Source organism: Pangasianodon hypophthalmus, chromosome 7 (genome assembly GCF_027358585.1).
Source record: "Pangasianodon hypophthalmus isolate fPanHyp1 chromosome 7, fPanHyp1.pri, whole genome shotgun sequence".
NCBI lineage: Eukaryota > Metazoa > Chordata > Actinopteri > Siluriformes > Pangasiidae > Pangasianodon > Pangasianodon hypophthalmus.
In genome coordinates, this window is record NC_069716.1 from 11,805,702 (window position 1) to 11,877,790 (window position 72,089).

Below are 72,089 nucleotides of genomic sequence, written 5' to 3' on the forward strand. Positions count from 1 at the left end.
GTCCATTTTGGAGTGCTCACCGTCGAATTTATTTTGCACATTATTCAAGAACTGTTGCACTGATCAACTTAAATTTGATGATCTGATTTGACTTCATGAAGACAAACATTCTAGAAGGAGTTTGAAAAAGTAGGTTTTTCAGAAAATTCAAAAATGCAAGTTAGGACGACCATGACAAAGTTGGTATCATTGTTCTCGGCATGACCCAAGGAATCTATCAAGACAGTGTCATCACAATAGGCAAAAGTAGTCAAAACATATTGGCATTTTGTTAAATTTTGTTATAATTTTTGTCCACAAGGTGGTACTGTGCTGAAACTTTTTGTGTGCCTTCAGGGCATGGTGCCAATGGCACTGTGATGGCGGGCTGGCAGCCCACGTAAAACATCAAACGCTCCTCGGGCGACTGACGGCATAGTGCTGAAAAGGCATCACCCTTTCAACACTGCATTTGTTTTGGACAGCTGGAGTGGGCGTGGCTGTGGGGCGGAGCGACCTAACACAGCACGGCTAGCGGCCAATGAGTGGTGCGGCTCCTCTTCACCCTCCCAGAGAAGACGAGGAGCTATAAAAGGAGCTCGCGGCCACTCTAGCAGGGGAGAGGTAAGTGAAAGTCATTACATCACTAATCCCTGTCTCCGTGTGTTTCCTAGACGCCAACGTAAGCTCACAGGGGAGGCCCAGCGAGCTTATCACGCTCTATCACCAGAAGAGGCAGAACAGTACAACACGGTGAAGAGCAAGATCTTGCTTCGCTGCGGCCTCTCTCTTCGCTGCGGCAGAGCTCCATCGCTGGAGCTACGACCCCAAGGCCACCCCACGCAGCCAGATGGACACCCTGCTATGAATTGCTAAGCCCTGGCTGCAACCCGACCTCCTCACATTCATGGAAGTTGTGGAGAGGGTGGCCATGGATAGATTCCTCCGGGCTCTTCTGCAGGAAGAGAGGAAGGCAGTGAGTATCCAGGGAGCCCAAACCCCCAGGGAGATGCTGGACGCCCTGGAGCAGGTGGTGGCTACTCTTGAGATCAGCAGGGGTGAGCGTCGAGAGTGCCCTCAGGGTCTACCAGTCTGTCGCCCTGAAATGTTCCCATCGGGTTAGGGGAGACCCAGCCTGAGTCACTCTGCCATTGGGACGCCCCAGAATGCATCCATGCCAACCGAGCCAGGCCCTTCCACTCCACCAAGACAGGTGAGCAAACCCTGGCCGGCAGGCTGCACCCTCCATGCTGAACCACCACCCAGCCTTCCCACCATCCCCGTTGAGATAAACGGCCACCCTGTCCCAGCCCTCCTGGACTCCGGCAGCACAGTGACCCTGGCAAGGCCCTCCCACGTCCCACCCTCAAAGACTAAGGGCTCCCTCACCGTCACCTGTGTACACGGGGATGTTCGGGAGGTACCCATGGCTAAAGTTAACCTACGGCACTGAGGGAAGGAGTGGCCTCTGCTGGTGGGCCTCTTCCCTGAGCTCCCTGTACCCCTGCTCCTGGGTCGCGACTGGCCAGGGTTCACAAGGGCCGGAGAGAGAAAGGTTCCCAAGAAGAAGAAAACCCGACCCGACCCGATCTGCTCGTTGTGCCCCGCACTAGGACGAAAGCCCTACTGCACCTGGCCCACACACACCTGCTGGGTGGGCATCTGGGGGCCCATAATATGTCGGAAAAATTGAAGGACTGATTCTTATGACTGGGGATAGAGGCAGAAGTTTGGACCTTCTGCCAGCAGTGCCCCCATTGTCAGCGAACCTCACCCTACAAGGCCACTCCTGCGCCACTCATCCTTCTCCCCATTATCGGCGGATCGGCATGGATCTTGTAGAGCCGCTGCCCAAATCTGCCCAGGGCCACAAGTACATCCTGGTAATCGTGGACTATGCTACTCGTTACCCCAAGGCAGTACCCCTCCAAAAGACCACCTCCCGGAAAATCGCCCATGAGGTGCTTCTCCTCTTCAGCCAGGTTGGTATACCAAAGGATGTCATCACCGACCAAGGTACACCCTTTATGTCCAAACTAATGGTGGATCTGTTTCGGCTGTTGCAGGTTGCCCACCTGAGGATGTCCATCTACCACCTCCAGACCAATGGACTGGTAGAGAGATTCAACCAGACGCTGAAGAGGATGCTCCGGAAGGAGGTAGATGAAGAGGGGAGGAATTGGGACCTGCTACTCTCCTACGTCCTCTTCGCCTTCCGAGAGACGCTGCAGGCAACCACCGGCTTCACGCCCTTTCAGCTATTCTTCGGATGGTGGCCTCAAGGTCTAGATGTGGCCCGGGAGGCATGGGAAGAGCAACTCTCCCCCTATTGCTCCCTTGTCGACTATGTCCAGGAAATGCAGGAGAGAATCGACAAGGTGATGCCGATAGTGAAGGAACACCTAGAGGCTGCTCAGTGAGAGCAGAGGAGGTCCTACAATTGTCCAGCTCAGCCTAGTGAATTCCAACCTGGCGACAAGGTCCTCCTCCTCCTCCCAGACACCACCTGCAACAGCCAGGAAAGCGAGCAGACACACAGGTATATCATATCAACCTGCTTAAAAAGTGGACAGAGCCTGCCCCTGCTGTGTCTCCTTTTGTGTGTCTTTCCCCAGATCAATCAAAGCGTACCTTGGTACACAGAGGAGAAGAGCTCATGCCAGCCCAGAGCCAGGAGCTGTCTGGTGGACCAGTTTGCTGACGTCTTCTCCTCCACCCCTGGCTTTACGCATCTGGTCCACCACGACATCAAAACCTCACCGGGAGTCGTGGTCAGACAGCGGCCCTTCCACATCCCAGAGGCCCACCAGAAGGCAATTGAGGAGGAGGTCAGCCGGATGCTCCAAGACGGAAATATTGAGGAGTCCACCAGCCCCTGGTCCAGCCCCATCGTTGTAGTTCCCAAGCCAGATGGGAGCATCCGGCTGTGTAACGACTTCCGGAAATTGAACCAGGTCTCCGAGTTTGATGGCTACCCCCTCCCTAGGGTCAACGAGTTAGTGGAGTGACTGGGGAGAGCCCGGTTCATTTCCACCTTAGACCTGACGAAGGGCTATTGGCAGACCCGACGCCAAACCCAAGGCAGTGTTCTCCACCGCTGGAGGTCATTGGCAGCACCTTAAGGAGGTTCTTGGAGAACTCCGGAAGTCGGGGCTCACTGCCAACCCCAAAAAGTGTCACCTGAGGCCCATGGAGGCACAGTACCTGGGGTATCGGATTGGACGTGGACTCCTGATGCCACAAGAAAAGAAGATCGAGGCTGTGAAGGAATACCCCCACCCCACTACCAAGAAACAGGTACAGTTGAGGTCAAAAGTTTACATCCTTTCGGAATCTGCAAAAAGTTAATTATTTTACCAAAATAAGAGGAATCATACAAAATGCATGTTATTGTTTATTTAGTGCTGACCTGAAGAAGATATTTCACATAAAAGATGTTTACATATAGTCCACAAGAGAAAATAATAGTTGAATTTATAAAAATGACCCCGTTCAAAAGTTTACATTCACTTGATTCTTAGTTTAGTGATAGTTGTTCATGAGTCCCTTGTTTGTCCTGAACAGTTAAACTGCCTGCTGTTCTTCAGCAAAATCCTTCAGGTCCCACAAATTCTTTGGTTTTCCAGCATTTTTTGTGTATTTGAACCCTTTCCAACAATGACTGTATGATTTTGAGATCCATCTTTTCACACTGAGGACAACTGAGGGACTCATATGCAACTATTACAGAAGGTTCAAATGCTCACTGATGCTCCAGAAGGAAAAACCATGCATTAAGAGCCGGGGGGTGAAAACTTTTTTAATTTCAAGATCGGGGTAAATTTAACTTATTTTGTCTTCTGGGAAACATGTAACTATCTTCTGTAGCCTCTGAAGGGCAGTACTAAATGAAAAAATATTATATTTAGGCAAAATAAGAAAAATGTACACATCTCCATTCTGTTCAAAAGTTTTCAACCCCTGGCTCTTAATGCATGGTTTTTCCTTCTGGAGCATCAGTGAGCACAACCACTGAAGAAGAAGAAACAATGAAAATAGATGGCTACGCACCTGCAGTGATTGGACCCTCAAAGTAATAAGAAAATCAATACAAATACGATAGGGTTCCAGCACTTCATTCTTGGACCCCTAATAAGAATACAGCTGCAAGCAGCAATTGTCGGGGTTCAAGCACTTTACAGCCTTTAAGGACATGCATAAAAAGATATTACTTAATGTTGTACAAGTCTATAAGCACCTAAATCAGAGGAAAACAAGATCTCTTCAAACATTTTTGCCTGCCATCATGGCGATGAATTGAAAGTTTGAAACTTTTTTTGATAATTATTGATATAAGGGGTCCACACAATTGTCCTGCACTGGTTTTATTTTGGCTGAGCTTGGACTAATTCGCAAAAGTTTGTTTTTTAATAGTCGCAAATATTTAACGAAAGATTTGACTGCCTCCAATGGTTCTTGGGGCTAAGTTGTTCAGAATGAGGCGCTCCATCAAACGATATGAATTACTTGTGTTTGTGTGAAACACTGCGGCATATAAAACTATTTATGTGCATGAAAAACTTGATAGGACCCCCACTCCCCCCCAGTGAAATATTACAGTTTCAAATTTCTCACAGACCTCTGGGGCCAAGAGCCAAGCAAGTCCACAAAGTTTCATTCCAATCAGCCTTTGTTAACCTTGTCTAATAGCTGCTGAAATCTAATTGGCCAATGGCAGACATGTTTTTCGAGACACACAACTGTTTTGTAAATATTGATTGGACAAAGACAATGCATGCAAAGTTTCAAGTCAATTGGACCAATGGTTCCGTAGTTAGAGCCAATTTAATGTTTTTTCCTGTTATAGCACCACCAACTGGTCACGCTCAGTAGTTTTTTACGTGTTATCAGATTGGGCCCATACATACGTCAATTTTGGTGAAAATACCTCAATCCTTTCAAGAGTTATAGCCATTTAAGTAAAAGTAGCCATGCCGACTTCAAATGTTTTGACATGCTGTCGTGAGGTTAAATCAAAAGTTCAACACTTTTTTTGATAATTACTGATAAAGGGTCTCCAGAGGATCTTTCTGCACTGGTTTGGTTCCAAGTGGATGAATGGCCTAAGACTAGTTGGCAAAAGAAAGTTTTGCAAAAAATCCAATATGACAGAAAATTTTTCGTGGTGGAAATGAAATCAGAGATATACGTCTTAACCCAAGGATTATAGTAATATATGACACTTAATTCAGTGACAAACATTTCAAAAGTTATGGCCATTTTTGGAATTTTTTTTGTTTTGATCACTGTAGTGCCACCGCCATTGGGGCTAGACTTCGCGACGTTGTAGACTGGTGGAGTACTATCATCCCTCAAAGTTTCATGTCTCTTATTACATTATTCATGTTTCATGTCTCTTATTACATTAAATATTGATTAAATATAAGTTTTTTTCATAAAATTATTAAGTAATAATAACCAATAATAACTACTAATAACCCAACTAATGCACCCTTTTGCACTTTTAATGCTGATTATTTGTATTATTGCAGTGTTCGACCATATTTATAGGTAATTTCACATTTATTATAGAATTATAGTTTTTACACAAGTATATATCATTCATTAAACATAAAAAGCTAAGATATCATATAAATTTAAAGCTACAAACTGTAGGCTATTTTAATTATGGAAAATTACCATATTTTTACAAGTTAAGTATTTTGTGTTATTTCACAGATTTTTTTTTTTTGGCACCCCAGCTGCTGGAATATTGCTTTTTTTTCCCTTTTTCTTTTTTTTTTTGTGTGCTTGCCAAATGTCTTTTCCCTATTTTTTTCACATAACAAAGCCAAGTTTCCATCCACTTTTTACACTGTTCTGTTATTGACAAAAGCTAAGTTTCCATCCAAGGATTTTTTTTTTTGCGAAAAAAGGTTTAGCACATTGAAATGATTACCGATATAAATGAAGGAAATGCAAATTATCGACAAAATTTCACAAGCATTGACATAATCTCTTTTTTTTGCTTAACTTTAGCACATAAATTCTATGTCGATACTTCAATGTTGCGAAAAAATAGTTTGGAAACAGTTGGTCGAGAAGAATGGCATTCACGCAAAAAAAATAAAATTATTGTGTCAACTTATTGTGTGTGTAGCATTACTCGCACTGGTAAAGGATGTTGAATGGTCTTAACCAGGTTAGGCTTACCTGTACAGATCTGACGCTGTAAACACAGCTGCAACATGAGCACTGCCAGAAGTGCCAGAACAAATATTTCGTATCATGCATCTGTCATTGACAAGTGTCTGGGTAACAATAAATGGCCACCCTTTGCGATTAATGTAATCACGGTAGCGATCCATTGGGGGAAGAATAGTGATGGGCGTGCCATCCAGCACACCATAAAACTGTGGCACAAGATGTGCCAAGGAATTATGGTATGCGATTACACTAGCCTCCACTACATTCGGCAACCTGATATTAAGCCGCATTAATTTTTCTTTAATAGCTGTGCACACAGCATATACACATCGAAGGCATCGAAGACTTTGCGGTCTTTTTACTAACCGCAAAGGTTTCCCCCACTACTCTGTACTCGGCACAGGTTGCCAGCTTGAACGGTGATGGCAATCAGCTTTTGGGTCGGACCCGGTGCCAACCTGCGATGGGCGCAACATCAGGACTAACTAATTGGCACAGCATCTCAAAAGTGGGCCATGACATTCTAAAATGTTGCAGCCAGAGACTTTCTGTCAAGTGTCTCTCCACCACTGCCTCCCTGAACGCCCTGTTGTGTGGTCTTTCCCAGGACCATGGGCTTCGCCGCAAACACGTACACGGACATGTGAGCTCTACATCAGAGTACAGAACTGAACTTAATTCCCACACAGAACTGCACACTGTTTGCACACTTTTCCTCTCTCTTGCTCTCACACACCCACAAGTACACACACCTTTCCTCCCTTTCTCTCTCACACGCGCAACTATTCTTTGGCTGTCCCTATTTTAGAATTAGGTTCATAGTTAATTGGTTTTTTTCTTTTCTATGTATTTCAGTAAAATGCTATATTATTGAACATCTTTGTTGCCTTGTTGTGGTTATTACTTTGATATTGCAAGAAGCCAAACTGTTCAGAACTAAGCCTTCAGAAACCAAATAATTGATTTTTATTGTTCTTGACTAAAACTTACGCTGTAATAATTTTGACTTGTTTAAAGGTTGGTAATTTTATATTGCTGTATTGCTGTTGGGTATCTTGCATTTCCAGTGCTTTCTGTATAAAGAGAAGGCAAACAGTAAGGCAAAGATATTATGAATGGAAGTGTTATTGTGACAACCTTGTTACAACTTTGATATATGTTAATACTATGATATATGAAACCATTATAGAACATAAAGAAGTAGAAAGGGATATTACATATGTAACCATGGTTCTGTGACTAATTGGAGGACCACCAGGTCATCTGGGTTACTCAGGTTGACTTTACTACTTTGGTTAGGAAACGAGCAAACAAGATAAGTCCACTATATCAGAAGGAAACTGCCCTGGCAGTCCTCAACTTAGTGGTAGAACTGTAGTTACATTCTTACCTTCTGAGTTTATGCATTTACTCAAGCTGAATATTACAGCATCTAAGTTAACATGAGGCACACAGCAGATGACGAATTCTTAACAAACAGATTTATTAACTATAGATGTACAGGGTTAGCTGTTCTACTCTGTTCTTAATTTTACAAAAATGAAAAATAACATTATTATGTTTTACTCTAAAGTTCTAAACTTTCATAGGATAAAATTCCACTGTTATGAATTTGTACTTTGTCTGACAATATCCTTGCTAACGTTTCAGTTGCAAACTTGGACCCATAACATTACTCTTAACTTGTAAGTGCCAGCTGATTAAAAAAATGACATCACCTGTCTGGGACATAAGAGGACTGAGGAAGACCTATTGTCACTTGACCACCAATTTCATCTAATTAATCCCATGAATGAATTTATTGAAATTCCACAGTGTAAATGTTACCATAGTGCTATAAAAATTCTTGTGCTATAGTACTATAAAACATTTTTATTGTCTTTTTTATTTGTTTTGTTCTTTAAAGGGTGTATTTCTCCACCAACAAGGAAATGGGAAGGGCACTGTGAATGCTATCTTATTCAAATAAATGCTATCTTAGCCAGTGTTCAAGGTCCAGAATGATAAGACCAGCTCCAACTGACGTAGAGCAATCTTGGATTACCTGAGCAATATCTGATTACAATTAGCCACAGGTACAGAGCAACACTGTGCAACATTACAAAGAGCATCAGGATTATTTACCTGGCCCTGGAAAATGAGAAGGGACTACAGAGTAATACCTGGGTTGACTTGGACATGGCTGGCATTGTGGGTTATCCAGTCTCAGTTCCATTTGGGTTCCTCGATGATATTTTGGACCGCATATGTGGAGGTGCGCTACTTGATCCCAGGGACTAACCAAACGACGATCAATGTGTGTGAGTGTGGAAGGTATGGGTCAGAATCACCTTTGAAACAGGCCTCTGGATTTGTGGTGCTCCCAAATTCAGATTCATTGGCCTGCCAACCGAATACCACATTCACCATTAAGGAGGAGCCATGGATAGCTCTCATCAAAAGAGGCAACTGTACCTATGCTGAGAAAATTCAAGTCGCGCAGCGAGAGGGAGCATCGGCTGTAGTTATTTACAACCCTGATGGAACTGGAAATGAGACAAACACAATGTCTCATGCAGGTATAGCAGTTCTTTTTAGTAATCCAGTGCTTGGATGAACTGGGTTAGGAATATGTTTTGTCCACATCAGGTTTCAATAACTGTTTGTGTAAAAGTATGTACAAAGGTCTATTTAACACTGTGGTCTATTATGTAGACATCTGGTGTCCTATGATGTATTTTCTCTATTATTCTCTTTCTAGATCTAGAATCACATATTGATTATTGCATTGCACATTTGATGCAAATATTTCACAGTTACAGCTCAATACGCAGTCTTTTGCTTAGCCCTGTGCTTTATCTTCAGTGTTTTAGTGTAAATAAAGAGCCACATTCCTTCATGGGAAGGCTCCACTCTATTTGAGGCATGTGAGTAGTAGTGCAATAGTGTATACAATAATTATGACTAGTATTGTAATTTCTGTATAACAAAGGGAATCTCTTTGTAAGGATAGATCATTATTCAAAACTAGACATATCCTTATTGTGGGACAAGGTATAATTGAATTCCAGGTGGCAAATTTAGTGCCAACATGAAATGTCATACTAGCATGTTAAAATGTCATAGAACAGCTTCAGTATGCCATTACAAAGATTCTACAAGTCTCTGAACCTCTACTGGAATGATGGAGCACTGGTCACTAATCCCAAACTTTTGATGGTGGTGGAAAGCACTGTCTAACACCTCACTCCAAAAAGTGTACTGGGTTGAGATCTGCTGGCCTTAGCATATGATTTAGGTCAGTGTGCCCTGTGGATGTGTGCAGAGTCATCCTGGAATAGACCACTCCCATCAGGATAGAAATGTTTCTTCATACCATAAAGTTGTTCAGTTGTTCAGAATAACTCTGTATTCAGTCTGCAGAGCCTGAACCTGAATTTGGTAATGCTTGAAAGAAAAATACGTGTAATATGAAATAATGTGAAAAATTTCAGTGTGAATCTTAAGATATTTGAATATATTGGTTCTGAATTCAGCTGTTTCAAATTCAGGTCTTGAGAATTTAGGTTTAAAAAAATTCATGTATAAATAAACCTGGGTTTAAAATATTCAAGTATTAAAATGTAAGTTAAAAATTCAAACTGTTGAAAATTCAGGCCCTAGAAATTCAGGTTTAAAAAAAATCAGCCAGATTTTAAAAAATTGATGCAGTTGAAAATTCAGGTAATAGAAATTTAGGTTGTAAAATTTCAGGATGTGGGATTCAGGAAAATATCTGGGATAGTCAGAAACAGCAAATGAGCTAGGATCAAACTCAATCCTGGCCATTCATAACACAGCTCTGAGGTCATGGAGAGGGGCTTCTTTTCTATGTTACATTCTATGCGGATGCAAGGTGTCATGGTGGAGGAGCACCTCCGTGGTGCTTTCACTAATTTATGTTGCTTGTGCTACTTTTTCTTGATACAAAATCAAATTAAATAACATTGATAATTGTTTCATTAGCTTAGTGATTACAAAAGATAAGCTACTACTTAATTATTAGTGGAATTATAATTTGTCAACAAATTTAGCCATGCTTTAGCATGTGACTGCAGTCAGCCAAGCCACCTGCAGTAGAAACTTGTGTGTGAGTATATACCACCAGATGCTCTGAGAAAGAGCTGCTGTTTGTCTGGCTGGTTAAAGTGTTCGTGTCTCTTGACAAACCGATACACTTCTGTTTTTCCTTCAAAGTAATGCACAAGTATCACAGTCATTTAATTATTCTACTGAAGTTTAGAACTTTAGAGTACTACATGGTAATGTAGATTTTTTGTAAAGGAATCTTTGTCACTGAAGCTCATGCGATCTGTGCCCCAATAATGAGCCCCTTTTAAAGTCATTTTTTCTCTTAATATTTTTATATGAAATTCAGGTCAGTTGTTTTTATGCCACAGAGCATGGTTGAATTGCTTAACTGTATTATGCTGTACACTAGAAGCATCTGCACTTGTTATGTTTCTCTACTCATTAATTCAGACTTTAACATTTTTTTATACTGTATATAATGCAATACTGCCACAACTATTTTTAGTTGCATGAAATTTGTTTCCAAAGAAAACCACAAGGAAGCAATATTATATTTTATCTTTAAGCCCCTAACAAACAGTTATTCAAATCTAGCCAAATCTTTCTATTCTCAACACACATTAACAGTGAAAAGTCCATAAACACTGCTCATAGAGGTGTTTTCTATATTTTTCCTTCTTTCTTTTTTATTCTATAATAACAACAAACATAGTACCACTATGAAATCATATGGAATCATATTGACAGTATTCATGAAAACTTAATTAAAACTACTTGTTTGGGAAAACAATTTAATTTTAAGTAAAAACTATGTAGGCAAACACGTTTTAGTTCAGCAATAAATTTATGCATAAGCATTAGTCTTGTCAAATCAATTGATCAATTGTCTCATCAAATCAAAATGTTATCAATTATCTGGCCTCAGAAATGTCCAAAAATGGGTCTGGGTCAGCTTCTGCCTGCTCGCAGGCATTGAGAGGTTCTAAAGTAATTGTGGCAGTGACTCTAAAAATGGCAGGCTCCCGAGTGACTGAATAATGCTATACTCTGTTGAATGTGTGTTGATCAACCCTGTGAAAACTGCATGTCACAATCACTCTTTGGGGCTGCCACCAAAACCTGCATAGACAAATAGACCCTGTGATATTTTTAGGTCACCACAAACTGGTTCCATGTTTCCTGCCTTGTGAGGGTCTACTGCTACTTTTGCCAGTTGCCGCAACACCCTGGTGGCTCCGTCCCCAAGCAGATCTGCTGTCCGAAAGCATTTGGCATCAACTAGGTCACTGCCTGTGGCTTTGGCCCTGTAGAATATATCACCCACAGGACTTCAACCCAGCAGTCCATTAGTCTTGAAATGCCAAAACCACTAGTACACTGGACTTACGTATATGCCCTTAAAGGAAACTGATCTGCTGGATCTAGTGCATTGCCTATTCAAAATTCTAACATTTCTTTATCCACTGCTGGTGACAGAGAAAAGTCACCATCTGCATGAAAGGTGTATGTGGCAGCCATCACAGCACCATGAATTTCATCTTTCTGGGCTCTCATAAAGTTATTACCTTTATGATGGCAACGAGCCACCTCCATTTATTCATTTATTATGATACCCCAAGAGCCAAGAGTGAGATTTCTCTCCATTCTCTCCAGAATCCCTTAAGGCCCCTCTTTACAAGCCCATGCAAAATGCTGAAGTGAAATGTATACCTCTGAAGTCTGCCTTTTTGGCAGAAATTATGTCAGCAGAATGAGTGGGAGATCTGTATGCTCTGGCAATAAGCCTGACTTGGATGCATTGGTGGCTAGATAACTCTGACCTTGAACTGGGATTTCTGCCCTATATATATATTTTTATATATAAATATGTTTAAATTGTATTTATTTATTTATCAGAAAAACTACTTGTAAAAGTGCCAAATAATCCATCTTTTTTTTTTACTTCATGTCAGTGAACTTCATCTTCTTAGACCTTTTGTTATGTACCATGTAGTCTAAAACAAGCAGCAGAAAAGCCAAACGAGGGAGTGGGTGCTGAGCGTTCTCAGAAAAAAATAAAAAAGAAAGAAAGAGCCAAGCTGCATTATTCCAAGCCTGCCATGTCCTCCTTCCCCTCTGAACAGACAAAGATGTTACACTAAGCTTATAATTTTATAATATGCGTACTTGCATATTAAGTTAAAGATTACATGTCAAATTGTCCAATAGTATTGCAAGGATTCTTTGATCATTAAAAATAAACCAAAAATGCATTGTCTTTTTTTTTTTTAGCATGCATTATTAAAAAGTATATAGGAAAAATGAATGAATATAAAACACTGTAAACAATGATACCACACTTTTGTGTATTTCTTTTTATATCATTTTTAATTCTGTTCTGTTTTGAATACTTAATTTTTTTTCCACAGGAACTGGAAACATTGTGGCAATCATGATCGGAAATATCCCGGGCAGATACATCACAGACCTGATTGAGAGTGGGATTGAAGTCTATATGAACATAGCAGTGGCGAGCCGACATGGGCCCTGGAACCCTTTTTGGATTTACATCATGTCTTTCATCTTCTTTGGTATAACAGCCATCATTCTGGGCTACTTCATGTTTGTAGTCATTAGCCGGTTCTACCAAAACCGACAGCTTCGGATCCAGCAGGTTAGGCATTTACCAGCTTTCAGCTGACCAATTAGGATATATTAAATATCTTTTTTTACTGATACAGATCAGTTTCACACTGAGCTTGTCATTTGTGAAATAGTCATTCCACCTAATTTCTATCTGTCCACAGAATTAGTCCAGTCAAAAAAAACACTTTTACCCTGCAATATAGCAGTTTTGAATGTACTGTATATTAGCTCCCTGATTTAAGGCTGGAGGATTATACTTTCAATAACAATTTTGTTCCTTCAGGAAATCAGGATAGGGATAGTTTCTTTATTTATTAATTGTTTTGTCAAAGTGTTAGCACTGGATGAGTGATTACCTTACTTCTAGCTGTTTATGGGCAAAGTCTATTCAGCCTATTCCCTTACTGCTTTTTAAGAATAGAGTTTATTTAACCTTTCAAAACCAAAATCTCTTAAAACATAATATTAAAATTATTAAAATTTTGATTAAGTATCTCAGTGAATATAACCATGTATAAAATTGACAAATTCATCTTCTCTCAATAATTTTACAGAGAAACCTTAAAAAAGTGGCCGAGAAAGCTGTTGCTAAATTAGAGGTTCGGATTCTTCGGCGAACTGATCCGGTACTTTCTAACAGCAATCGTCAATTATTAAGTTACTAAGTATTACTTTATAACTATTCTGAAGTAGTAATAATAATTAAATGAATGTCTTTGCAGGAAGTAGAAGCAGAAGAGAGCAGCTGTGTTGTTTGCTTAGATTCCTATATGAGGTGTGATGTCGTGACAACTCTGCCTTGCAGGTAGTTAATGGTTAAACATTAAAGAATGCTTTGCTTTAACACAAGTTAAGCAGTATTGCACAAATAAGTAATAATTTTTCAAGCTGAAATTTAGCCTTCCTCAGTATAGCTTTGTATATTCATATAGCATATTTGCCTGACACCTCTAGGGTTGGGGGTTCGAATCCCACCTCAGCCCTGTGTGTGTGGAGCTTCCTTGTTCTCCCCATGCATTGTAGGCTGACTGGTATTTCTAAGTTGTCTGTAGTGTGTGAGTGTGTATGCGATTGTGCCCTGCGATGGGCTGGTCCCCCTGTCCAGGGTGTCCCCCACCTTGTGCCCCGAGTTCCCTGGGATGGGCTCCAGGCTCTGCCGCAACCCTGTGTAGGATAAGCGGTACAGAAAATGGACGGATGGATGGATGGACAGTAGCTGACAATGATTTTTCCCATGGTCCTGTGTATACTACATTTTATCCCATACTACTAACATTCTATTAAAACTAATATCACAGCCTGCAAACACTGAAGATATTATAAGTCATATAAGTCAAGGGTTTTTATATACACACATGAGCATATAGGAAACAAAGAACAAGAGTACTTGGAAAATTTAATTCAATAATATTACAAATATGCAGACTTGAGTATCATTCCTGGTGACATTCTGCCAGACCTAGAATGGTTTTCTAGATGTATTCCTCCGAATAGCCAGAGGCAGTGAGAATCATGCATAGCAACAGTCATCTAATGACATAAGACACAGTATCACGGGCACAAACTCACTGAACCTGGACAGTTGAAGACTGGAAAAAGACCAGGTGATTTTTTTTTCTAAACTGTGGTCTTCTGCTGTTGTAGCCCATCCACCTCAAAGTTCAATGTTTTGTGCATGCTGAGAAGCTTTTCTGCTCACCACGGTTGTAAAGAGTAATTATATGAGTTACTATATCCTTCCTGGTAGCTTGAACCAATCTGGCCATTATCCTCTGACCTCTCTCATCAACAAAGGCGCTTCCATGCACAGAACTGTTACTCACTCAATGTTTTTTGTTTTTAGCATCATTCTTTGTAAACTCCAGAGACTGTTATGTGTGACTATCCCAGGAAATCAACAGTTTCTGAAATACTCAAACCAGCCTACCTAGCACCAACAATCATGCCATGGTTAAAGTCACAGAGATCACACTTTTTCCCTATTCTGATGTTTGATGTGAACAGTAACTGAAGCTCTTGACCTGTATCTGCACGATTTTATGCACTGTGTTGCTGCCACATGATTGGCTGATTCGATAACTGCATAAATGAGCAGGTGTACAGGTGTTCCTATTAAAGTGGATGGTTAGCGTATATTTACACACTGCATATAGGTATAAACTTATACAAAATACTAAATATTTAATGTTTGATCTACTGCTGATATATTCAAATTCAAATTTTATTGGTCACACACACAACCATACACAGTACTACATGCAGTGAAATGCTGTTTACGACTGTCTGTGACATAAAAGTAGAATTTACATAAACCAGAATTTACTTGTATACAAGTAGAAAAGGAAAAATCTAAAAATATAATAGAAAGGATATAAAAGATAGATGGCAGCAACAGTATGGACTATATTTGGAATAAAGCAAATAAATAATAAAATGCAGTTGTATGTGCAATAGAATGCTGTGCAACATCAGGCTGAGGTAGTTGCAGTGAAATTGCTAACATATATAATAAATATTTATAAATAGGGGTATATTAACAGGAATGTAGGGGGTGTGGGTGTTGTGCAAACAAATCCAAGGTGTATTCCTAGGTGTTTTCCTGGTTGAGGGCCTGAATGACCTGTGGGAAGCAGCTCCTCCTCATTCTCTCTGTGTTGGCCTTCAGGGAGCGGAAGTGATTCCCTGAATGCAACAGAGCAAAGAATCCATTGTGTGGATGTCCTTCACTATCTTCCTGGCCTTAGTCCAGCACCATTTGCTGTAAATAGACTGCAGGTTAGGGGAACTCGGTGCAGATGGTGTGCTCAGCTGCTTGCACCACCGTCTGGAGAGCCCATCTATCTTGTTTGGTACTGTTTCCAAACCAGGTTGTGATGCTTCCCTTCAGGTGCAGGTGTAAAAGTTCCTTAGTACCTTAGAAGGCAGTTTAAAGTCTCTTAAGCATCTAAGGTAGTAAAGACGCTGATGGCCCTTCTTTACCAGGGTGTTAATGTGACAGGACCATGACAGGTCCTGCATGATATGAACACAAAGGTACTGGAACCTGTCCACTCTCTCCACTGGGACCCCATTGACCTTAAGGGGGTGGTAGCTCCTCTCCTGGACATTCAGGAGGAGGTTGTTCTCCTGGCACCAGTTCTCCAAGTAGACCTTCTCGTCTTTATCAGTGATGAGAGATCAGGCCCACAACAGTGTTGTCAGCAAACTTGACAATGGTGGAAGAGTTGGAAATGGACACACAGTCGTAAGTGTACAATGAGTACAGCAGAGGGCTCAGGACAACAACCCTGGGGGGCTCCAGTGCTGAAGGTGAGGGAGAGTGAGACAAGTCTGCCCACCCATACCGCATGTGGCCTGCCTATTAGGAAGCTGGAGATCCACTGACACAGGGATGGGCTCCCAGGTCCCAGTCCCAGGTCCTCCAACTTGATATACTGATTGCTACTGTTGAAGTGATGTGATTGAGTTAGGAGGTGGACTCTTCTGGTGCTGAAGGGCAGAGAGCTGTAGCCATGACCAGCATGGAGAGAATGCAATTGTATCATGATTTTAGGATTTTGAGCTTGAAAAGTGTAGTTTTGTACTAACTATATGGACTCAATATATATTTACAGCAACATTTACATATGCAGAGCATTCTCGCTCTGAGCATACAGTCAGGTCTGTAAATATTTGGATATTGACAAAGTTAGTGTTATTTTAGCTGTCTACCACAGTACACTTTAAATTAAATAATGAATATGAGCTCAAAGTGCAGATGTGCATCTTTAACTTGACTTGACTTGATTTAAATCCAAATCAGGTGAACAGGTGAAGTGAAGGAATTACAGCACTTTTTATATGTGGACTTCCCTAGGGGACCAAATGTAATTGGACAATTGGCTGCTCAGCTGTTCCATGGACAGGTGTGTGTTATTCCCTCATTATTTCACTTACAAGTAAGTGGATAAAAGGTCTACAATTGATTTTAAGTGTGGCATTTGTATTTCAATTCAATTCAATTCACTTTTATTTGTCACTAAACGGCTTTACAGAAATTCGGATATAAAATTTTAAATTTAAAAATTTATCCCTAATGAGCAAGCCAGGGGTGACAATGGCAAGGAAAAGCTTCCTGAAATCACATAAGAAAGAAACCTTGAGAGGAACTAGAACCAACCTCATCTGGGTGACACCAGTTATTAACTGTTCAATGATTTTATCAAAAAAAAATTCATTGAATTTACTTAATTCAAATGTGTACATCAGTTCCACATGATTGAATTGATATACATTTACACAATTTGTTTTTGTACATTCAGCATGATTTGTTCATGTACTTTCAAAGCCATAAATAAAATCAAACTCTGGGCTCTCACTCTAACTGAGAATTGAACTAATACTATTGCACTAGTTCCTGTCAGTGCATCCTCACGTGATTTCATAATGTAACTGGATTACGTTAATACTACTTGACTTGAGAGTAGGGTGTGGAGAGTTGGCCCTAATGTAGCCTTGATCATTTGAGGTACTAACAAAGAGCCTGCACCTTTACACACACATATATATATATATATATATATATACACAGTCAGGTCCGTAAGTATTTGGACAATTTTCGTAAATTTCATAATTTTTGTAATTTGGCCTCTGTACACCACCCTTGGGTTTAAAAGGGTTTAAAGGGTTTAAAGGGTTTAAAAATTTTCAAAGGGTTTAAAAATATTGCCTTAACCATTTAGGAATTACAGCCATATTTTACATAGTCCCTCCATTTTCATTACAGGATCAAAAGTAACTGGACAAACTAGTATAAATATTAGGATTATGTTTAATACTTGGATGCAAATCCTTTGCAGTCAATGGCTGCCCAAAGTCTGGAACCCACGGACATCACCAAATGCTGAGTTTCCTCCCTTGAGATGCTTTGCCTGGCCTTTACTGCGGCCGCCTTCAGTTGCTGCTTGTTTGTGGGTCTGCCTGCCTTCAGTTTTGTCTTCTGTCTTCAGTAAGTGAAAAGCATGCTCGACTGGGTTATGGTCAGGTGACTGACTCGGCCATTTAAGAACATTCCATTTCCAAGCTTTTGGGTTGCTTTCACAGTACGTTTTGGATAATCTGTACTTTGAAGCACTGTCCTATCGTTTTTGTAGCATTTGACTGAATCTGAGCAGAAAGTATACCTCTAGAAACTTCAGAATTCATCCTAGTATTTCTATCAGCAGTCACATCATCAATAAACACCAGTGACCCAGTTCCATTGGTAGCCATACATGCCCATGCCATAACACTGCCCCCACATGTTTGACAGATGATGTGGCATGCTTTGGATCATGAGCCCTTCCTTTGCTTCTCCATACTCTTCTCTTCCCATCATCCAGGTAAGTTAATCTTGCATCAAAATAGGTCAGGCTTTTTTTTATAGGTTTTTAGCAAAGTCTAATCTGGCCTTTCTGTTCTTGAGTGTTACCAGTAGTTTGCATCTTAACGTAAAGCATTTTTACATTCATGAAGGCATCTCTTGATTGTAGACTTTGACAAAGATACTCCTACCTCCCCCTTGACTCGACAGCTAGATGTTGTGAAGTGGTTTTTCTTCACCAAGGAAAGACGTCTGCAATCATCCACATTCCTGCTATCTCTCTGATAGGTCTGTTTTTTTTCAGCCTAATGATGGCCTCCTTCACTTGCATTGACAATACTTTGGACCAGATAGTGAGAGTTCACTTGAACAGCTACCAAATGCCAATTCAACACATGGAATCAACTCCAGACCTTTTATCTGATTAATTTGTCATGAAATAAGGAGAAAAGCCACAGCTGGCCATTAAACCAGTTTATCAGTGATAATCAGTCAATTGTCCAATTACTTTAACTTAGAATTAAAGCTGAAAGTCTACACTTCCATTACATCTTGATTGCTTCATTTCAAATCCACTGTGGTGGCGTACAGAGGCAAAATTACGAAAATTGTGTTTGTCACCATTGTCCAAATACTTATGAACCTGACTGGGTATATTTTATATATATATATATATATATATATATATATATATATATATATATATATATATATATATATATATATATTTATTTATACAATCACACACACACACACACTAAAACTGATGACTCTGATAGTGATCTGTAAGCTTTTAAAAGTCTAAGGACTTGACGAAGTGCATACACTTTTGGAAAGATATGGCCTTTTCTATAAAAAAAGAGAGGTGTAGTGGTTGAAGAATATTGTCCTGATTGAAAACTATTCATTGTCTCTGTCCAAGAATTTATGAGAAAGGAGGGAGAAGACCAGTTCACTGTGCAGGAAATTTACATGCTAAATAAAATTGTGCCAAAATTTAAATTAGGACTCCAAAATGATAATGGTTTTGAATCTTAAAATCTTTTTGTTTGTCACTCTGCTGTTTTTGCGCCATTTCTTACTTCCCTTAATGAGCAAGGTAAGGGTGGGCTCTTTAAATTTGATTGGGGCACGGAATGTCCAGAAAAAAGTGCTAATGCATGAGCTAAAGAAACATAAGGGCATTGACATTATGCTTGCTCCGGAGACACATACTGATGGTGCTAATGGAATTTCTTGGAGGAAGAATTGGGAAGGGGAGGTCACGCGTCCTTTTAGCACTCCATCACAATATGGTCTTCGTTTCTTCTACAAGAGGAGGCGTGGCAATTCTATTTGCAAAATATTTCTTGCCAATCTTATATGAGGGTGACCTGGTGGTGGATGGCAGTTTTATGCTCCTTTGACTGGCGTTGAGCGGAATTGTTTCCTTGTTAGCACAGCTCTGTAGAATTGCAGCTGGGATGAGTATCTGTTTATGGGGTGATTTTAACTGTACCACATGCATGAACCGCATGCTCCATCACAACATGCTGTTTGTGAGCTACTTAAAGCTCACCATTTGTGTGATATTTGGAGGGTTCTGAATCACAATGTCAGATTGTCAGAGTAGTGCTAAAAGGATGCTAAACTACACGTCACATGGGTCTAATCACTCACTCCTGTTTCTCATTTCACCATGATCTGTACCACTATTTAATTTCTGGTTTCCATGTATCTCACTGTCATGCTTTCTTTAATGTCATGTCTGTTTGTTGCTTTGCCTACCATAGTCTTGCCCATAACCTGTATGTTTTGCTGTTTTGTGTATACTCACCATTATAGTTGTTCTTTTTACACACTGCACAATAAAAGGCTGTACTTGCATCCTTTGGAAGTCACTCTGCTTTCTTGCCCCACTCAGGACATCGTTCTGCCTCTCTTCTCCACTGAGGGCATTCACCTGCCCCTGTCCCCTGCAGAAAACCATCACTACAGATCTCTGCCTTGCCACAGGCATTACTCTATCTCCCTGCTCTGTCTTGGATGTCATTACACCACTTGGCTCCACGTCAGACATCACTCTGCCTTCTAGCTCCACTGAGGATGTCGCTCCTCCCCCTTGCTTTGTGGTGTACATTGCTCCCCCCTCTTACTATGTAGAGGATGTCGTTCTCCCCCTCGCTACATGGAGAATGTTGCGTCCCCTCTGGCCCCATGGAGAATGTCGCTCCCCCCTCTGGTGTCATGGAGATCGTCGCCCTTCTTCGGGCTCCGCCTTGGACTTCGTTCCCCCCACTGGCTTTTTGGTGGTGTCACTCCATTTTCATGCTCTGCCTTGGATGTCACGCCACCCCTTAGCTATAGGGAAGAGATTGTGTCACCCCACCGCCCTGTGGAGGATGTCACACTTCCTTCCAACTACACTAAGGGTACAACTTCCAGGAAACTTTGTAGGCCTAAGGGCTCTTGCTTCTTCTCAAATGACTGTCTAGGTCCCCCTTGTGACTGTGTTTCACACTTCGGGAGCCATGAGTTAAGGGGGGGCTTTGACAAGGTAGCGCTAAAAGGATGCTAAACTACTCTTCCCATCCGCCTCAGCATGTCACATGGCACTAATCACTCACTGCTGTTTCCTGTTTCACCCTGATTTGCACCACTATTTAAGTTCTAGTTTCTGTGTACCTCATTGTCACACTTCTGTTGATGTTGTGTCTGTCTATTGCTTTATCTGCCATAGTCTTGCCCATAGTCTGTAGGTTTTGCTGTCTTGTGTATACTCACCGCTTTAGTTGTTATTTTTACATTCTGCACAATAAAAGTCTGCACTTGCATCTGTCACCTCTGAAAATCCCTGACACAGACAATACACATGGACCCATATGAGAGATGGTGGTATGTCACTGGCCAGACTGTTATGCTATATTGCTTTAAGCACCAGCATTATATTATACAACCCCTGGCAAAAATTATGGAATCACCACACTTAGAGGATGTTCACCCAGCTTTTTTACTTTATAGCAAACAAACAAATCACAGATATGACACAAAAAAGGTTTTGTTCAATAGCTTAACATTCTGGTTTGTGAAATATACATAAAAAAAATTCAAGGACATTTTTTTTAATTAATGGCATGTCTTTTTCCAAATCAAGTAGAGGAAAAAATTATCACTCAATGTTGAGGAAAAAATTATGGAATCAATTTTTAATTTCCATTTCTAAAACAAATACTGGGAAAAGTCTAAAAATGCTAATAAGTCAGCAGTTAAAAGGGAGTGCTTACACACTTTAATGGGCTGTTGGACTTGGCTAATTGAAAGGAAACATGGCTCCAATGAGAGAGTTGTCAGTTGAAACAATGGAAAGGATTATAAAACTCCTTCAACAAGGAATTTCAACATGGAGTGTGGCCAAAGAGGTTGGTTGCTCCCAGTCAGCTGTGTCTAAAATTTGTTGCAAGTATAAACTTAATGGGAAGGTTATGAAAGGTAGATACACAGGCAGACTAAGGAAGATGTCAAAGCATCAGGATAGAAAACTCAAAGCACTATGCCTTATGAAAATAGAAAATGCACAACAAAACAAATGAAAAACAAATGGGCGGAAACAGGAGTCAATGTTTGTGACAGAACTGTAAGAAACCGGCTGAATGAAATGAGATTTATATATAGAAAAGCCAAAAGAAAACCAGCACTAACACCAAAACAGAAGAAAACAAGGTTACAGTGGGCTAAGGAGAAGCAATCATGGAGTGTGGATGATTGGATGAAAGTGAAATTCAGTGATGAATCATGAATCTGCATTGGCCAAGGAGATGATGCTGGAACTTTTGTCTGGTGCCGTTCTAACAAAACATATAAAGATGACTGCCAGAATCAATCAAATTTCCCAACTCATTTATGATATTGGGTTGCATGTCAGGTAAAGGACCAGGGGAGATGGCAGTCATTACCTCAGTAGTCAATGCACAGTTGTACAGTGAAATTTTGGACATTTTCTCATTCCATCCATAGAAAATGGGTTTGGTGATGATGAAATAATTTTTCAGGATGACAATGCATCTTGCCACAGAGCAAACAGTTTTAAAGCTTTTTTTCAGGAAAGGCATATCAACTCAATGACATGGCCAGCAAACAGTCCGGATCTCAATCCAATTGAAAATTTATGGTGGAAAGTAAAAAAACTGGTCCATGTTAAGGCTCCACCCATGATTCCCCAGATTGATGGGGAATATTGTTTTTCATTAGTGAGGTCTATGCCTCAAAGAATAAAAGCCAGAGGAGGAGCAACAAAGTATTAATTGTGTTTTTTTTGTTGATGATTCCATAATTTTTTCCTCAACATTGAGTGATTCCATAATTTTTTCCTTTACTTGATTTGGAAAAAGACATGCCATTAATAAAAAAAAATGTCCTTGAATTTTTTTATGTATATTTCACAAACCAGAATGTTAAGCTATTGAACAAAACCTTTTTTGTGTCATATCTGTGATTTGTTTGTTTGTTATCAAGTAAAAAAGCTGGGTGAACATCCTCTAAGTGTGGTGATTCCATAATTTTTGCCAGGGGTTGTAAAAGGCTATGTGATCACACCTGTGGGTTTTTCAGATTACAGTGTAGTCTTGTGCTGTTTTAATTGCAAATATTAAGCCTAAAAGTGCATCTTGGTCTTTTGGAATAATTTCAATAAAAGAAAGAAGAAAAAGAGAAAAGAGAAAGTAATAAGTGAAAGCAACATTTTAGTAACCTGTGAGAATAGTGGGATTATGAAAAGGTTGAAATTAAACAGCTTTCTCAACAGTACACTTGTAATGTCTCATGGCACATTACTTGAAACAACTGGAAATTGAAGTAGTGGAATTACAAAGACTGATAGATTCAAAAGGAAACCCGAGTCAGGCTGAAGTCTTCAGGTCTGATCTACTTCTAGTGATCTTTTGGGCTTCAGGGCACATGGGGTTCTGGTCTGATCACGTTTTCAAATTTTGTTGCAAATGGATTCCCCATCTAAGTTTTTCTTTAGTCTTGAGAGGAAAAATGGTTATATCTGTTTTATTCATGCTCTGCGCTCTGAAGAACAAAGACTCCTTCCTTAAATGTTAAATAAATGTCCCTTAACAAAAAGTCACCACATAAACGATTATAAGAATTATTTTGAAATTAATTAATTTCTACCTGTGTATAAGCTGTGACAATAGAAACAGTAAGGTATTAGAACAAATGCATTAATATTAACCTATGGTGCTACCTGTGCTGCCATACAAAAATAATGCAACTTTTGACCAAACATATTCAAGCATTCAACCACGCTGTGATATAAGCCATTTTGTTACATCTTTGAATGTATGATTAGGATCATTGTCCTGCTGTAAGGACAGGTGTGTGCGCTCATTTTGGAGGCAACCTGTTTAAGGACAGGGGTGTGTGCTTATTTAAGACACAGCACATTTAAGGCCCTGTGCAAGGGTCTCAGAGTCTACTAAGTCTCATTTTGTTTTAAATTCCAGTCTGTAATGATTCACTCCTCCCTCTTCCCTTCTGTGTTTTAATATTTTATTTTATTTAGTTTTTAATGAACTATTTATTCATCATGTTACACTCTTCTTTTAATGAATGCTGTTTAATTTTTTACTGGTTTATATACACCGATACAGCTCTGACCCATCGAGGCATGGATTCCACAAGATCACTTGTTTGTCCAGCACATCGGATTGATATCTGGGGAATTTGGAGGCCAAGTCAACACCTTTAACTCTTTGTCATGTTTCTCAAACCATTCTTGAACAATTTTTACAGTGTGGCTGGGCACATTATCCTGCTGAAAGAGACCACTGCCATTAGAGAATATCGTTGCCATGAAAGGGTGTACTTGGTCTACGACAATGTTTAGATAGGTGGTAAATGTCAAAGTAACTTCCACATGAATGCCAGGACCCAAGGTTTCCAAGCAGAACATTGTCCAGAGCATCACGCTAGCTCTTCTTTTGGATCGGAGCAGACGGGCGAGTCTTTGCCCCCCATTTGCATAAGTGAGTCTTGGGTGCCCATAACCCTGTCGCCGGTTGACCTTCTTTGGAGCATGTTTGTTAGGTACTAACCACTGCACACCAGGGACACCCCACAGAACTTGCCATTTTGGAGATGCTCTGACTCAGTCATCTTGCCATCACAATTAGGGCTTTGTCAAAGTTGCTCAGATCCTTACACTTGCATATTTTGCCTGCTTCCAACACATCATCTTTGAGAACTGACTGTTCACTTGCTGCCTAATTTATCCCTGTAACGACATAATCAATGTTATTCACTTCACCTGTCAGTGGTTTTTATGTTATGGCTGATCAGTGAAATTGTCATTTTGTAAAGCACTTTGAACTGCTTTTTGTATGAAAGGTGCTTTATACATAATAATAATAATAATAATAATAATAATAATTATTATTATTATTATTATTATTATTATTATTATTATTATTATTATTAGGGGTTCAAGCATCAAGTGTGCTGGAACCCTATTGTAATTGTTAGGATTTTTCTTTCTTCTTTTTTAGCACAGGATTTTACGTTTTGGTCCATAATTCATGAACCGTGAGTCCTACAAACAAAATTCTTTTGATTCCTTTGGTTCTCCCAAACAAAAAACCTCAAGTGCCATTTAGCCCCACCCACTTAGATTTATTTTCTAAGATTTGAATAATATACGAACTAGTCCTAGGATTTTGACCCATCTTCACAAATTTGGTGTCAAACTACTCAGGAGAATGTGAACCTCAATAATTATCAAAAACATGTTGACATTTGTAAACAATATGGCCACCACATCAATCAATTCTAATGAGGCAGAGCCTAATGTCCTCAAACAGCTGTAATTCATGATTGCTTGCATGGATTTGCACTAAACTCGAAAGCAATACACAGGAAAGATTGTGAGGTCATATTCAAAGTTTGGGCCCTGAGGCATAAGCTGTACAGTGAAAATTCTTTTTTTGTATAATTCTTTTGCTCACACTGAAAAAAAATGCCTTTTGGACTATTTAGCTCTGCCCACAAAAACTAGTTCTAGGATTTTTGGCCTATCTTGACAATTGTCTTGTCAAACAACTCAGCAGGGCAAGAGTTTGAATCTCAATAACTATCAAAAATGTTGATATTTTTAAACAATATGGCTGCCATATGTCAGTCAATTCTTACAAAGCAGAGCTGGTTTACTCAAAACAGCTGTAATTCAATTTTGAACCAAACTTGAAAGATGTTCAAGACCCCACTCCCCTGAGGCACAGATATTGGATATTTTATTTTGTAGCAATTGTGTAATATTTTTTCTATATGTGGTAATTAAAACTGCAAACTCCACTCTGATCACTGTCAGAGTTTCACCAACTTCTCATTGTTGTCTCGTCTAAGTATTCCCCATCTCCCACCATCTAGCGAAAGTGGGCCTGTGGCTGCATGCTGTTGATTGGTTTTGATCACCCTATCATGCAATGTTTTTTTTGTTTGTTTGTTTGATTGATTGAATTGTTGCTTGATTTTTGAGTCTGGTAACTTGGCTGGATTTCCACTAATACGCAGCTTTGGGGCTGGAGATGGTTTTCCCTCCACATACAGACCCCTTGTTTCTCTTCGACTGGCTCTGATTTCCTGCAGTTTATGTGTTACACCAAGTGATTAGCCAAAGGAGCCAGGCTATAAGACTTTGAAGCTGAACACTTTGGAAGTCAGCCAGTACCTATTTGCTCAGTGCCTTGGCAGTGACCATCATAAAGATGCTATGTCTGACTCAGACATGTCCTGCATTGACTGAGCCTGCATTGATCACTCAGATGGCAGATTTAGACCCAGATTTGCAGTTGAATCTAACCCAATCTCTGCAGTCTGAACAGTCACAAATGTCCATGCCCAGCAATGACTCATTTTAGTGATAGAATTGGAGCAACCATTCTAATCTACAGCAGCTTATCCTTCTGTAAGGGAGCTGACTGACACCCTGCTTCTCACAGTGGGAACCCTAGGCCAGTATATGGACAAATCTCCACCAATGTTGTATACAGGCAGGTCCATAAGTATTTGGACAGTGACAAAATTTCCATAAATTCTTGTACACCACCACAATGGATTTCATAAATTTCATAAATTTTTGTACACCACCACAATGGATTTGAAATAAAGCAATCAAGATGTGATTGAAGTGTAGACTTTCAGCTTATTTAAAGGGGTTTAACAAAAATAATGCATTAATCGTTTAGGAATGACAGCCATTTTGTTTTACATACTACTACCATTTTCACAGGCTCAAAGGTAACTGGACAATTGACTGATAAGCGGTTGGGCAAATGTGGCCTGGTTCCACCTTATTTCATGAAAAATTGATAAAAGATCTGGAGCACTTCACAGTACAGACGGATGATGACCCAAATGTAGCAACTCAAGAGCTTGGAAATAGAATGCTCTTAAATGGCTGAGTCATTCACCTGACCTCACTGTGTGTATGTATATCGTCATTTTGGCCTGTTTTGAAATTATGGACTATCAGTGCAACAGCTTTAGGACACTGCATACCACCACGGACAAGGGTTCTAAAAGAGTCATGCCCCTGAACATAGTCCATTCATGGTTAGCCTCACAGATAACTAATAACTAATCTGTCATGGCTGTGCAATGGTGCAGCAGTCATAGTATTGAGAAAATCTAATTGTATTGACAGTGATTTTATTTTTCTCTTGCAAAAAGTACCAGGGATTCACAGACATAGAGAATGTTTGTAAAGTGAGATGTTTTGTTTTCATGCCTGGTACTCCTCTGCCATGTGATTTGTGATTTGTTTGTCAGATTTGTTGATGGTGGATTGGCAGGACAGTGATGTCTCAAGGTGCCCTCTGACGCTATCTTTTAGGCAATAGTGGTGAGGAAAAACAAGAGGAGCTTGAAAGAAGCCAGACTCAAAAGGGAACCCATCCTCTTCTGGGTGACACCAGATAGTGGGCTTAAAATATTTGCTCTTCTACAACCGTATATTGTAAAGTAAAACAGTACTAGGTGTGTTGAAAGGATGTTCAATATGTGCATACTGTGAATAAGAGTCCTGGAATGTGCACAGGACAGACTTTATGACTACAGCAGCAGCTCTTAGAAGGTATAAGTCTACAGTATCCAGGTAAGATTATCAACTGAAGCAAGGGAAACAGTGGCAAGCTGGTGAGAATGTAGTAAGAAGGTTCCTGGGAAAGATGGCTTGTATCACAGCAGTATTTACTGCATGTATTGTATCATACAGCACTATGTGCCTTTATCACATGGTGATTCTTATGGTGATTCTCACAGTTACATGTGTAACTAGCATTCTTGCCTCTTAACAACATACCAAACAATTTATTTTGATTGATAAATTTGCCTTTATCTCTTTCTCAGCCTCATAATTTACTTACATTTGAGACTCTTTTTTTTCCCCCAAAGCTTTTTTTGACAATTTAATAGAATTACAATTGTTGTATTGAATTAGAAAAGAGCATTTTCACTAGTGGTTTCAGACTTTTGGACCCCACTGTATATGTTATATCAAGAGAGCACACCCATGATTTCATTCTTTTATTTGGTGCTACAACTAGTTCACACTTAACACAATGCAACAGTGAAAGGTTAAGACACACAAAATAATGAGAACATGACATTCTATGTTACTATGAACACATAGTATGGCATCACTCAGTGACTCAAAATCGCTCACAGTCTCCCTATTTCAGTGACATTTTACTCATCCTTCTCCACCACCAAATGCTGCCAAATGGTCAATCAGATTTATATTCTTAAGTATTATACAAACAAATATATTATCAAATGTATTTAAAACTAATTACATGCATAGTGCTCTATGAGTGCACTGCATGTACTCTTAACAACAGGCCATTGCTTGTAAGATCCTTATCTTAGATTATCACATTTAACAATGCTCATGATGCACAGTGCTATGATCTTAACTTTATGATGGTTTGGGGAAACTGGGCCCAGAATTGCATAAAATTATACAGCTTCACATAAATTGACAGTGAAATGTGTCAAAAACTGTTAAAAACCCAACAAGAATGCAATATGAAAGTGGTGATTTTTCTCTGAATGCCATTGGCACTGGATGTGTATGGCAAATATGTGAATAAAAAAACCAACTTTATTGTAATAGTGTTATATTATAATAGTAACAAAAACAGCTTTAGTAAGCTTAATAAACTTTCTAATTATTTTATTATCTTTATTTTTATTTTTTTAATCATAATTTAAAGAAACATTCTAATTTTGGGACTGAGTTTTATTAAGTTTTTTGGAGAAATGGCATAAATGATTTTTAATGTAACAAAAAATTGACTACACAGCTAATTGTAGAGTAAAATGTTTTGTTTAAGTATAGTACAATTTGAGCAAATTATCAGCTGAAAAAGTGGGAATTATATGTAAAAACGACTTAGCTTATGAATTAAAATGGTTACTGTAGATGATCTTTAAATCTACTGGCTATAGTGGTTAATAAACTGTTCATGTAATTATTGCCCTAATATCTGTAATGGGCCATATGATATGTTACCACACCTCATGGTGATACACAATGAGCAGAGTTCAGTAAAGTCATAGGTATTCTAGAAAATTATTATGTGATTGTCAGCTTTATGAGACCTGTTGACACTTTAATTTAACTATGGCTTTTTATTCCCTTGCAAGCCATCTTTTCCACAAAACATGCATTGAGCCATGGTTACTGGAACACCACACCTGTCCAATGTGTAAATATGACATTCTAATAGAAGAGGTAAGTTCCATTTATACATTGTTTATTTAACTCCCAGGGCCCATTGACAGGTCCCGGCTTACATTTCTCATTATTATAAACTAGCTTTACTGTCATTACTCAATAATTCATAGTAGTCATTTTAAGGTTTTAATGTTATTTTAAGATAAATGATAAATCACAAAACCTTCCAGTTCCTTTTTGACTACAGTTTCATTGTTTGTGGAAATTGTTATAGTATTCTTAACTTCTTGCTCTCCTTATAAGTCCAAGCATTTTTAACATTACATATCATAATGTTCAGTAATCTTCCTTGAAGATGCACAGAGGTCATACATCACTTACCTTATCATTTTGGAGACAATACGATAGCTCAACCCAATCACCAATTTAATGAGTAACAAGTGGTGTTCCTATATTTCTTTTAAAGGTTGTTGCAAAACCTGGTCAAGAATCCCCCACACCACCACCAGATGTCAGATTTTATCCAAGCTCTGTGTCAGGTTTACTGGTCAACTCACCAGGAATGGTCACATCTCCAGAGCAACGAGGAGAAGCCAGGCTAAGCTTAAACACCCAGACTGCTGAAAGTAAGTGTCTTAAAATATGTTTTTACTCACCATGTGTAATTTCACATAGCCCTTCGACCTACCTTTCATAAAATAATATGTTGTAAAAATTAACTACATAAGTTACATTTACCAGTTTACAAAAAATGCTGACTGACTCATCTGGTATGACCAGAGGCAGAAAAAGAAATGAAAAATTATACTTAAGTGAAAGTATAGATAATGAAAGTATAGATAATCAATCAAAACAGGAATTGTCCAGCCATAAATTTACTCAAAAAAGTAAAAAGGTTGCTACTATTGAATGTTTTCCTTTTAAAGCAACTACGCTGTGTGGCTTATCCATCTTCAGATGCACACAGATTCGATTGATGTATATCATACCATTATTGGCTGGATGACAGAAGAAGAGATCTATAGAGAATTTGTAAAGAATATTTAAAGGTCAAAATAAAAATGTAAGGAGTGAAAAGTACAACTTTTCTTTATTGGAAATTAATTTTAAAGTAATTAAGTAAGAAACATGTATTCAATTTCAATAACAGTCAAGTAAAGTATAATTATCACAAAATAATACTTTAATGTTAATGTCTTGGCTGATCCTGGGAGCATTTCCATTAAGAGAGTAATAATGCTGAAATACTGACAACATACTGAGGTATATGACACAGAATGCTTTTCCTCCATTACGTCAGCTTCCGAAGAGCAAAACAGCAGCAGAATGGATCACAGTTATATGAACCCAGCCTTTGAAGAGGAACAGCAGAACTCTGACCATCAGGACCCTGACTGTCAGTGACATCAAGTTTAGAATTTTCTTGCAATTTCGTAAATTGAAGTGTATTTTCTATTCTCTAGAATGACTCTAAAGGATCGGTGTATGTGTACCAGATACAGAAAACAGATCTCTTTAAACAAGTAGTAATAATAATCAACCATATCATCATGGTTTGCTGAATCAGAATCTGAATTATAAGAATTGTGAAAACTGAAAATTCTGAAGATCTTTAGATAAGGGTGTTGCTATAAAGGTCTTAATTGAGAAAAATATGCAGAGTAAAGGTTATTGATTTTTAGTTCGAGACTATGTGCTTAGTGGTCTATCTTGCAAAAAATATTTTATTTTTTCAGAGGATCAATAGATTCTAAGAATCTGCAAGTGATTTGTATATGATTATGAACTGTGCAATCAAATAATTTTCATAGTTTTCCCCACATACAAGAGTATAATCATTATCCATACTTACTGTTGATATGTTCATTGGCCGGTGACATTATAAGAATGAATAAATACTTTTTTAATGATGCCAGAGACTTATTTTTAAAATACCAATGTATTTCAATTAGTACGTGTAGTGTAGATGTGGTAAAACATCTGTGATAAAACATCTGTGGTACATTAATACAGATATTTGTTAATGTGAACACAAGTTGAGCTGCTTCATATCATCATCAGTATCTTCACAGTGTCAGAGTTGTTGATATTAGGGAACCTGCTATGTCCACTGCTGCTTCCTTTACTTTCCTTGGAAGCTAATTTTAACCTTGAACTGGGAATCTTTGAAGTGGACAATGTCAGCAGAGGAGGCGTAAGCTAGTATGTGACCAGTTATACACTGTGCAATTCAGTGGGTTTTTTTATGATTATTTCGTCACACTGTACGAGATGATCCCAAAAAGAATTCTGTAACGGACTGTGTGATGATGTGTTCTTCATGTTAGATTAAATGAGGAAGACAGCTACTACATTTACTGAGTGCGTAGCGACTCAGCACAGTGCAAAACTGGCTTAGGTCATTCTTGATGTTTGACACTTCAGCAGACCTAACTTATTACACAACAGTTTTTTTTTCCATCGCAGACAGCATGCAAGCATTAGCTGTTTCTGCTCCATCTGAGTCTGGAGGGGCTGCACCAACCACGCCTGCTGATTGAACATTCTGTTACAGCTCACCATCGGCCTGAACTGAAATGCCATTTTCAACACTTTCACCAATTTTACCTTGAGGACAAACAAAGATGAGATGCCCTGTTTTTCCACATCCAAAACATTTAATTGTATCAGTCATCACATGGATTACATAATCAAAGTCATCAATCTTATATTTAATGTACCATTGTTCATTCTCAATGTTGGCAATACATTATCTTCTCCAGCAACTTCACACGCAGCCAGACTGCGGTCCTCTACACTAGTGACATTCACCACTTTGTGGTGCAGCATTATTGAATCAAAAAATTTTGTACCATGGGTCACCTTGCTCCCCAGCGAAATGCTGGTTGCTGAAGCCTGAAAACTTTACTCAATCACTCAAAGAGCTTCAATGTATTTATAGAACAACTTGTTAAATGCTCTATTTAGAAAAAAAGGGGCAAGTAAATGGCAAACTCATGCTCCCACTCAGCACACTTCACTCACCCATTCCCAGCATGCACTCCCACAGACAGAGAGAGAATTTGAATTTAAAATCTCCTTTATTGGATCAATCAAATATCATCAAAAACATGAAAACACTGCTTCACATTTTGTAACATCAGAAATGGGAATGATTAAAAACTCCAAAAAAGAAATGACCAAAAACAGTCCAGTGATCCAGTATTAGAATAAGGAAAAAAGAAACAAAAACCTAAATAAACTAGAAAAATTAAAATCAAACAGTAAGTTGCCTTTTTCCTCATAAACTGTACATAATATGCCCCAAAAACCCATAAACACCAGCAGTTTCCTCAGTAAAGCATAGTATGAAAGGCTCTAGAGCCTTGCAGCCACTAGGCCCTGAAACATTGATACCTGATTGATAACATTGATACACTGCTAATTTTGCTGTTCCAGATAAAAAGTTTTGCAGGACTAGAGCATGTTTCTGTCTTGTTCAATATTTTGGCCCAAAAATGAAACAGTGAAAAGAGAAAGTATTACCTAAAACTAAGAACCAGTGAGCATAGGTTTTCCAGCCATTTGCAATGTACAAAGAAATGGAAAAGAGACTTTTTAAACAGAAAGGGCAACTCTCCAACACTAAGATGGAGGTGCACCCAATGATCACCCCATACACTATTCTCCACTGGAGGTCACCTGTCCCAGAGCTTTCCTCCCAGCCAACTCAAAGATGCCTAGTTCTTGAATAGTAAAGGATAATAGTAGCCTCTCATTCTTATTCCACTCCTCTATATCAGCATTGATGTTGACTGTATGGAAATCATAGTGACCCCCTCTCTCCAGTGGATGATGAAAGATGGGTTGTTCAGGAACTCCTGATTAACAGCAGGCAGTGACCGCCATTTCTCTGCTGCCAGTAGGTCTAGTACTCGCTGATCCCAGTCCTTTCACCAAGGGCTGCCAGGTCCATGTTAACAAGATGACCCAGCTTTGTGCATCCAGCAGTCCTTAAACGTGAACACAGGGTGTCTATAGGCAATAGCCTTGAGTGTAAAATAGGGTTTGGGGATAAAGCATCCTCCAGCAGCCGCACTCCAGCTGTTGCATCAGGCATCCTCAAAAAACGAGAAAACCCATGCTTCCAGCAATGATCTACAAAATGGGTTAAGATCCACTAAATCAGTGTCTTGTGGTTTTATAAGAAGAAAATGTTTGTCAAAACACATTTCACCTGCTGCCCTTAGAAGTACAGTGCTTTCATTAGATTTCATTACATCAAACAAGTACTTGTGGTCAACTCTGTCAAATGCTTTTTCCTGATCGAGAGAGATTAAGCCAACAGTGCTATCAGAGGTTTTACAGATATCCAGCACATTAAGTACAAGAAACAAGTCATCTAAAATTGATCTGTCTGAAATGCAGTATTCAGCTCAAGCTTTTGGTCTTTGTTCACTACTAAAGTAGTGGAGGTAGGGCTTTAGCCTATTAGCTAGATATTTAGATATGATTTTGTTGTCTGTTGTCAAAGTGCATCTCGTCTCCAATTTTTTTAGAGAGACAGGACAGGTAAAGACAGCACTGCACTGTGATATGAGACTGGTAGAGTTTCCTCTCTGCTGCATTCATACAATTCATACAAACACTTCAAATTAAAAAATCATCTCAATGCAGTTCCAGAACCAATTATAAAAGTCTGATGTTAAGACCCCCCTGAGCGACCTGATCACCACTGAGAAGCAGCTTCAATGCCGTCACCAGCAGCACCTGTGACATTTCATTTTCATTTTCATTGAGAGTGGAGTTTTCCAGCTTCACCCTCTTCAGAAAATGAGGGCATGGCTATGGCGAGATCCGTATTATTTAAAATATTGGACCAAAAAACATTTTTATCTTTTGCCTCAGACATGTCGGTTTTACTACTTTGCTTTATCACACCGTTCACAGAAGGTATTGCACTTTCTACACTGGTTGTACTTTCAGCCATAGTTTCTACCACCGCTGTAGCAGACTTGTGCTCAGGATGCAAGAGGCACTGAAATTTCCTTGGTATGACTCCCCTCAGCTTGCCCGGTGATCTCCTCCTGATTAGCAACTTCGCTCCTGTGCCCTGTAAGGATAGGCCACCCATTTGTGTCCAATATCACCACATTCAAAACATTTCATACTGTCTGTGCTCACAAAAAACCATATACATTCTCCCTTTGTACCTCATATGGAAGGAGACATCCAGTATGTTTTCAGGCTAATCTAAAATCATGAAGATCTGTCTCCTAAAATATGTTACATGGTTTAGCACAGGGTGTTTGCATCCCAGCAAAATCATTTTAAACGAGCTAGCAATTTTTCTGAAGCACATGAGTTCGCACTCCAATGCTTCATTAGGTAGAAAAGGTTGGCAATTTGAAATTGTAATCCTTACAGAGAGGGTAAACAGAAGGAAAACATGTACCAACATGTCATTTACAACAATTCCATTCTCTATCAGGCGATTGACAGGAACACTACTACCACTTTAATCATGTCAGAGGTAGACGCAATGTTTTCATGACCAACTCTGTCTCCAACTACCATGAGAACATCCTCCACCATAAAATCGGACCAGATCGAACAAAGGCTATTTTGTTTGCTTGTACGTGTTCATGAATGTTGTCACGAGGCAAATGTGAGGCCTAAGTGGTCATCAACTGTGGACGCTGGACACTGTTGAACATCAGAACAAAATGCAAGACAAACATCTTAGAGTCAGACATCAGTCTGACAATAGAGCTCCGAGCCTTTGCTTGCTGTGGGAGCTAGGATCAGCAGCCGCTGCTGATCACCTACAGCAACTACCCAGGCAATGAGACACCGCAAGCGGCGCGAGCGAAACCAGAAACACGGCAAGTGGGCTGCCATCCAAGGTAGGCTAAAGGCTATTCCAGTCATACCGGCCATACGATCTATTCTTTTGCCAAATGTTTGCTCCCTGGACAACAAACATTTCGACAACATACAATTCTCTACAACAGACCACACAGAAAGAGATAAGCGGCATCCCTGATGCAGCCATTCAGCTAACCAGGCTAACTGCCGAGCAGACTGGGATGCTACAACATCCAGTAAGACCCATGGAAGGGGCTTGTGTGTTTACATCAACACAAAGTGGTGCACAAATGCTGTGCTAAACACTGTTCATCGCAGGTGGAATTCATGGTGGTCAAGTGAGTACTGTATGCCAAGGAAGTTCAAGGTCATTGTTATTGTGGCTGTGTACATTCCCGCCATAGGTAATGCTAACGATGCACTACTTGAACTCTATGGGGCTGTCAGTGAACTTCAGTCAGCTCTCCCCGATGGCTTTTTTGTTGTTGCCAGGGATTTCAACCAAGCAAACCGAAAACCGCTCTGCCAAAGTTATTTCAACATGCTGATTTTGCAACCAGAGGAGCAAACAAACTAGACTTGGTGTACACAAACAAAAAGAACTCACATCAATCATCCTGAAGTGCTTTGAGTGGCTGGTCATGAGTCACAATAGGACCAGGCTCCCCACCACACTGGACACTCTGCTGTTGACTTACCGCCCTGACCATTCTACAGAGGATGCAATGTCGCATGCTCTTCATCTGGCGCTAGCCCACCTTGTCAAGAAGAATACATAAATCAGAATGCTGTTCATAGACTTCAGTTCAGCATTCAACACTATTATCTTCCAGCAGCTGATTGATAAAATGGACCTGCTGGGTTTCACCACCTCAATCTGTGACTGGATCCTGGACTTTCTCACTGGGAGACCCCAAACAGATCAGGTCGGCAGTAGTACCTCCAACACCATCACCCTGAGCACTGGTGCCCCCAAAGCTGTGTGCTCAGCCCACTGCTGTTCACATTGCTAACCCATGACTGCACTGCCAGATCCAGTTCAAACAACATCAGCAAGTTTGCTGACAACACCACAGAGACATCATACAGAGAGGTGGTGGAAAGGCTCACAGTCTGATGCAAGAACAACAATCTGTCTCTAAATGTTGACAAAACAAAAGATATGATTGTTTACTTCTGGAAGACCTGCACTGATCTCTCCCCCTTTGCATAAATTGCTCCACAGTGGAGAGAGTGATTAGCACCAAGCTCTTTGGCGTTCACATCGCAAAAGACCTCACCTGGACAACCAACACCACCTCCCTGGCCAAGAGAGCCCCGCAGTGCCTGCACTTCCTCCGGAATCTGAAGAAGGCAAACAGCCCCCACACATACTCACCATGTTCTACAGGGGCACAAGGAGCATCCTGACCAGCTGCATCACTGTCTTGTTTGGGAGTTGCAACATCTTTGATCGCAAGACCCTACAGAGGATAGTGCAGACAGCTGAACGCTGTGCACATCTACCCTGTTCAGGATATTTTCCTCTCATGCAGCATCCATGCATCCAAGACCTCCAGCATTGTGGACAATCCCTCCCACCCCTCTCACAATCTATTTGCTCCTCTGACATCTGGAAAAATGTTCTGCAGCATCTGCTCAAGGACTGCCAGACTGGGTAACAGCTTCTACACCCCAACCCCAACACACACACACACACACACACACACACTTATCACCCTGGGATCTAAGTAACACCCTCCACCCTACTGCAAAGACACTTCAAATCATTAATGACACTCTTGTCATTTTGTTCATTTACTGCACTCTTGTAGTGTTTACATCACACCAACTCTGATTGTACTGACTCATTACAGTGCACTGTCACTTAAACTCCATTCCTCTCAGGTTCCTATCACAAATATTACTGCACTGACATTTTATACTAAATTTCCATTCTAGTCACAGCTATGGACCTTACGGTTATTGTAATTTCTTATTGTCCATGTTTAAATGTTCTTTTTTGTGATAGGAGTATTTATGCTCTACTACCCCTCTGTGTACTCACACCCACTGTTTCCCACACCCCTCTCCCTGCATACTTCTTGTTCCTTCTACACTTTATTTATGTCCTGTTACCACTGTGTATGTCATATATGTATCTTGCACCTTGGGTCTAGGAGATACGTTATTTCCTCCCACTGTGTACTGCACACTGGATATGGCTATGATGACAGTAAAAATCTACTTGACTTGACTTGAAACCATGGCAGAGAGATAACAATGGCATCTCTTCAAGAGATGCCATCTTTGCTGCACTTCAGCAAAATACAACTCTAACCAGCACAAATCACTTACCATACACTGTCCTCATCCAACTCAATGAGAGAGGGGGAGAGAGAGAGAGTAAATCTTTATTACATAAATTCAGAAAAGATGCCATTAATCACAAGATTGCAACCTCAAAAAAGAAAAAAAGAAAACTATAAAAAGAACTGCGAGAAAAACAATCCTTTTTGCTACACCATATTAATTCAAAAGTCACAAGGTTACCTGTTTGATTTAAAGAAGTAAAAGGCAATTAAAATGATAGATTTCACCAAATTTATAAATAACAGCTGAATATTTTGTCCAGATCTTTGTTCTATTATATTGTTTTCTGCTAGGGTAAATAGCTAATTTTGCTTGTCCTAGCAGGGAATTTAATAACTGACAAACAAAACATTTTCTCTGAACATATCTACAATCAAAGATAAAGGTTTTCATTGAAAACCTTTCATCTAAACAGTGAAAAAGATCTCTCAACAATTTGAAAATGGGTTCTAGTCTAAAACGATTCATAAAAGCATGAAACACCATCTCTCTTTCAGTGCAAAAAATGACATTCTGGGTTAACATCAGGACTTAAAATAGAAATAAAACCATTAACTGCAATAATACCATGAAAAGTTCTCCACTTAATATCACCTGTCCTTTTTGACCACGGTGGCTTATACAAGGCCCTCCACTCTGGTTTAACCATATCACGCAACCCAAGTACAGAGCACCACAGTCAATCAGTTCTTTTATCTAAAACTTTTACACAATCTCTGTAAATAGCTTTACTTGTACTTGATGTAAAAAAGACGCAAGATTTTGCAGAATCCAAAAATACCTTTAACTGAATCTAGTTTGGGAGACAAATGTAGGACAGGAAAGGAATCATCAGAGTTTGGAGTTTTTTCTCCTGAAAACCAGTCTTTCACCATCTGTGACTTGTCAGTTGTAAGAACAAACTTACACTTTTCTAAAAGTTGCCTTGCTAGCCGGGTTGATCTAATTCCCAAGTGTACTGTTGTGGTCCAGTAGACGACCCAAAGTAATAGTTTTGGAATTCAAAAGTAGTTTACTGAGTCCAGGAACATTACAGTTACTAGATGTTAAATACATTTGAGCTCCATGTACTAGAGGTTCCTTTAGTAACCAGTAGAATCTGTAGTCTCTATCCTCTGTCGCTGAACAGACTCCACATCTTAAAAAGATTTCTGTAGAAGACTGGCAACTTGAGGGTATCAATCTTATGGGGGTCCATTAAAAAAGTGACTCAGTCTTTCTGTGCTATTTAGAATAGCACATGCAAATGAATGAGCCCTTGTCTATCTTGTTCACTTGGCAAGTACAACATGCTCTGTGGTACCCAATGTGATTTGTCCCAAAAAAAATTCACTTCAAAACTCTTTTAAGAAACTTGGAGGAGGGTACAAACAAGGCAATTTGTGCCACAGGGATGACGCCACTAAATTATTAACTATTAAAACTCATCCCTTATATGTCAAATTAGGTATTGACCAATTCCATTTTGCTAAGTGACCCTTCACCTTTTCAAGCCTCCCCTTACAGTTTTTCCTTGCATTGGCCTCATCTCCCAAAAAGACTCCTAATTAGATCATCTAGAAGTTTTGGTTTCTCACCAACCAGTTCCCAAACAATAATTCCTTGCTCTTATTCCAGTTCATTTGGGCAGAAGATAGGGAACCAAAACTTTCTAGTGAATTTAATAAGGTATCACTTTGTCTTTTTATCATGCCTATGACATCATAAGCATATGCTGATACCTGAATGTTGTTTATACAACTTGGTAGAGACCATGTATTTTTGTTCTAATATGTTCTAACAAAGGTTCTATGGCTATGGAATACAGCATTCCAGACAATGAACAACCTTGTCACACCCCTCTAAGAACTTTGAAAGGAGCGCATAAGCCATCATTTATTATACTCTCAACATCATTATAGAGAACCGTGATTTTATCAATGAAATCTTTGCAAAAATCAAGAACTTCTAAAACTTTCCATAAATAGTTATGCTAAGCTCAGTCAAATGCTTTCTCTTGATCTAAGGAAATCAAGCCGAAGTCTATGTTAAACATTTTGGAAATACCTATTATTTCCCGGACTAAAGAGATGTTATCGAAAATTGTCCTGCCAGGTACACAATAGGTCCGGTGGGGTGAATAACCTGACCCAACACTTCAGACATTCTATTTGCTAAACTTTGGAGATTAGCTTATAATAGCTGCAAAGGAGTGAGACAGGGCAACAATTTTTAATGTCTGTTAATTCACCTTTTTCAGAAGAAGGGTGAGTATAGCTCTTCAACAACGTACTGGCAGACTTTTATTAAGCACCAAAAACACATTCTCTCCAACCACTTCCCATAGGGACTTATAAAAGTCAACTGGGAGCCCACCAATTCCAGGTGCCTTTACAGGATCCATATATTTACGTTCTCTGAACGTAAGGCATGAATGAACCTATTTTGACCATTCTTCTTCTCTAAGCTAAAGAAATATTTGGTTGGTGTGTCCAACTGATTCACATTCAGAAAGTGTGACTGGACCACAGCCCACAGTGCTTTGATTTCCAATAGATCCAACCTTTTTTGTTTAAAGCATTCCTAAATATGCTTCATCTCTTGTTAACTCAGCTAACTTTTGCAAGTGGTTCATTTTGGTTTCTAGATTTTTAATAGATCGTGTTAAATCCTTAGAGACGTTAAGAGTGTCCTGTTGACAAAACTGTCTAATCTGTACCTTGCCATAGTCCTACCACTGTTGGAAATACCAGAAGAACTTAAAGACATTGGACTTCTGATCAGAAGGTCAAGAGCCCAAATCCCAAATCCCAAAGCTGCCACTGCTGGGCCTCAGTTGTATAAATGAGAAAAACATATGCTCTGGATAAGAGCATCTACCAAATGCTGTAAATGAATTTTAAAACCCCCTTTATTGGGTCAATCAGATGATGGGTCAACATGAATTCTTATATTAAGACATTAAAAATATAGAAAGAAAACAATAATTCAAAAAGAACCGACCCTTAACGGGGGCAGCCGAAAGAAGAAGAACAACTCTATTAAATAAACATCAACTCCTCCACTAACATAGTGCAAATTACGTTAACCATTCCAATTCAAGTACCTCTGTGTGCTTTATAAAATTCTAATTCAAAAGCAACTGTAGATTTTATGAGAGGAAAACAGTGGTAAAATATCTTGACCAGATCTGTTCTCCATTTTGCTCTTCCTAGAATTATAGCTAACAAACTTTCTTTAGCTAACAAGGAAATTAATCAGTTGCCACTTTAACCTTGCTTTTCGGTTATAAACGGCTCCAAAATGAAAGCCTGCAGTGAGAAAACATCCCCACAATTCATGAACAAAGAATTCAGTAAATTAAAGAGTTATTTGAGACGCACACAATCTGAAAAACAGGGATAAATAGTTTCCCTGAGCCCACATAACACACTTTTCACAGACATGTGGATTAATGACACTGACAAAAGCATTCACAGCCACAGCACCATGGAGGATTCTCCACTGGAGATCTCCAGACCTTTTTATTAATCGTGGCTTGTGAATCACCCTCCATACTGGCCATTTGTCCCTCCCCAGTTCAAGTTTCTCCCTCTACACTGTATCAACCCTCCCATACAAGGCTGATTTATTCAAATCTTTAACAAAGCATTTATACAATCATTGCCAAGAAACAATGTGCAAATTTAATTTTTGCAGTCCGATTACTCTAGGTCCAAAAATGGGCTAGACATGTCCTTTAGATCTGGAGTAAGTTCAGTTGCTGGGAATGGTTCCCCTCTATTGGGCTCGGCCCTTCCACTCCAGTAGCCCTGTAACAAAGAGCACTCCTCTTGCATCAGTCTATTTGCCCATAATTCCAAAACGGTCCTGGTATGGCGGATGGACCTCTGGCCTAACAAGGAAGCAACAGCCAAGCAGACCAAGCCTGGTCCAGCCACGTCCACCAAGTGCAGTAGTTTCACTGTTTTTGAAGCACAAAAGATCTGAGTGAGGCCAGGTACACCCTCACTCGCCACATCCAGGTGAGCCCCTTTGATCAATGGCTCCTCCAGCAACAAGAAAAGTTGTGTTTTCCAGTCTATCACTCTTAAACAATGCCCATATTTTAAAAAGCCCTTGATACGGGGGCGTTTTACAGTCCATTCAGAAAAGAGCAGTGTCCAACCCCAAGCCATTGACTTTTTTGGAGAATTATGCTTGCCACCTTTCTCCACACTAAATCAACAGAGCCAGTCAGGAATCTCTGGATGAACTGTAAATGGATGGTCACTAGTCTGCTTGACAGGTGCACTAGGCCTTGTCCTCCTTCCTCTTTGGTCAAGTAAAGAGCTTTGGGATGTGAGACCCAGTGATGCTGGTCCAAAAAGAAGTTCACCATGGCAGCTTGTTATACTAGTAGCCCAGCAGCAGGATCCATGTACCCCAACCTATGCCAAAGTTATGATGCTACCAGATTAATTAATTATCAATATCCTTCCTCTGAAAGACATTTGTGTGTGAATCCATTTCCATCTTGCTAGATGACCTTCCAGTTTTTCAACCATTCCCTCCCAATTCTTCTGTTGTGTTACCTCATCTCCAAGATAAACAGCCAGTACCCACCTCTTTTCCAAGTTAGTCCAGGTGGTAAGTCAGGTAACCTCTTACCCATTTCCCCGCTGCTAGTGCCCAGTTCACCCTGACAGCTGAAACAAACCCAAAATCATTTACAGTGGTCACAAAATTTTTAAAATCTGTTTGTCCACTCACTATTAAATAAACTCAAAGGCCTGTTCTTGATCAGTAGAGATGAGACCAAAATCAATGCACAGAATATTAGAAACATCTAAAATATCCCTAAGTAAACAAACAATAAACCTGTAATAGACCTACCTGGTACACATTAAGTTTGGTCTAGATGAATGAGCTGCCCCATCACTTCTCTTAGTCTATTAGCCAAAGTCTTCGAGAACACCTTGAGGTGTGCATAAGAGACTCACTTTTCAGTCTCCAGTTCTTCATTTCCTGCAGGTCACCTTTCTTTGGCAGTACGGTAATAACAGCCCTTCTTCAGCTCAAAGGCAAAGAACTCTCCACCAGACTCCATCCAAAAGGTCTTGTAAAACTCTACTGGAAGGCCTTCAATGCCTGGGGCAGTCCCACCCTCCATGCTCTGTACTGCAGCATTGAAACTCCTGCTCGTCCAGAGGCCTTTCCAGCTCTTCATTCAGCTGCTCAGAGTCCTTTGGCAGACCTGCTTTAAAAGCACTGGCCAGTTCTCCATTTTCCTTGTATTCACTTCTGTACAACTTAGCATAGAATCGTACAGCCCATTCCTGTATCTCAGTGGGCTCTGTCAGCTCTTGTCCAGCTTCAGAGCGCAGAGTGATTAAACTGGCTCGGGGATTCTTCCGTTCAAGACTAAAAAAAAATTAGATGGGGTGTCCATTTGTGGTAAACAAATAAAGTGTGATCTAACCAGAGCTCCCTGTGCCTTAAAACCAAGAAGGTCAGCAAGAACAACTTCTTAGACTTAAGGGGTTCAGTATGATTTTGTTCTCTTGTTGACTCTATAACTCTTTGAAATTCACTATTTCACTTTCTGATTGTTTTATTGTTTGAGTAATGCACTGTGAGAAAAAGTTGCTTAATCTCAACCTTCCCATAATCCCACCATTCCTGCAATTTCTTAAATTGCTGTTTTCTTAGTTTAAAATTACTCCAAAAAGCAGAAAACATGTTTAAAATTCATATCACACAATAATGAAGTGTTAAAGTGCCAGCATGCACTTTTGGGTTTTATGAGAAATATACACATAATCACAGAGTGATCAGAGAAACCACCTAGTGTGATCACACAATCTTTAGTGAAATTAAGCTGGTGTTTCAAGCAATAAATCCTATCCAGCCTAGCCAATGACATAACACCATCTTGTGCATGGGCCCATGCATACTGTCTAACAAGATTTAAAACCCTCCAAATATCACACAAATTGTGTGTCTGAATCAACTCATGTATGGCATGCTGTGATGGGGTGTGAGGCTCTGTGTGGTTCCTATCGAATCTATCATCTTCTGTACAATTAAAACCACCCTCAATGAACAGTAAATCATCAGAACTGCAACTTGGCAAAGCTGTGCTAACATTAGTAAGGAAACTCATCCTGTCAACTCTAGCTGTAAGAGCATAAACATTAACAAAAACAACCTTAAATTTTTCCTTAACAACCATAAATTCTCTATCTATCACTTGGCAACTTTTTGAAAAAAGAATAGCTACACCTCATCTTTTAGAATTCATATGACTGAAGAAAGCAAGTCCTTCCCATTCCTTCCTCTAATCAGTTTCATTAACACCATTACTGTGTGTCTCCTGAACAAGCATAACATCAGTACTCCTCTGCTTAATGAGTTCATACAGCAAGGCTCTTTTTTGAATGTCCTGTGCCCCATTCAGATTTAAAGTGCCCACCCTTATCTTATTCATAATGGGATGATGTGCTAGGTGGTGTAAAAACACGACGGAGCAAGGAACAAAATGAAATTATGTAGTCTCAGAACCATCCTCACTTTGTAATCCTAGTTTCAGTTTTGGCACAGTTTTTTCAATCTATATATTTTTGCACTGAAAAATGTTCCTCTCCCTCATTTCTCATAAACATTTGGATTGAATCAATGAATAGTTTGCAATCAGGAAAATAGTCTTCAACCATTACACCTTTCATATTATTAGGTTTTTGTAAAAAATTACCTTATTTTATCTTATTTGTGTATGCACTACGTTGACTTTTAACAGATGCGTCACTGTCAAAATCATCTAATGTGCTAAAGGCGGTGTCTTCTTTGTGTTCATTGCCATGCTCTCCTAACACCTGTTGCATTTTCCTTTTTTTCCCCACCACTTTTAGCCTGTTTAATTATCCTTTTTCTAAAAGGTGCTTTACAAAGAGTCTCCTGTCACAGTTTCTGTATCCATATCTTCTCCTTCTAGGATTGACTCTGCACTAGCAAAAGCCACTGCCCGAAACCCACCTTCTGTACAGTTACTTCTCTCATGTAGAGACTCTAAACACTCCTGCCCTACGTCCTTCACATTATCCATAATACAAACATTCCAGTTCACCAAAATATTCTATGCCCATGAACCCTCCAAATCTTTGCCTTTACCTAGGAGAAAAGCTATTAAGCAAAAGGCTTAACTGAACAAATAGTTTTTCAGCCTAGCCTTAAAGATTGAGACTGTGCCTGAGTCCTGAACATTTATTGGAAGGCTGTTCCATAACTGCCGGGCTTTGTAAGAAAAAGATCTGCCCCCTGCTGTAGTCTCATTATTCTAGGCACCAACAACGAGCCTGCACCTTTTGATCAAGGCAGGCATGGCGAGTCATAAAAAATCAAAATTGCGCTCAGGTACTGTGGTGGTATTTTGCTGCTATAACATGTTCTACTCTTTTGGGAAGGCTTTCCAATAGATTTTGGAATGTGGCTGTGGGGATTTGTGCTCAGTCAGCCATAAGAGCATTACTGAAGGAAGGCTCTGATGTCAGGCGAGAAGTCCTGGCATGCAGCTGGAGTTCCAGTTCATCACAAAGGTGTTCAGTGGGGTTTGGGTCAGGGTTAGGTCAAACTCAAAAAAAAAAAGTTTTCATGGACCTCGCTTTGTAGACGGGGCACAGTCATGCTGGAACAGGAAAGGGCCTTCCCCAAACTGTTGCCACAAAGTTAGAAGCATGCAATTGTCTAAAATGTCTGTTTATGCTATAGCATTAAGATTTCCTTTTAGGGGCCTAGCCAAAACCCTGATATACAGCCCCAGACCATTATCCCTCCCCCACTAAAGTTTAATGTTGCCATGATGCATTCCGGCATATGGCATACTACCTGTTCTCCTGGCCAGTCCCAGATTTGTTCATCAGACTGCCAGAGACTGAAGCATGATTCTTCAATACAGGCAACACTTTTCAACTGCTCCAGAGTCCAGTATGCTTTACAGCACTCCATCTGACACTTGGCAATGCACCGTGTTCTCAGGCTTGTGTGCAGCTGCTTGGCCACGTAAACTCATTTCTTGAAGCCTCCGATGCACAGTTCTTGTGCTGATGTTGCTTCCAGTGGCAATGTGGAACTCTGTAGTGAGTAATGCACCAGAGGATACCCAATTTTTACTTGTTATGTGCTTCATCACTCAGAGGCCCCACTCTGGGTTTGCGTGGTCTACCATTTTGTGGCTGTTGTTGCTTACAGACACTTCGAATTTCACAATAATATCACTTAAATTTGACAGGGGCAGATCTAGCAGGGCAGAAATTTCACAAATTGACTTGTCACAAAGATGCTATCCTATGACAGTTCCACGTTTAAAGTCAGTGAGCTCTTAAGTGCCCTATATATATGGTAGCAGTGGTTTTCATATAAAACATTGTGATGGCAAGAGTAACAACAACAGTCATTATATATTTACAATTGGCTCAGGTTATTATGAAAATGTGTGTTCATTTGACACCTCATCATGTGCCATGCATTTGCTTACCTGCATCTTTGGCATTCAAGTTCAAATGACCGGTCCAAACTCCTCCCACAGGGAAAGCCAATACAAAGAATGAGTCTGAGGGCAACAACTCCCTAATTTTTCTATTTTATAAGTCATAATGTAATATGCAAAAATGGCCTTTCCAGAGCAATGACAAATAATGGGGTGCAACAGTACACTCCAGTCACATTTATATATGATTCATGATACTGCTTCACAATTTTAATTCAAATTTCATACTATTTTGAACAAAATTTGAGTGAAGGTAAATTATTACTGAAGACTCCTTTGTATTTCTTTTTATTCTTTTTGTTTCTGAATCATAAACAATGCTAAGTAATTGTATCTAAAATCTTAAAAGTAATCTTAGTCTCAAAAATAAATAATTAAATTTATAACTTCTTTTTTTATAACTTCTAAATATTTTGATTGCATAAACAATGTGTCTGACCTGGGGAATGAAAATGATGAACTGAAACATAATGAGCTCCATAGCAGAAATAGAGTGGCCTTTTTGGTGTTGTTTGAGAGCTCTTCTTAACTAACATGGTTTTATAACCGTATAATGCACAATGCGTGTTTGACTTGCAATCCTGAGCATTCCGGGCTATCATACTTCAACAAGCGCAGGTCTCACAGGCTCTCCACGAAAGAACACAAAAAGAATGACCAAAGTGCTCTCTTTGTTTTTTAAATCTATGGGTCATGCAGATTGGGACCTCTGGTGTTCAAACAGTGCAACTGCATTACATGCATTATTAATAGAATGCTCATTTCCATGATGTGAATCGCACATTTGAAGGATGCATATCATCACATCATCTAACATATTTAAAAGCAAGTATAATTCAGCCTTGTAGTCACCTGATCTAAAAATGCCAGCCAACATCGCAGTGAGACTATGGGATGTATGTAGAATGTAGAAACACAGGATCGACCGCATTTCTCTGGTCAAGAAATGGTAACGTACCAACCTGGAGACAGAGTCTGGCTCTCAACCAAGGACATCTATTTCAGCCAAGGTTGTCGCAGACTCAGGCATCAATATATCGGACCATATTAACTACTTCAACGCATTAATCATGTCAGTTACCACCTGGAATTACCATGTTACTGTCGCCTCGCTCCATCTTGTCACATTTCCCATCTCAAACTATCAATCCAAGGTCCCCTGGCTGAAGGAATTCCCCCAACAACAACACCTGAACCTCTGGAAATAGAAGTACAACCATTGTCAAAGCAATCCTCGATTCCTAGCGCGGGAGGGTAAGCTGCAGTACCTCATCAGCTGGGAGGGCTACAACCCTGATGAAAGTTTATGGATCCTTGAACACGACGTCCTCAACTCTCTCCTCCTCTATCTTAATAAACCCAAACCATGACCCAGAGGAAGACCTAGAAAGAACCCTGCTCCTCATTCATTCAGCTCTAACTTTTCACCTGACATAACAAGCCTTTGTTCTATGTTTGTTATTTCTGGTTTTGACCCTTTCAAACTTTCTTGATTATTGCCTTTTTCTTGGATACTCTGTTTGCACATCACATTATCTGATTTGTTTCCTATTGCCAGTTGTGTTTAACCCTTAAGAGTCGACAGAGGTGCCTGCAAGATCGTTTGAATTTTTTTCTTATAGCAACAGCAATGAGTTAAAATACTCCGTCATTTATGGTCATACAGAAAAGAGGAAGACATCACTCAAAACTGTAAGGGGCTACTTTTATTTGCATGAAACTAATTATAGGTACAGTCATTAGCGCTGATCTAGACACACCCACCCACGGCATGTGCTCATGACCTACACAAGCCATACAAACATGGTAAACACCCCATCAATGCAATAAACATGGCATCAAGCTCCATCAGATTCATTGACTTTTCATTGCTTTTGGATGATGGCATGCCACACACATGAAGAAGCTCCCCAGACGGTCCTGGACAGTGAGGAAGACTTCACCTTTTCCTCAGATGAAGAGCATGATTCTGATGATGAACAGTTGCATTTTGAAGAGTGATTTGATCCAACAGAGGATATAATGTCATTTATCATTAATTAATTACAGATGTTAGTTTAATTTTGTTTATATTCTGTGTGATATATGGCATTACAAATTTTTTTTTTTTATGAGTGGGCAATATTAGTAGTGATAGTGATTAGTGATGATATTAATGATAATATAGTTTATACATATATATATATATATATTTATTTATTTATTTATTTATTTTTATCCTGTTACGTCAGTTAACCAGGAATTGTTTCCAGGAATGGCACAAAGGTGTGTGACAGCGTGTTCAAATCTGTGTGACCAAAATATGTCTTTGACCCTCATTTTTATATTTTGATTATATTGTGCACTATGTTATAAGTACAAACTACAAACAAAAAACATTCTTTCATTTAGTCTCCTTAAATTCTTTGTTTAGTTTCCACAGTGGCATTCCACCTTGATACACCCATTAGGGGGTGGGTCATTATCTCTCCAAGTGTGAAAGACATCAATATTCATGGACATTGACACTCCCTTGCATACAGCCTTTCAAAGACAAACAGTGTCACACAAAAGTTAAATCAGTGCAGTGTTTTATGTGAATAAATGAACAGGATGGTTGTAACAAAGGTCTACATAATCCAGTACTCAAAATTCTTGTGAAAATATATTTAGTATGTGTTTTATGGCCCTATCTCAATGTGCTTAAAATTTTTTTTACTAAACAAGTTTAAACTAGATTTTTCTCAAAAAAAAAAAAAAAAACATATACATAAATGTTGGTCACATATTATTGTAGCAATTTGTGCTGAATATAGTGTAATGAGACTTTTACCATTAATATGCTATAAGTAACTGAAATAAGAATAAATGTCAGGGCGTGTCAAAACATCTCCAGGATCGAAAACAAAAATGCCTGAGACTCCTAAGGGTTAATAAAAACACTCTCTGCAATTGTTGCCATCTCTGTCAAATGGCATTCTCAAAAACACAAAGACCTAGGGTTCAAAAGTATCAAGATGTGTCAACACAATAAACATACTTTCGCAGCTGTGGTTTTTCTAGCTATGATGGGATGTGATATGGCAAGAATGAATGCACACGTTAACTGCCTCGGGAATCATTTTCCAATTCAAATGCTGGGAAAGCAGAAAATCTTCATAGAATTATTTAGTTGGTACAGGGATACTGGGTAGAATTTAGACAAATTCGCTAATGTAATAGTATATGTAGTAGATAGTATTTTATCTAGTACTTTAGTAATGTCAAGACAATTTTCTTTACTGTCAAGATATGGTAGTGGATGCAAGTGCAGATAATTATGCAAAGTACAGACAAAACAAAAAAACCAACAGCTGTCAAGGGATGAAGTACAGTAATGAGGGGGTCCTGGTAAACCAGGCAAGATGTCTCTGTGCTGGTGGGGCCCTTAGGCTGATGAAGTTCATAGGGAGTGCTACCCTTAGCGGAGTAGACAGGAGATGTGACATCCTCAGTGGAGAAAGATCCAGCGGAGCGATGTTCTCAGCAGAACAGCAAAGTGGAGCAACATCCTCAGTGGAGCCAGGAGGTGGAGCAATGTCCAACACAGAGCTGGATGGCGTAGCAGGGGAATGGAATGATAACCATAGCGAGTCCGTGAGCCATAATAATAACCTGTGCAGGGCAAAGGGATGTCCTCAGCCGGGCAGGGAGGCTGAGCAATGTTCTCTGTGGGGAAGGGAAGGTGGGAGACAGCCCCAGCCTGGTCGGGAGCCCCCTCCTCCAAAACTTTCTCAGGAGGCACATGGCCTTGGGCCATTCCAGGGTGGTGTTGATCCATTCCCTCCTCCTCTGTTGTTCCCACATCAGGCAGTTACTATCAAGGAGCCCCCGATGGAATTTAAAAAAATCTACTGCATCCATTGGTCGTCGGGCTTTCTGTCAGGAAATGGTAGCGGAGGTGGATCCAAGAATAGATCATTTATTATACAAAGCACAAACAAAACAAACAAAAGGGTGAACACTATGAACTATGGATACAAGCATGAAACCTATAAACTATAAGTGACAGCATGGCACACACAACAAATGACAACAACAACACCAAAAGCTCGACAGTGAGACACAGAAAAACTAGAACTAAAATAGTGGTGCTAACAAGGCATAATGAGGCACAAGTGAGAGTGATTAATGAATATATGACAAGATCATGTGACACACAGGCTGATGGATAATATAGTTCTGTGCCTTTCAGCACTACCTTGATATGTACATGGCACTATACTCTGTTTAATGTAAAGGTAAGCAGTGGTAGCTAACATTGCTGTTTAATATTTGCAGATAATGTATCAAGTGACACTGTTTTATAAGTAATGCTAGAATTGAGCTACTAGCTGGCTGTTGATGTAAGTCATAGAACCACCTTAGCGTAATAGAGCTGGCTAACAGCTAACCAGCTAGCACAATCATACAGGGAGGTGAGAGAATATGTGCTTTCGCCATAGAGGCTCTTGCTCATCTCTGCCTCTTGGGGGAAAAAATAGCACGCAATCCCTAATTACCATGACGCAAGACCTGCTTAGAGCTCCCTGAAATTTATTACTTATTTGATTGAGCCTGAGTTAAGTGGGACATTCCACCGAATGGGTAACATTTGCTTTTGTAACTTTTAAAAATTAAACTTAATTTTTTATCTTTTTTCAACACTCTATCTAACAACACACATATTTAACTGTTCAAAATGTATATTGGTCAATCTCAGTCACCTTTTTTTATTTTTTTACAAGGTTTCAAATTAGGGGATGGATGCATTTTTCTCAGTCCTGTTACCAAAAATCAAGTGTCTTTTAAAAAGCATGTTAAAAAAAAATGTCAACTAATTCCTTTGTCTTCCACTCACAAAAGTGTTTATCTTAAAGAAATGGTTGGTAAAATGTTTTAATAATTTATATTTGTCACTAAAAATTCACTAAATATGCACACAAGGTGTATTTTTTAAAATAAATGCAAAGCCATTTTTTATTTTACAGGAGACCCAAACTACAAGATTATAATTTTTTAAGTCATGTAATTAAGTAAACTATTGGATAAATGATGAACATAACACAGATGAAAAAAGCAGTCGTTTAACCTCATTTTTTAGAACAAAACAATTTAATAACAGGAATGAACAGTGCGTAACAGGAATGAATATCCAGACACTCTGTGTGCGTTTGTGTGTGTGCGCATGTGTGTACATAGCCTGTGTGTGATGTCCATGTAGTTCATCACAATCAAGATGGAAAGAGAAGAAGAGAAAGAGGGAGAAACAGAGAGAACAGAGATTGAGAATGTGGTGGAACTATGTCCTTTCCGTCAGCATGCCATGGTGGGTGCTTCTGGCTCCTGAGGTCAAACAAAAAATGTTCAGTTGCAGAAAGTACATCTAACAGTGTTTAAGCTAGAATTGCACTCAATTCATAAAAATATACTGACCCTTTCTAATAAGACTTCTGCAGTTTGGCCCAGATTTCTCTGTCAATTTCCATGTGACGACCTGTGACTGGCCTTGGGGGTGTGATGAAACACACAATGTCCTCAAACAAGTACCAAAGGATGTCTTCATGGGCTGGCCAGAAAAACCTATTGAATCCAATCTTTTGCATGCAACGGACCTCAACATGTGTTTCACTTGTATCTGTGATAACACCAGGGTATAGATCACCATCATACTTCAGCACACACCATTTGCCAACAACTTCAAGGCTTTGCCACTGAACTTCTGTCATTGTGGGAGCCATTGGAGCTGTCTGCTGAATGTGGAACTTGAAATGCTTTGTATTAAAGCACCCACAGTTCAGATTTTGTGTTGTTGTGCACAAGCAGCTGACATCCCTGTATATCAGTTCTCCATGGGCACTCTGCAAGTATGGTAAATACATCGTAAATACATGGTACATATGATACATTTACAATATAAGTAATGGTAACTGTAAAACATAAAAAGATCAAGTAAATCATATTACATAAACTAATATTCACACTATTAAATCAATGCACCAGAGAATGCAACTCACTCCTGTTACTATTACTCAGGCCTGTTATGGCTTATATGAGTAACAGGACTGAAGGTGACAGGACTGAGTTTTTAGCATAGAATTAGCAAATACATGCTAAATAGCCACATGCCACACATGATAATAGCATGAGGATAATGAGCAAATTGTAGTGATTTATCAAAAATGTGTATTTTTAAAATGAACAAATAACATCTAAAAATAATTTAGGTAACAGGGGAGTATGTTGAGATTGACCCTCTCAGACACAGTTGAAATATCATCAAATAGATTGAAAAGAAAATGAGAGGACTTACCTTTGGTCTCCCCATTGCCTTCAGAAGATCTGGATAATGCAACTTCCTGTTGAAAAAATGTCTTTTGGAATGTTCCATGTTTATTAGAGGGGGGAATGTGTTAGGGTAACAGGACTGAGTGAAAACCTGGGGACACTAATAAAATGTGTATTTTATCAAAAATGTTATGGATTTTTTTTTTTTCTTTTGAAAAAAAGGAAATAATTGATTGGATATAAAGTCACACATAAATGCAAAAAAATTACATTTCTGAAGGATTTTATTCATAATATTTCATGGTAAATTATAGAGGCAGGGAGTGGGGACATGCAACAACTGCTATTTCTTTAGTGTTATAGGTAGTTTTTATTAAAGATTTTAATTATACATTCTAAATTTTGCAGTTAGCTAAATGTGAAGACACTTTGCTTAATAATAAAATGTATTTTAGAGTTCATTTTCATGCATTTTTATACCTTTAATGTCCTGGGGACAGAAATGTTACCCATTCGGTGGAGTGTCCCAAGTAATGTTAACTAATGTTAACTAGGTTGGTTAATAAAGTAATTGGTTGCTTATATCAAGCTAAGTGACAGATCACAGTAACTATGTTAAACCAGCCCCTAGACATGTCCATCCATTATTACAAAACTGTCCTTTAGGCAAACATAAGTTTTCAAATTAAATTACATTAATCACATGGTTGAAATCTCCTAATAAGATTAATTAAACGCTTACCTCTTCCAGAGTTTTCTGAAACCACTTCACACCAAAGACTGAAAAGATATATGCCACAAGCACATGATCAGTAAGTGACATTCCTCAGTAAGTGACCATGCGACATTTACTTATATCCTTAATGGCAAATTGCAAAATGCATTATGGGTGTCATGTGTACCCTAGGCCAAATCATTATTAGTGGTGCTTGCATAGCAAAGCATCACTATTGTTATCTCACATACAAAGTAATTAGTGGTGCTTCCATAGCAAAGCATCACTGTTGTTATATCACATTCTTATAATTATTATTATCATCATTCTGGACAAAACTTTGGTGCGTAACTCATCCCACACTATTTGGGTGACCAGGCTTTCAAAATATAGGCACTGTAGTAGGAATCCTTCAGGAGTGAATTTAGTACCTTTGTAGGGAGCTGGGATACCCATGAACATACTTATGCAAAATTACATTGAGTCAAATGTTGGCATGGTGATCTTAGCATTTCGCAAATCCGATTTTCAACACCTGGACCTGCTGGACATTAAGCTGACCCAGCTCATCCACTGGCTTTCACATCACCATGGCCTCCCGCCATTTCAGTTTCCTCCCTCATCTCTAATTCCAACAATTATTCGGGAGAGCCAGCTCAGTGCAAAGGCTTCATGCTGCAATACTCCCTTTATTTCTTTAAGTCACCCAGTTCATCTGTCTGCTCACAGGCAAGGCACTAACCAGGGCTGTGGCTGTCTAGTCCCAGGGCCAGGAGCATATCTCATCGTACAAATGCTTCATAGAGCTTTTTCAAAGAGTCTTTGACCATTCTTTGGGAGTGAATGAGATCAGCTCCTTTCCATTGCCCAAGGTCAATGAAATGCCATGGACTATTCACTAGCGTCCCGTACCCTCACGGCAGGGAGTGGATAGAATGAGCAGGCATTCAAGGTGGCATATCACAAAGGTTTGAACCTGGAAGTGATTCTGCAGGTCTGGATTCATCGATTAATCTTGCCATCCACCAAGACAGTCTCCTGCACAACCGCCAGAGACCCAAAGTGGAGCGGAACTCCCAGGCCGAGGCTCACAACCCGGAACCCATACAAGTGGGCCAAGCCAAGCTGAGTTACAAGAAACATGAATGCCGTAGAAAAGTGAGACTGTCTTACTACTGCAGTGACCCGGCTCACCACATAGAACAGTGTCCTCTCGGCTCAGCCTCCACCGAGCCATGCCCACCAGCCTAGTGAGCCACCATTCCTCCTTGCTTTTCTGCGTTTAGTCCCTCTAAGTTTTTATAATATCAGCCATTCAAAATAAGCATCCAGATAAAGCACTCAGGAGATATGTTTGTGATTGACTCTGGAGCAGAAGGGAATTTCATCAACCAAGTCTTTGTTGAGGGGTCTCTCGTCAAAGTTACCACGAAACCTCCCATAGTTCTTGGATGCATGCATCTCCATAACCCTCAGATTTCATGGGCAGGCAAGGAACTCATCCACTGGTCTTCCCACTGCTTCATGCACTGTCTCCATGTCCCCAGGCTCCTTGCCGCCTCTACCTCTGTGGAAAGTCCTGAACCCAGATATCCAGACCCACCAGAATACTCACAACTCAAAGAGGTGTTCAGATAGACCAAAGCCAGTGGTCTGCCACTGCCCCACCCCTACAACTGTGCAGTCAGGCTAATGGCTGGGACCATGCCTCCTCAGAACTACATATACCCACTCTCCGTAACCGAAAACAAAGCTATGAAGGAGTATATCAAGGGGCCACTTAGAGTACTATGTCATGCTATATGGGCTTTCTTGCATGCCTTTAGTGTTCCAATGCCTGATTATTGATGTCCTATGGGACATGCTCAGGATGTTTGTCCTTGCGTACATTGATGACATCTTGATTTATTCACCTTCCAGGGAAACCCACATTGATCATGTTAAGCAAGTTCTCACAAGCTACTAAAATGGAACCCCGCAGCCAAGGAGGCTTTTGAAAGTGTGAAAAGGCCTTCACCACTGCACATTGTATAGCATCCAGATCCCAATAAACATTTCATTGTAGAAATGGGCATGTCAGAGACAGGAGCAGGGACCATGTTTAGAGTTTAAGAGAGAAACTCAAGCTCCTCCCAGTGGCCTTTTTCTCTAAGAAACTCTCACCTGCTGAGTGGAATTATGACATTGGCAATCGAGAGCTGCTGGCAGTTAAACTGGTGCTAGTGGAGTGGTGCCACTGGTTGGAGGGGGCAACACACCCATTCATCATCTTTAAGGGATAGGGGGTAAGCATCCTGTATGGTATTGGCATTTAGCCACCTGAAGTCTGTACGAGCGGTGATGCATACTCACTTGAAGACTTTGTAATTGTCCCCTTTTCCCCCATATCAGTGCCTCAACTTTTAATAATGTGCAGGGGGAACTTCAGTGGGTGATCATCAGTGAGACGACTGTGATGTGTGTACCACTTGTCATCGCCACAGTGTAGCGAGTGTTTAAGAAAATATCTTGGTTTTCAGTTTCAGCAGCTGGATGAGTAGATCTACAGCCTTCACTAAGTTAACAAGAACTAATGTTGATATCACAAAGGCCTGACTTGGACAGACTTCTGGCTGATTGAAAATGGGGACATATGCTGGTGGACTGGTTGGTGTGTTGCTCCTCCAAGGTGTTATGTAAACCCTGGAATAAGGTGAAATATTCATTCACACACATGAAGACAGCATTTTGAAGTGCCTTTTCAAGGTTATAGACTTGTCTGATGGATTCACGACTGTCATGGGTACCCACCTATTTCACCAAAGAGGGGTAATGACTCAGCCAAAGAAGATGTTCCATGGTAGAGCTTTGGAATTAGGCAGCTCTTCAGTAACAGTGCTACCAGATGACATGGGCACTTTAGATGGTAGTCTACAACCAAACTTGTTGTTCATGCTTGGGCAGAAGAATAAGGGCTTGAGCGAGTTTGACAGTACCTATTTATCAGAAACTACATTTCCTCTCCACCATTCGGCCCCAGTGAACATGGACAAGAAATGCTTAATTTCAGGGCTGATTACTTTGTATTTATGCAATGTTTCTACAGTCATTGTTATTTTAGACATCTACTCTCCCTTCTCCAATAAGACAATGTGGAAGGGTCAAGAGCTCTACAAGCCCTACATGGTCTGCTGGAAGATTTAGGGACTGTAGTTGCAGGACTAATTTGTAATTGAGTCTGTTGTGTCACCAGCCGATCCAATAAGCTAACCAAGCTCCTCATACAGTCAATGTCTATATTAACTTGTGTTTTAGGCACTGAAGGCAGTACTGGCGACAGTCATACATGATATTTGCTCACTGTCCTCCAGTGACACCTTTGGCCTTGTCTCTTGAGACATTGTTTAGTCTAATTACACAGGCAGCGTATTATAAAAGTCAGATAAAGGCATGATTGAGTATGTCAGTTCACTGAAGTGTTGTTTTAGGATTTCAAAAATCAAGCTAGAATTCTAAATGTGGTTAACAGATGTGTTATTGTGCATCTTTATCTTCACAGTGTCTCCTGCTTTGCCCATAAGCTTAGCCAAGAGTTCACACGAGTGCACATGAACAAGAAGGGCTCACTTTCTCAAGTACATCATCATCAGATTTTCCCACTCATGTACAGGGAATTTATCTGTGCCATCACCCTTAAATATAGGAGGTTATTTAGCATTGGCCTGCATGACAAACTTAATGCTAGACAACGCTGTATCCGTAGCCTGTTCAGGACTTTTAGACCTTTGTGTACTGCTGTCAGATTGGAGTTGAGCTGCAACATATTGGCCTAGCTTTTCAACTAACTATGTAATGGGAGAGTTTATATCCGATTTTCATTCCGGGGTTAGCGTGGCATGGTCTATGCAGTATGTTGAGTTTAGTAACTGAGTGCATAATGCTCCTACTTTAGGTCCTGGTGTACTGATCCTTTCCCAGACTAAATTGGTAGCCAGAGAACTCATATTAAGTATTCTCATGTCTTCATCCAACAAAATATGTGTCAATGTCCTCCATTACTCTTCAATACATATAACAATTAATGACATACACTCAATAAATCAAAAGAATTTCAATCAAAATGGATTTCAGTCCATTAACCATTAATTTTGTTCCTACTATATCTCAGAGCACTAGTCCCAAACAGTCTGTTTACATAGCTGATCACAGTCAATGAACCATGGCCACCTGACATATATTACTGCAGCTTCCCATGATGAGTTAACTGAGGTCAATCTTCAGATGAATCCTTGAAAGGTCATGGCACCATTGTAACAGTGGGAAACTCCTACGTTGTGTCTGTGTGATGACTGAAGTGTGCTAGAAGAATAGTCTTGGACCACAAATTGCCACTCGTTCTCCTTTATTGAATGCATGTTCTCTCAGTTTGCACAATACAAACAACACAAAGTAATATTCAGGAAATAAAAACTCTGTTGTGAACATACAGCTTTGTCTCTCCACTGCACATGGTTTAGCCCCTTCTCTCTGCTTGCATGATACAGACTGAGAGTCAGCAAGGGTTGCAACACACACATGCCCTGTGCTATTAAAGTGACAGTACAGGTCATAATGCTTCACAAAGACTCTCAGTTCAACCAAGAACATTTTAACTATAAACTGAATAGCTTCACTTTCATTATTATTATTCAGGGTTTGGTGAAATTTTAACAAAAAAAAAAAACATTTTATGTGACTACCATTTTTAACTTGTTGCACACACAAGGCAGCATTACCAATTATATGGCTTCCCATTTGGGATATAATACAGATCCATTACACCACAAGTCAGATTTGGAGGGAGAGGAGAGTGCTTTAAGCAAGAAGAAGAGTTTGATACATCTAAGGACAGGTCAAGGATGGGATGCACAACTATTTGGACAGCAGCTCAGTTCAAGGTAAACAGACCTACTACCCCTGGCTTGTAATGGAAAATTCAAGTCTGGTTTCCACAACATGTAAGCGGTGGGATCTTTGGGGTTAGAAAAGACAGGGGGACGAAAATAGCAAAGGAATGGGCTTTGTGTACAATAACCTCATCTGCTTCGGATATGAAAAAACAGCAATAGGCACTCAGAAAAAAGTATTTGAACATGCCCGGACCAAACCTCATTTAGCAGCAGCAGACATTCTTGATAAGGTGAAAAAGAGACACTTTAATACAGGCTATAGTTAATAGTCAGTCTGAACAGATAGCCACTACTGCTCGAGTATTTTTTCACATGGCATTCAAGGAGGCTGAATACCACAGGCCTGTAAATGACTTTGCACATGAGATTGATTGCCAAGATTTAAATGGCATTGATATGAGTAGAATTCTACATTCCAATGTTGCAAAGGCAAATAAATAGAAACATATTTCAACAGAAATTAAAAGAAAACTGTTTGAAAAAATAGTACAGTGTGCTCCCAAACTCACTCAAATGCTGGATGAGTCTACCAGTCTAAACAAACAGAGCTCCATGATCATATCCCTTAGGGTTCAGTTGACTGATATGGACAAGCCTACAAATATTTTTACTGAACTCGTAGAGCTAGATGATTTAACTGCTGAAGGAATTGTCCATCATCTATTATCTGCTCTGGAGCACCTACATTTGACTCATGAATTTCTCTCTAAAACCCTCACTGGAGTAACATGTGAGGTTCTGTCTTGTTAGGGCATAAAAGCAGAGTAGTAAGTATGCTCCAGACTATTTTCCCTAATATTACAGTTTGGCATGTTTTGGATTGTTTGGCCCATAGGCTTGATGAGTATAATCAATTATTTTAAAATATTGATGGACAAGCTATATGCAATTTATAGCACATCTAACAAAAACTGAATGGAGCTGAGAGAGTCTGCAGAGAGTTTAGATGTCTAGCTATGCAAAATTGGTTGGATATTAGACACTAGGTGGGTGGCATCCAGTTTTAGAATAGTAGAAGCAGTGTGAAATAACTACCTAGCACTTTATAAGCATTTGAAAACAGCAACAGAGAATCCCTCCTGTGATCCCTCTTGTGAAGCAAACATACAGTGGACTTGCAAACATACAGTGGAGTTTATTGTCATTTCAACCATATACAGCCAGTTAGTACATAGTGAAACGAAACAACGTTTCTCCAGGACCAAGGTGATACATAAGACAAACAGAACAACACAGAACTACAAGGGACTACATACATTTATACAAAAAGTGCACAAGTGCAAACATGTGCAGACAGCACAAGACAGTACAATGACTACTGGAATAGACAATGGGCGCAGTAAGTGCCAGTGCAGCGCCAACCAGTACACAGTTCTATTTGAAAGTGAGTCCAGTAAGAATAGTGCAAAGAGTACAAGAGTACAATATATAAGTAGCTGAAATACTGTAAACATAAGAGTAGCAGTCTATGTACAGTACAATAAATATTGTAGCAGCATAATGTAATGTGCATAACTTGCAAAAAAAAATTGCAAAGAGGATGGAGGATGCACAGTTGTGTGTGTGTGTGTATATGTGTGTGTGTTCCTTTAGTCCAGTTTCTGAGTGTTTAGGAGTCTGATGGCTTGGGGGAAGAAACTATTTCACAGTCTGGTCGTGAGGGCCCGAATGCTTCGGTACCATTTGCTAGATGGCAGGAGGGTGAAGAGTGCATGAGAGGGGTGTGTGGGATCATCCACAATGCTGGTGGCTTTGCGGATGCAGCGTGAGTTGTAAATGTCTGTGATGGAGGGAAGAGAGACCCCGATGATCTTCTCAGCTGTCCTCACTATCCGCTGCAGGGTCTTGCGATCCAAGACGGTGCAATTCCCAAACCAGGCAGTGATGCAGCTGCACAGGATGTTCTCGATGGTGAGGATGGGGGGTGGGAGATGTGTTTTCCTCAGTCTTCTCAGAAAGTACAGACGCTGCTGGTCTTTCTTAGTTATGGAACTGGTGTTGACCGACGAGGTGAGGTTCTCTGCCAGGTGAACACCAAGAAATTTGGTGCTCTTGACAATCTCCACGGAGGAGCCGCCAATGTTCAGGGGAGAGTGGTCATTCTGTGCTCTTCTGAAGTCAACAACCACCTCTTTAGTTTTGTCCACATTTAGAGACAGGTTGTTGGCTCTGCACCAGTCTGTTAGCTGCTGCACCTCCTCTCTGTATGCTGACTGGAGGAAAACCCAGCAACAAAGTTTTTCCTAAGTTTGGTTAAGAACTTGGAGGACCGTATGTTATCTCAAGGGGCGGTTGCAGGATAAAACTGGATATAACAAGTTTATTGAGGAAATGAATGTGTTTTACACACAGTACTGGCCCAAGAAAGCTAGTGCGATGTATGGAGAGACTGAAGTTATATCACTGTGTCAGCGCTTTGACATTGACAGCCCGCATGCAGTCATTCAGCCCTACCGAGAGTACAGAGTACAGCCGAAAGACATAGCTGATAAACTGAAGAAGCTATTTGTTGCTGTCAATAGCATTCCTATATCAAGTGCAGAGTGTGAGCATTCATTTTCCCAAATGAACTTGGTTTGCAACCCAAACTATGTCTCTCTGCACATATCCACTATATCATATTTACTCTTTCTGAATCTTGTTGGAATCCCCTGGCCAAATTCAATACAGTCCCTTATGTAAGGTCATGGATGGGCAAAGGACATAGAACTGCCACAGACATATGCAGTAAAAATCTGAAACCGTGGGGAGGACTAAAATGAAGACATGGCTGTGGTGTGGGGTGTTTTGGACAACAAATAAGGTAAACATACATTTGTCTGTTAATATTTTAGAAAGCTTAGTGTGATTCTTTATTGTGAACTGTGAAGGGTTATTGTGTATATGCCGAATTGCCGAAATGAATTGCTGACTGCAAGTGCTGTAAACCCCACAGCTAAGCATGTAGTGATGTGGGCATTTCAGCTGGTCATCTGCATGTATTGTGCAGACTAGCCTAAAATAATTTGAAATTATTACATAACATTTACATCATGCAAATTAATAAATTATTTGAAATTGAGGCCTGTAAGCCCCACAGTTAAGCACATGGTGATGTAAGCATTTGCGCATGTTGTGCAGAGTAGCCTAAAATCATTTAAAATTATTTCCATAACATTTATATCATGCAAATTATTCGAAATTGAGGCCTATAAGTGGGCAATTGAGTAAATAGCATGTTGTTTTCAGCACCATGTTCTGTACACGCTGTGGGACCTCCTCCCGCCTCGTCACGCCTCTGCTCTCATGTGCACTTCATGTTCCGGCACCTTCTGATTTACAAATTAAGCACTGGGTAAATATTATGATGTAAATAAAATTAAACAGTTGCTCTGAGGATAAAACAGTGTATCGTTTGAGGAAAATCATAACTAAACAGTCTGCTGAATAATGATGGCAGCAAAATGTTTTAGTTCCTTCAGTCCTTGCTGGATATTTGCTTCTTTATGGACATTTATTTTCCTTTGTTGATGTTGTTGATTTTGGCATGAGAATGGGTTGGCCTCTCTTATCTAAGTCATACCACTTCCAGTAGTGGAGGAGTTGCTGTTTTATTCTATGAATTTTACCCTGATAATACCCTATAATATGGAGGAGATCACTGAAGCTAGTATGGTTGATGATTTAATTTAATACCTTCCTTAATTTGTTAATCATTTATCCATTAGTTAATTCTTTAATATTGGTTAATCCTTCATTATACTCTGTTGTCACACATTTATGTTCGTAGAAGTTTAGCACATATGCTTCTTATTATTTAGGCTTGTGTGTGTTAGGATGCAGAGATGTCCTTGAAGGCCTTCGGAGGGAGTCGTACTATATTGGGACTGATTTAAGGCACCTGCACCGAAGGGAAATTAAGTTGCATTTATGCTATATCCATCTATGCATGATGGATGGGATAGGCTTGGAACCTAAAAAGACATGAATATCTATATATCTATATCTATATCTATATATCTATATATATATATATATATATATATATATATATATATATATATATATATAGATAGATAGATAGATAGATATAAACTATTGCATGTATTGCTTTGTTCTTTGGAGTTCTTCTTCCTGGCTGTGATGAAAATACATGTATTACTCTGGAGTCAACTGTGTCTCTATGAGTTTATATGATATTTGTCTTAAGAAGGTAATATTTGTACCACATTCTTCGAGTCATGAACAGGTTCCAATATCTCACTCGTGTTTCAGCAGAACTGGAGCTACATTTCTGGAGCCCCACCATGTTTGGCAGGAGTAATTAGATACAGGAAAGTGCTTCACTCACCCAGATCCCATTAAACACCATTTGGGTGATCGACTGTTATTTTCAGGTGAGCACAGTTCTACTCCACAGTAATATGTTATTGAGTTTTTTAGTACATGAACATGTGCAATAGAGTCACTGTCTGAAGTAGAGTTGGTTTAGTGGGAAATAGTCTGGTAATATTTTAATATATACACACTTTTCAGCTCTTGCAGTACTCTAGTTGGCCCTATCTGGGGCAATCCTCTAGGTGGACACACTCAGTTGTGAGTAAAGCGCTAAGGTATAGGACTGCGCAGGATCCTTTGAAGTAAAAAGATGTGGTGGTATGGTAAAAGTTCAGAAATCTGAAGCAATCATAGAGAAAAATGAATAATAATAATAATAATAATAATAATAATAATAATAGAAGGAAAGTGTTTGATAAAGAACCTTAATCTCTTTGTGTATTTCTCTATAACTCTAAAATAAACTTTTCATCTGACTCATGTCCAGTGAGTGAAATGCGTAAGGCACAGAGAAAAATTAATTTGAAGCAATTATGTATGTGGCATGAATTAACCTGCGGTGTTTTTCCTACAGGTGGTCTGTTAAGTGTAAAGGTGAAAATTGGGAAAGAAAATTAACTGGGATACTTTTAGAAAGTGGGAGGTAGAAGCAGTGAGATGACTGAGAAAGCCAGAAGAGGGGGAGAATAAAAAGTTACTAATGTTGTCGAAGAGAATGTAACAGGATATCGAGGCTGGTGGTGTGCTGAGCCATGGTATGCTGAACTGTCCTCCTCTGGTGGCTCCTGGGCCAGAAGCAATAGCTTCTGATGTTGTGGCCCTTCCATTCCCTGTTCCTTTCCACGTTCAACCCCAGGCTGAACCTCCTGTTCTAGTTCAACTATACCAAGACCCACCAGCCACAGTACAAGCACCACAACCACTCTACAAGAGACACCTACAGTTGCAAACATGGATGAGATTCAATGACAGATTGCTCAAAAAAACCAAAGAAGCCATGCAGTGTAACTTGCTCATAAAGCATTTGAGAGCTGCTTTTATGGCTCAACATTACTGGACTAAAGTGAATAACTTCACACAGGGAAAAGGAGAAACAGTTGAGAACTTTGTTGAATGACGATGAACAACTACAGTGGTATGCAACCTGGTTAAGGTTGGGACAATTTGTTTAGATGGTACATTGCTACAGAACTTGACAAAGAAATTGCGAAAATGGCAACTGCACCTTGCAGTGACTGGAAGAACAAACCTTACATAGAGATGGTAGCTCACACCAAGTATGCTGAACATGTTTTACAGCAGTAGAAGGAAAAAAAAGAAACCACGCTTCAATGCACTCAGCTCGCATATTATGACTATTCCCACACGCTCTGTAAAGGTTTTTCCCAATCAGAAGCCATGGGTAAACTGATCCGTGTGGAAGGCTCTGAACACATGCACAGCTGCCTACAACACAGGGCTATAGACTGGCAACATGGATGAATACGAAGTGGCTTCCTAGAACCTGAGCAAAACAGTGAGGGAAGCCAAAATACAGAGACAAGATCAAGACCCAGTTTGAGCAGGCAGATTCCAGGCGTCTGCGGCAGAGCATGCAAAGTGTTATAGACTAAAAACTCAAGCTCAAAATAATGGCAGTGCCTCCCTGAAAACAGTGAATATGAACCATCAGGTCTAGCTGGAGAAGAGGAAAGACTGGTCATTTCAGAAATGGATGTGAGAAAGGTGCTACACAAAGTTAACACCAGAAAAGCATGTGGTCCAGACAACATCCCTGGACGTGTGCTAAAAGTCTGTGCTAACCAACTAGCACCAGTCTTTACCACCATTTTTAACCTCTCCCTCTACCAGAGTCTTGGCCCCACATGTTTCAAGTCCTCCATCATTATTCCTGTCCCGAAAACTGCCCATCCTGCCTCCCTGAATGATTACCTTCCTGTAGCACTCACTTCTATAGTGATGAAGTGCTTTAAAAAGCTGGTTAGAAACTACGTCTGCTCCCTCCTCCCCAACTGCCTAGACCCATTACAGTTTGCATAATCATCCAACAGGTCTACAGATGATGCCATTAGCTACACCCTACACACTGCCCTCTCCCACCTGGACAAAAGGAAAGGAAACTACATGGGGATGCTGTTGTGAATTAGTTTTACCTTTAACACCATCATCCTCTCACACCTACATTCACATTTATGGCATTTCGCAGATGTCCTTATCTAGGGCAACTTACAATTATCTCATTTTTATACAACTGAGCAGTTGAGGGTCAAGCGCCTTGCTCAAGGGCCCAGCAGTGGCAGCTTTGCAGTGCTGGGATTTGAACTCTCAACCTTCCAAGCAGCAGGTCAACATCTTAAGCAAAAAGCTACCACTTTGACAGCTCTGCAAAAAGCTCCAGGATCTGGGACTGAACTCCTCCATCTGCCACTGGATTCTGGACTTCCTGACTGGACACCCCCAGGTGGTCAGAATGGGAAACCACACCTCCTCCACGCTCATCCTCAGCCCCCTCAGGGCTTCGTCCTCAGCCCCTTGCTGTACTCCCGCTACACCAGTCACTGCACGGCCACACACAGCTCCAACAAGCTGGTGAAGTGTGCTGACGACACAGTGGTGGTAGGCCTCATCACCAACAGTGATGAGAAGGCCTACTTAGAGGAAGTGAATATCCCCTCCACATGGTGTTGAAATAACAATCTCTCCCTGAACAATACCAAGCCTAAGGAATGATTACTGACTACGGGAAGAAGCAGGTGAGGAACTACAGCCCCCCGTTGATCAATGGGGCCACAGTCGAGAGGGTGAACAGCTTCAAATACCTTGGAGTCCATCTCGCAGAAGACCTCTCATGAACTACACACACACAAACATGTAGTTGACTAGGGCACACCAGCCTCTCTACCATCTACAATGTCTGGCCAGGTTCAAGGTCTCTTACAGGGTGTTGAAGGCTTTCTGCACTGGGGCTGTGGAGAGTCTTCTCACTGGATGCATCACCACCTGGTTCGGAGGCACCACGGCCAAGGACCAGAATGTGCTGTTGAGTGGTGAGGTCAGCCGAGAAGGCCATCAGGACTTCTCTCCCCTGCATCACAAACAAGACTTTCACCACCCTGGACACAATATCTTCTCAGTGCTCCCATCAGGGAAGCGCTACCAGATCCTGAGGACCAACAAAGAGAGACTCAGGAGGAGTTTCTACACTCAGGAAATCAAGCTACTGAATGAAGACACTTGAGAAGCCTGCATACCTCTACTTCACACACAGACACACATACACAAACAGTTTGCTCTATGGAAAAATGAATCTCTTGCACACTACATAAAAAACTTTTACACTGTACACCTCTGTATATTTCTATACAGAAACAGTTGCACTATGAGACAATTTTTTGTACACTACAGCTCTGTATATCTGGTTTTTGTTTTTTTTTAAACATATTCTATTTATGCATGTTCATATTCTACATTTCATTTCTCTAAAGGCTGCTAATCTAAATGTTTTTCCTAAAGACACTAAAGAAAAACATTTCACTACATTATTACATTACATGTATGTAATATGTATATGACAAATAAAGAACCTTGAACCTTGATCAAGGAAGGAAGTCAGTGACGAAGCGGCTGGGGGAGACAAAGGATGTGGTGGAGGAGGAAGAGGATGCAGTTACAGAGGCGGTATGAGTGCAGGCAGAAGAAATGTGTGCTACAAATGTAGTGAAGTTAGACATTTTGCAAAAGAATGCCCACATATGGAGACAGAGGAGGTGAAATTCCAGCAACCTCAGTTCTCACAGCAACACCAGTTCACATTTGCAAAATCTAGGGGACAAGGTCAGCCAATGGCAGGGGATGAGGCAGAGGAGAAGGTAGGAGGCAGTCAATTTCTAAAAGCTTCTTGCAATCTTGATCAAAATCCAATGATTTCTGTGCATGTAAGTGGGGAAAAATTTAATTTCTAGTTGACAAAGGGGTGACACACTCATTAATTAATAGTCATTCTTGTTTAGAGTTGATACCAACTTCAGATCAGGCCTTCCACTCATCGAATATTTATCTAACTTATACCAGTTAAACTGGGCACTAAAACTATTTTGCATTGTTTTTTGATTTGCACGAATGTTGAGTAAGCCTACTGGGGAGTGGTTTGCTTGGACACCTCAATATATCAATTGAATCCTCTAACACTGGACTAACCTTAACCTCACCGGATATTGGCTTATATCCGCTTATAACTGCAGGTGATTATTTCTGTACTTGGGATGTTACCACTGATAACGTATACAGTGAAGTCTATTTCAAGGTAAATTTGCTGTTTGGGAAAATAGAGAATTTTGACTTGAGACAGAAACTAAAACTAAACTAAACTAAAAAAAAAAAAAAAAAAACTGGATACCTGTGTCCTTACTATGCAGTGATGCAATGACTACAAACTGCTTTCTAAAGTGTTGGCTACTAGGCTGGGAAGTGTCCTGGAAGAGGTCATCCACATTGATCAAACTTACTGTGTGGCTGGGAGGTCTATATTTGATAACATCTCTTTAGTTCTAGACATTCTTGAGGTCTCAAAATTATTTGGGCTGAATATGTGATTGTGATCTGTAGAAAATGTCAAAGGTTTTGGTTTTAGCTCTGATTTTATTGATAAAATAAGAGTTTAATTTTGTGACACTGAAAGTGTGCTAAAGTTTAATGACAGCATATGTGCTCCATTTAAAGTGTGTTGGAGAGTAAGTCAAGGGTGCTCTCCGTCAGGTATGCTCTATGCCTTGGTAATAGAACCTTTTCTAAAAAAAAAACAAAAAACTGAGAACTGAATTAAAACTTCTTCCATCTTTCAGCTTGTGTGGATGAAATAGTAATAATGATTGACTGACAGAGAGATGTTGACACATTGCTCAGTGTTTATAAAGAATTTGAAACTGTATTTTCAGCAAAAATTAAGTGGAGTAAAAGTGAGGCCTTTTTAGTTGGGCAGCAGTCAGCTGGCATGCCAAAACGTCCATGAAGACTGCTTTGAAAAAAAGGAGATTTTAAATAGGAGTATATCTGGGGATGATTTAGTTACTCAATAGAACTGGGAAGGGACTATTGAAAAAATAAAAGGTTGTTTAAATAGAAATGACTGGTGCCTAAAATGTCTTGTAGGGGGTGTGATTAATAATGAGTTATTATTATTAATTAGTGGCATCCTCTCTTTGGCACAAAATTGCCTGCATTGATCTGCCGATTCTTTTTTTTTTTTTAGCAAAAATTCTGTCAATTTTATTGGATTTTTTCAGGACAAGCTACACTTGGTGCTTCACAGTATTTTATATTTACCTAAAATAAAAGGTGGGCAAGGCCTTACAAAAGTTTTTAACTAATCCAATGATTTTATGAGTTGGAAACCTGTAATCAGTGCTATTTTGGAACTTTTGGAGGGCTGGGATTTGAAAAATCTGTTTTTAATGTGGACCAGATCAAACACTTCTAGACTACCTTTTTTTGTTTTAATCATAATCTTTTTAAACAGTGGAAGCTTTTTAAGGGCCAGAGGGCCACAGTCACAGACTGCTGATGGAGTAGCTGCACATCTATTATTTAAATCTTTACAGATTGTGGCAGAACTACTCAAAAATTGGGATTTTGTCCTCTTACGTGGGAGAAATGCTTGTGGCATACTGTGGAGGAATGCAGAGTCCTGATGAGGAGGATCCTTTCCCTGAACTGACACTGTCTCCAAACCTGGATGGAGCCACTGGTCACTTTTCAGAATGTAAAAATATTATGAACATGAATTTGCACATTATTTCTGGTAAAAATCTTTATAAGGCTTGTCTAAAGGTTTTTAACAAGAAATGGTTGCATGGAAGAGTTGACACACCCAGGTGCACTGTCCTTGGTTTAAGTGAGGATGACCACAGTGGAAAGCACAGTATAAGCTGCCATTAACTAAAAGAACTGAAGATATACAGTGGAGAATCTTGCATGGAATTATTGCTGTTAATGCTTTTCTTTCCATTTTCTGTTCAGAGTCAAGAGTCAAGTCAAGAATGCCCTTTTTGCTTACAGAGGGAGACTATTACCCTCTTACAGACTATTTTCTGTTGTTTTAATGAAAGTTTTTCAGTACAAACTTCTATCCTGGGTTTAAGCATATATGGAGGAGGAAAGTCTGAGTATTGACTGAGTGTCAGCTTTTAAACTTCATTTTGGGTCAGGCAAAATTGGCTATTTATACAAGCAGAAAAATAAGGTTTAAAAAATGAAGCAGCTTTGATAAAGTCCAGGAGTTTTTATTTATTTGATTTTCTCTTTTATAAAATAACAGAAAACCTGACAACTTTTGAAAAGTTGGTGCCATGGAGGAACAAAGTGTTCAGTTTGCACATACCTTGTTGTCTTAAAGACATATTTTGAGTTTATTTATTTATTTATTTATTTATTTATTTTTGGTGTTTACCAAACATTCTAATGTTTAAGTAATTGCAATAAACATTTTTTAAAAACTCTCTCTCTCTGTGACCCACACATTACTCCTGCTGCCTAATGAGATGCCTGCCCAATGGACCTGCCTGGCCCATCCTGATGCTCTACGCCTGCTTGGAGCCTTCTTCGCCTGAAAATCACTTGCTGTCTTACCAGCTAACTTGCTGTCTTACTAACTAATACTTACTAACTAATCACTTGCTGTCTTACTAACTAATACTTACCAACTAAAGATGGCTGTGGATGCTCTCAATTAGAAAGCCTAATGATTACACTTTCTAGAATTTCGCGCCGAGCAGTTGGCAGCAAAGTCTTTTAGTTCCTCAAAGTTTTTTCTTTTGACATATTTTTGACAACTACTGTTATATTTGCTTATTGACCTATGGATATTGCTATGGGAAGAAGAATCTACACAAGGAATGACCTCCTTTTACTACAACGGAGTAAATCTGGAGTGCATCACCCTATTCCAGCTGAGCTGAAGAGGTCTCACCGTGGATGTCGAGCTGGTGCTAAAGTAAAGGCTAGGAGATGGAGATACAAACCTTTCCTACCATCCATCATCATGGGGAATGTCAACTCTATAGTGAACAAAAGCGAGGAGCTGGAAGCACTGGTTAGGACCCAGAGAGAATTTCGTGAGTGTAGCCTGATGTGTTTTACTGAGACCTGGTTGAATCAAAACATTGAAGACTCCTGTGTGAATGTGCCTAACTTCACCCTGGTACATGCAGACAGAGATGCTCAGGCAAGTGGCAAGACAAAGGGTGGAGGACTTGCTTTATTTGTAAACAAGAGATGGTGTAACCCTGGTCATATTACTGTCAAGGAGAGGATATGCTGTCAGGACATTGAGCTTTTGGCAGTTGGTCTCAGACCATATTATGTTCCCAGGGAATTCAGTCATATCATCGCAATACTTGTTTACATTCAACCAAGAGCAAATGCTAATGTCTCTTGTGAAGTCATCCATGAGACTGTTGCCAGGATACAAATTCAACATTCTGAGGCCCTCATTATAATATCAGGAGATTTTTACCATGTGACTCTCACCTCACACCTGACTGGATTTTACCAGTTTGTCACCTGTCCTACCAGAGAAGGTAAAACACTGGATCTACTATATGCAAGTGTCAAGGAGGCCTATACCTCTACTGTCTTACCACCACTTGGCAGGTCAGATCACCGCCTGGTCTTACTGCAGACCTGTTAAAAACCCTGTGTACTGAAGCAACCTGCAACCACCATCTCAGTCAGGAAATGGACACCTGAGGCTGTTGAGTCTCTAAGGGACTGCTTTGAATGTACAGACTGGAATGTATTGCTGGGAGTAGAAGGGAACAGCATGGACATTGACAGACAGGTTGACTGCTTCACTGATTACATCAACTTCTGTAGAGACACTATTATACCTACAAAGTCTGTGCAATGTTTCCCAAATAACAAACCTTGGATCACTGGTGACATCAAGGCTATCCTTAACCAGAAAAAGGAGGCATTTAAAGATGGAGACAAAGAAAGGCTCAAACATGTCCAATATGAGCTGAAGAGGAATTGAAGCAGGCTAAGGAGGACTACAAAAACAAAATAGAGAAAGACCTACAGCAGAATAACATCAGAGAAGTGTGGAGGGGAATTAACAATTTCACTGGCTACAAAAAAAAGAACAACCAGGCACCAGTGGGTGATGTGGACAGAGCCAATGAACTCAACAAGTTCTTCAACAGGTTTGATTTTACTGTTACAAATGCAGCCTGTACACGCACAACCCCTCATTCTTCCTCTATGTCTCCTCTTCCATCTACTCCAACTCCTTTGCCTACACCTGTGTGCATCTCCACCCCTGCAGCTTTGCCCCCTCCTTCACCTGAGCATGCTCCACCATCTGTCACAGTAACAGGGGTGAGGCTGCAGTTACAAAGACTGTACCGTGGGAAGGCAGCTGGCCCAGATGGTGTTTGTCCTAGACTGCTTAAGGACTGTGCTGCTCAACTGTGTGAGCCTCTGCAGAGGATCTTCAACCTGAGTCTAAAATTGGGGAGGGTCCCGGCTCTGTGGAAAACATCTTGTATAGTTCCAGTACCTAAAGTAAAGTGTCCAGCTGAACTAAATGACTATAGGCCGGTGGCTCTCACATCCCACATTATGAAGGTTCTGGAGAGGATGATTCTGCGCCTACTAAGACTCGAGGTTAAACACGCAATGGATCCCCTGCAGTTTGCTTACAAACAGCACATTGGTGTGGATGATGCTGTCCTCTACATGTGTCACCGTGTTTTGTCTCATCTGGAAGAACCCGCAAGTTACGTGAGGATTATGTTCTTTGATTTTTCGAGTGCATTCAATACCATCCAACCAATCATCCTTAGAGACAAACTGCAAGGGTTGGGGATTGACATTTGTTTCCTGTATCACTGATTACCTGACAGAAAGGCCATAGTTTGTCAGGCTGGGGAACTGCATCTCTGGTAGAGTTCTAAGCAGCACAGGGGCTCCACAGGGGACTGTTTTGGCTCCATTCCTGTTCACACTGTACACAGCAGACTTCACCTACAATTCTGAGTATTGCCACATTCAGAAGTATTCTGATGATACTGCGATTGTTGCATGTATCAGGAATGGACAGGAAGAGGAGTACAGAGCCCTGATAAAATCCTTCAGTGACTGGAGTCACAAAAACTGCCTCCTAGTAAACACCTCTAAAACCAAGGAGATGGTAGTGGATTTTCGAAGGGCTAAACACCCTCCTTATCCAGTCAGCATCTATGGTGCGGACATTGAAGTGGTGCCAGCCTACAGATATCTAGGCGTGCACCTGGACAATAAGTTGGACTGGTCACTTCACACAGATGTACAATATAAAAAAGGGCAGAGACGACTTTTCCTCCTAAGACGGCTTAGGTCCTTCGACATCTGCAGGAAGATGCTACATATGTTTTACAAAACTACAGTAGCAAGTGTGCTGTTTTATGGTGCAGTCTGCTGGGGAGGCAGCATAAAGCAGAAGGATGCAAGGCGGGTGGACAAACTGGTGCAAAAAGCTTCTTCAGTGACTGCAATGAGGTCTGAATCACTGGAGGCCGTGGTGGAGAGATGCACACAGAAAAAGCTAGAGGCCATTCTGGAATATCCTGACCATCCCCTACACAACACCCTGATGGACCAGAGAAGCAGTTGCAGTGGACGACTCACCTCAGTGCGCTGCAGGACTGAACGATTCAGGAGATCCTTCATCCCCACTGCCATCAGGCTCTACAACACCTTAGCCAATGGCAGATGACTAATCACTACTCTCATTACTTTACTATTTCACTACTTTACTACTCTGACTAATTTCTACTACTCTCACTACTTTTTACTACTCTTACTACTTTCTTTCTTACTTATCTACAAGACTACCTGAATTTCCCTTCGGGGATTAATAAAGTTTATCTTATCTTATTTTATCTTATCTTATCTTAAAAACTATCCCCAACTCTCATTCTTTATAAACTGGATAACTTCACTTGGATACTAGACTTAAAGCCAAAACTTGAAACTGAAATCGAAAATCAAAAATGACCCTGATGCTTGTACTGAAGATCCTTTTAACACAGTTAGTACTGCTTGACTCTATAGTATACAGTTGTAGAAGAGTAATGATTTATAATCCCACTATCTGGTATCACCATATTTCTAACCTTTTGAAATCAAATACAAAGTGATTTATATATATATATATATATATATATATATATATATATATATATATATATATATATATATATATATCCCGT

The 72,089-nt window shown here is 40.0% G+C and overlaps 1 protein-coding gene across 1 annotated transcript; it reads left to right on the forward strand.

The window, feature by feature from the left end:
* Positions 1–8,170: 8,170 nt before the first annotated feature.
* LOC113542863 (RING finger protein 148) lies at positions 8,171–30,805 on the forward strand. Its single transcript, XM_026940664.3, has 7 exons — positions 8,171–8,723; positions 12,624–12,868; positions 13,395–13,466; positions 13,563–13,645; positions 28,865–28,952; positions 29,362–29,521; positions 30,196–30,805. The coding sequence occupies exons 1-7, from the start codon at positions 8,303–8,305 to the stop codon at positions 30,297–30,299; spliced, it is 1,173 nt and encodes a 390-aa protein (XP_026796465.3). The 5' UTR covers positions 8,171–8,302; the 3' UTR covers positions 30,300–30,805.
* The last annotated feature ends 41,284 nt before the right edge of the window (positions 30,806–72,089 follow it).

Coding starts and splice junctions, on each gene's coding strand:
- LOC113542863 (XM_026940664.3), top strand. CDS start 8,303: ATGAGAAGGGACTACAGAGTAATACCTGGGTTGACTTGGACATGGCTG. Junction 12,869..13,394: donor GACAGCTTCGGATCCAGCAG/GTTAGGCATTTA, acceptor ATAATTTTACAG/AGAAACCTTAAAAAAGTGGC. Junction 13,467..13,562: donor TTCTTCGGCGAACTGATCCG/GTACTTTCTAAC, acceptor ATGTCTTTGCAG/GAAGTAGAAGCAGAAGAGAG.